The 60,948-nt window shown below is 42.2% G+C and overlaps 1 protein-coding gene across 1 annotated transcript; it reads left to right on the forward strand.

Moving 5' to 3' along the window:
* Positions 1–27,849: 27,849 nt before the first annotated feature.
* Positions 27,850–60,387, forward strand: LOC102444709 (serine/threonine-protein kinase MARK1-like). Its single transcript, XM_014578681.4, has 9 exons — positions 27,850–28,246; positions 30,065–30,357; positions 33,738–33,793; positions 37,494–37,632; positions 44,777–44,904; positions 46,063–46,198; positions 47,731–47,908; positions 56,357–56,576; positions 58,078–60,387. The coding sequence occupies exons 1-9, from the start codon at positions 27,998–28,000 to the stop codon at positions 58,845–58,847; spliced, it is 2,169 nt and encodes a 722-aa protein (XP_014434167.3). The 5' UTR covers positions 27,850–27,997; the 3' UTR covers positions 58,848–60,387.
* Positions 60,388–60,948: the final 561 nt, after the last annotated feature.

Raw genomic sequence — 60,948 nt, forward strand, 5'->3', positions numbered from 1 at the left:
TCATGATTAATTGTAGTTTTGATAACACTATTAAACAATAATAGATACCAATTGAAATTTATTATATTTTTGTTTTTCTACACTTTAAAATATATTGATTTCAATTACAACACAAAATATAGAGCGTAGTGCTCATTTATATAATTATTTTATTTCAAATATTTGAAGTTTAAAAAGATTTTTGAAAATAGCATTTTTCAATTCTACTCATAGAAGGGTTGTAGTGCAAAATCTTCATTGTGAAACTGCAACTTAAAAATGTAAATTTATATTTGCATTTTTTTAGTCAATGTTGCAAGGTATTTACATGCCAGACATGCTAAACATTCAATACATTCTCAATAAGAAGTGGGCAGCATTATCACTCATAAATATAAACAAACTTGTTTGTCTTGGAAATTATCTGAACAAGAAATAAGACTGAGTGGACTTATAGGTTCTAAGGTTTTACATTGTTTTATTTTTGAAGGCAGTTATGCAAAAACATTCTACATTTGTAAATTGCACCTTCATGATAAACAGATTGTGCTACAGCACTTGTATGAACTGAACTGATACTATTTCACTTGTTTATCTTTTTACAGAGCAACTATTTTTAATAAAAATAATATCAAATGAGCACTGTGCATTGGGTTGTAATTGAAATCAATATATTTGGAAATGTAGAAAATATTTAAATAAATGGTATGGTATTCTATTATTGTTTAATAGTGCAATCAAAATTGCAATTAATTATTTTTAATCTCACCATTAGTCAAAATGAACATGTTTAATCATTAGACAGCCCTAATAGCCACCTATAAACTTCCCATCACAAAGCAAAATAGGAATTTCCATAAATCCACTGGTCCAGATATGATGAATTATGTCTCTGATGGTGACTAATGCCAACTGCTTCAGAGGAAGGTGTAAGAAAGAACCCTCTGAAGCAAACAGGAAAACTTTCTAACCCCTATTAAATAGAGCCTATTGCTTATCCTGAAGCATGAGGGTCTGTATTTCTTCCAAAGCTTTTATTTTTAATCCTTATCATAACAACTTTGGATAATCTTCCTGTCCAGTGCTATAAACCGGAAATGTTGAGTATGTGCATAATAATGACATTAACTTTACCTAAGCAAATGGTGCTTGTATAGCAATTTACATTTTCAAAGAGTTAAGCATTAACTAGTAGGGACCAAACCTACCTTCCTTCTATACCCTGTTGATCTGAGTAGAAGGATGGTGTGCACAAATAACTACCAGTACTACATTAATAATCAGTCAACAACTGCTGTAAAACAAACCTTCTACTAGGCTTTCAAGGGCTTATGCATTTGTGGAGTTTTCAAGATACAGGCATCTGATACTAGAAGTTTCTAAAATAGTCCTGGGCATTGATCTAGAATTAGAATCCAGTCAGAGACAGCCCCACCATTGGCTGAATCCAGTTCTACAACATTAGCTATAACACAAATTGGGCAAGTACATTACCAGGGTGATATTTTTAAATTTATTTTTGTTTCTATTTTAATATTGTAGAGGGAGCTTTTACAAACTAGATTAACAAAATCTCTGGACCTCTCTGAAGCTACTGTCCTGCAGAATCTCGGCTTTCATTTTTGCAAAAAAAAATGTCTCTAGCTGTCACGGTTAATGAAGAAAGCCTACAAAAATGTGAACCAATTGTAACTGATGTCTGAGTGAGTTTACAGGGAGCCTGGAACAACTGCTCTGAGGTGTTAACTAAGATCCCCAGTGATAAGTCCAGTATTGCTATGCCTAAAATGAAATGCCATGCCTCCAAATCATCATTGGCTTAAGAACCACGAGCCTTTTATCAAAAGATAATAAATTGGGGGTTATTTTTATTTGCCTTTTGAAGTCTGAGCCATTAGGATGCACACAAATTGTATTTTCAAATGCCTCTCCACAGCCTGGAGGATCAGACACTTTTTAAAAAGGCAAAGCTCTGATTGTCATGCAATCGTAGCAGGAGCCTGAAGGAAAAACATCAAATATAATAAGACTCACAGTAATACTATGCACCAGGTCATATGAATGTCAATTTTGTTAACTACTACATCCGTCTGGTAAGAGAGGCCAGGCAGGGCTGAAAAACTGCACAATCTGCTGGCGTTCCATGTTGCTGCCAAAAGTGTGTGTGGGGGGGAGGTGTTTGAGGACACAGATGCTTCCCCTCTCCCAAACAAGAAGGAACTGCACCCAAGGAGAAAAGCAGGGTATATGCATATTCAAGTCCCTGATTAGGAGTCATGTCAAATTGGTCCATAGAACCAAAGGAGCACACAGATTATATTTTGAACATTCACGCAATCTGCTGTAGAGATGTCTTATTTTGGTGGCTCACATTGCCAGAGCTCTTTTTGTGCATGGCAGATGGAAGCCTGCCATTCCCCTTTTTGCACCCTGGTTAGACACCTAGCTGCAGTACACACACACACACATGTACCCACTTCAGGCTGCAAAAAGCACCTTCCGAGAACTGTGGGATTCTCATGCGGGAAGACGGCAAAAAGATAAAGCCAAGAAAAAAGCCAAAGGAGCTACAATCTTATTATTGCTATTGTATTATTGGACAGCATGCAAAAGTGGGCTTGTCACTTTGCCACTAAGGTGACATGGTAGCTCTTCTGAAGAGCTCTCAGTCAAGGTGAAATTCAGAGGTGGTCTTGTGGCACTATTTCTGACAAGCATTGTCTCCTGCCATCTAGTAAGCATGTAGGAATCCACTGAAAAGTTAATACAGATTGAACTTCTCTAGTCCGGCACTTTCTGGTCCAGCAGCCTCCATGAGCCGTCATTTTAATTAGCCAGATGTTCACTTGTTATGAGTGGGGACAAGTTTCCTGTGGTCCCATGAAGTTTGTTTACTGCTACCAGTCCTGGCTCTCAGTGTTCTGTGCTGTTATTTTGCTCCTATTTACTCCTAAATGTATTAGAACATAAGAATAGCCATACTGTGTCAAACCAAAGGTCCATCTAGCCCAGTATCCTGTCTACTGACAGTGGCCAATACCAGATGCCCCTGAGGGAGAGAACACAACAGATAACCCTCACATGATCTCTCTCCTGTTACCCACCTCCAAAGAAACAGAAACTAAGACACCATTCCTACCCATCCTGGCTAACAGCCATTGATGGACCTAACCTCCATGAATCTATCTAGCTCTTTTTTGAACCCTGTTAAAGTTCTAGCCTTCACCACATCCTCTGGCAAGGAGTTCCATAGGTTGATTGTGCATGGAGTGAAGAAAAACTTCCTTTGTTTGTTTTAAACCTGCTGCCTATTAATTTCATTTGGTGACACCTAGTTCTTATATTGTGGGAATAAGTATAAATTCTAAGGGCCTACTAAGCAATGCAAGTGTTGTTAATGCTGCTAGACAATATTGTCCTCCCGTGGCTCGGCAAACTCTCTGGTTCAGCACCAGTCACGTCCCAAGGGTGCCTCACTAGAGAGGTTCAACCTGTATAGTCTAATGTCCTGAACCTGTATCAGAATCTGCCAAACTGGCCCCCTATGCTGAATCACAGCCTCTTGTTGTGTTAGCTTTTCTGCAGAGCTCTCCCTTTTAGGGAGTCTCAGGAGCAGTGGTGGACATGAGGCTCCATGTCTGAACAGTTCCAGCAAAACCATGCTGTCAGGAGGCAGGGTCCCAGAGCCCATGCAGAAGCACAAGGCCCTCATGCAGATGGCAATGGCCTCCTACTAACGTTGGAGATGCACACGAGATCATGCTCCTCTGATGGAATACTCTGGGAAAATTCTAAAGCAGAAACCTAACAGTTTTCCTCCTTGCTGACTTCTGTCTATGTCATCTCCTGTCCTACTACCCCTCACCCAAGATGCAACAATCTTGGATCTAGAGATCTTGTAGGCCAGTGTTTAAGGTAATGGACTAGGAGTCAGAAGACCTGCATTTAATTCTTGGCTTTACCACTGACCTGGCATGTGACCAAGTCATACAACTCTCTGAACCTTCTCAACCTTTGTCTGTTGTGGCTATTTAAGTTTTCCACGACAGGCACTATTTTTCACTATTGGAGTATACTTTGCCCCACAAAATGTGGTTTCAATTTCAGCTGGGGCTTCTAGGAGTTATTTGAAATACCAAGTTATTAATAATGTGGGCCAAAATCTAAATCCTGCAGTCAGTGTGAGTTTTCCTGATAATATACTATTTTAGCTATCATCAATATGAAGCTATTTCTAGAGTGAAATCCTGCATCTGTCTTACACTGGAATACTACATAATAATGTGACTTAGAAATGCCAACAACACATTGGTGTTTCTGCAATGATTTCCTTAGCTGGAGAACTGCAGCAAGTCAGTTTAAGAAGGAGTCAGGAGGTGCAGTTAAAAAAAATACAGCGATAGCAACCAGAATGCTTTTCTAAATAAAAATACTGATAATTTATACTGTGGAAGTTCTATCCTGGAAAATAGGAGAATTTGACAGGGTAAGGAATAATTTAGTAGTTTAATTATGAGCCCTTTAATGTCTTTTCATAATCAGTTAATAAATACCTTAACAATAAAATTGAATTTAAGCTTTTAATAGGCTATGTTGGCTTGAACCTAAACAAAAGAATTAGCAGCTCCAGGCATTGTGCAATAACTGCTCACTGCTTGGTGCCAGGAGAAACAAAGCATTTCAAGTACATTTTTTGTACCTCACTATAATAAACGCTTGTAATATTCCCCAATTTCTGGAGTGTAAGATGCAGATCTTATTTATCACAGTATGTGACACATCTGGCACATGGATCAGGAAACAACTGTTTTACTTCATTTCTGTCATCACCTTCCAACAGATTTCTTTCACATTCCAATTTGGACGAGAGGACTTGGACTTTCTCTCCATAAGTTCTCCATTAACAGTTTCACAGCAATGAGCACGATTGGTTCTTTTTTCCTTCCACAGCAATTAGTTACACTGAGCTGCATATTTTGACTTTAATTACAGTGAACATGTGAAATCGTTGGTATTTACTTATATCTGTTAACAATGTCTTTGTAACTGACAGAGTGCAAGGGTGGTTTCTGATTATCGTTACCTCTACTTAGCTATGCTTTCAAATGGTGTCTCGGTCTGGACATGGACTGCTGGCTTCCACTGCCTCCTCTCATTTTTATTAACATGTGTTTTATTTACAGTAGGTCTTTTGTTATGTCACAAAACATGTTTTGCAGCTGAAAAGAATAGCTTAGTCTCCTGCATTAACAGTGGCGGGCATATCAAACTCACCGAGACCTGAGCTTTGCAAGCTGTATGAATTGCTATGAACGAATAAAGCTTGAAAAGCTTGAATTACACTGTAACTCACAAAATTTTTCAAATTAAAAAGCCATATTTAGAGGCCTCCCGTGGATTGTGATTTTATTTACTTTAATCCCCTCTTGTGGCCAATTAGGTAGATACCCCTCTGCACATGCATACAGCAGGACAAAAAAAGGGTAAGCCTAGTTTTAAAAGAGTAGTATATCATTCTGCCATGCATAAAAATTATTTTCCCTGATGTAGTCCAGAAAATAACATGGCTGTTAGAAATCAATAAAGCTGCATGCAAGAAGTATGTATTTTATTTTTCTGGACTATATCTTAATTTCTCTTTGGTTTTGCTGCAGCATTCAATAAAGTTTCACTAATATATACTATGATAGACTGCATAATAAGTACATACTCTCCAATCTACTTGTATTCTGAATCTCAGAAGGACAGAGATACCCTGGAAAGTATTTTTGACAATTAATTGAAATACCATCTTTGTGAAATGCACCAGACAGGATGGGTCAAATTCCCCCCACTATTACATTAGTGCAACCTCCCTGACTTCCACAGGGTTGTGCTGGTTGAAGAGGAAAATGTGTGTGTGCACAGCTATAATTCACATCACCCCCAAATAATACATTTGTTGCAAAAAACTGCTGGCAGTGAGTATTATTTCTCACTGCTGTTCTTTTAAATCAAGAGCCCAAAGTTTGTCTCCTGCTTGTCTAGTGGCAGACACCACATGTAGTATATGAGAAAGGAGTTAATAAAACACATGCTGGATATATAAAAGAAGGTCAGAAGTGATGTTTTGATAGGGAGGCATTCTTCAAGTGTGGAAAACATTGAAAATTATTGTAGCTCTTACAGCAATGAGAAAATAACAAAAAGAACTTGCTACCTGCTTCTTGCTTTCACTAACAAATAGTGTTATGAGACCAAAATAATCTCTTAGAGCTTGAGCCTTCAAATGCTGAAGGACACATACCTTTACTCAAGGTAGTAAAAGTACTCATGTGCACACATGTTTGCAGAACTGAGTTTTACTGCTCTACTAAACCAGCTGCCACATTCCACATCAGAAGTGTCTGCTCTCCTGTGGTGGGTGAAATGATTCATGTCTTGTGTGTGCATACAAGTGTGTAGTTTTGCAAGTCACACTTCTCCATAAGTGTATGACATTGTAAGAACTGGAGGGGAGGGGCAGTTTACATATAAAGGGAAAAGAGACCTAAGATAGAGATATTTAAACAAATCCAAGAAGATCTGTCACATTTTTCAGAGCCTGCATCTTTCTGAATTAACACAGTACAACCACATTGGACATTATGCTCAGTTAAGTACAAAGCATCCTTTAAAATAACAAAACAGGAGAAGAATGGGAGCCTTGAATGGATAATCATCTTTATTCCACATTAACTAGATTGGAATAAAAAGAAACTCATTACAAAAAAAAAAAAAAAAAGCTTGCGAATTTCATACTTGTGAAAAGCACCAGACTCACACGTCTAGAGCTTGGAAGTTTTTTCTCCATAGGCACAGCATGGGCATTGGCTGTTCAGTTCGCTCCATACTGCCTTGTCATTGAACCTCCATCCTGACCATGAAAGAATGATGGTGGGGAAAGCAGTCAATGTCTCTCTTCCCACAGAAGAATAAGCAGGGAACTCTGCATTCTGAAATTAACTGCGCTTCCTCTCCCCTACATGTGTTAGTCCCTTATAGGAGAGAATGGGGCCTTTTATATTTCCATGCCTCTGGGCTCATTGAGTAATGAGAGGAACACATTTATTGGTACAAGGTTCAGTGTTTATTGATGCTACCCATTTTTCACCAGTTTTAGGACTCTGTGGGGAAGCCACGTTGACTTCAGAAAACACGCTGTATAATTATCAAACTGTTTCAAGGTGTGCTCAGTAGAACTTATTCAACTATTAACCCACACATAAAAGTCACTGATGAATACTCAGCCTCTTTTACAATATTATAGTCGGTCACATCCTCAGCCATCAGGTTTGTAAGCAAATGGCCAGTTCTGATGCATGTTTACACTCACAGACACACATACTTTTTAGCTGCCAGGCTAACAGCAGATGCAACATTTTAGTTATTTACTTAAATATTTTTACCCCACCTCTCTTCTTAAAATATCCAAGGTGGCTTACAATAATTTTAAACACAATACAAATGTATATAAAATTTTAAAATATGAGACCCCAAAGGGACATAAAACTTGCTAAAAACATATCGAGAAGAGTAACGTACACATACAGACTCAAACATTAATAAAACACGAGTAAAAAGAAGGGCTTTAGCCTGACGCCGAAACAATGCTAGCATTGGCGCCATGTGAATATCCCGAGGGAGAGAATTCCACAGCCTGGGAGCAAAAGCTGAGAAGGCCCTGTTCCCCGAAGATGTTAATCTTATCTCCACAAGTGGGGGAACACGAAGCAAAGCCTCCCCAGCTGACCTCAATCCCCGGGCAGGTTCATATGAGAGAAGATGGTCCTTCAGATACCCTGGACCCAACCCGTTTAGGCAGGGGCGGATGAGAGTGCCACGGGGCCCAGGGCAGCAAAATTTCGCGGGGCCCCTCCTTTGACACAGCACATGCGCGGGGCCTCGGGAAGCGCGGGGCCCGGGGCAGCCGCCTTGCTCATCCTGCCCTAAATCTGCCGCTGCATTTAGGGCTTTATAGGTCATAACCAAGACCTTAAATTGTGCCCGGAAACATACTGGAAGCCAGTGTAGCTGCTGGGGCACTGGCATAATGTGCTCCATATAACAAGTATTAGTTAAGACTCAAGCAGCCTCATTCTGGACCAGCTGAAGTTTCTGAAGGCACTTTAGAGGCAGACCGAATAGAGGCTGTGTCTAGACTGGCATGATTTTGCGGAAATATTTTTAACGGAAAAGTTTTTCTATTAAAAGTATTTCCGCAAAATTGCGTCTAGATTGGCACGGATGCTTTTGCGCAAAAAGTGCTTTTGCCCAAAAGCATCCATGCACAGTATAGACGCACTTTGGCGCAAGAAAGCTCCGATGGCCATTTTAGCCATTGGGCTTTCTTGCACAAAAAATTAAGGTGCCTGTCTACACTGGCCCTCTTGCGCAAGTATTCTTGCGCAAGAGGGCTTATTCCTGAGCAGGAGCGTCAAAGTATTTGTGCAAGAAGCACTGAATTCTTACATTAGAACGTCAGTGCTCTTGTGCAAATTCAAGTGGCCACTGTAGACAGCTGGCAAGTTTTTGCGCAAAAGCAACTGCTTTTGCACAAAATCTTGCCAGTCTAGACACACCCAGAGTGCATTACAGTAATCCAGTCTAGATGTAACAAGAGCATGGATCACTGTGGCCAAGTCATGCTTGTTCAGGAAGGGTTGCAGCTGGCTAATCAGACGAAGCTGCCCAAAAGCACTTCTGGCCACCGAAAAAATCTGGTTTTCAAATATTAAAAAAGGGTCCAGGCGGGCTCCCAAGCTGCGTACATGTTCATTCAGGGAAAGAGTAACCCAGTCTAGAACAGGTGCCATGCCACATTCCTGAACAGATGGCCTCCTGATCCACAGGACCTCAGCATTTGAAATTACAGGAGTCCAGATGAGTTGAGGTGCCGAGGCTAGTCCAGTTTAGCCCCACTGAATGAATAAAAGCATGAATTCATTCTTAGCGATAAAAAAACTAAACATCCTCACACCACATCATCCTCTCCGATAAAGATTTTTAAAAATGTCAAATGACATGCCTGGATTGTTCTTTGCAAAATCCTTTTTGTTAAAATTTCCAAATGTTAACAGGCTTGTGAAATCCCTGTCTCTGTGCTGCCTGTTATTTCAGTCAACTCCCCACTGCAGGGCAACCAACCTCACCTCTTGAATGGACGCACTCCCTCTTGTGGCTGAATGCTGGCCTTGGACTGTTCCAAGAAAGAACCAGAGCACAAGGGCCACAAATCTGTGAGTGAAATCCAACTGATAATATATTGAAATCATAAAGGATGAGTAGGCCACAGTACAGTTTCAAAAGACAAAAGATGAAAATAGACCCTGCAGGCAACAAATGAATTAGGATATTTTGCAGGCAACTTTCCTATTATAAAACATTAAGGTATTTTCTTACTGAGTGTTAGACATCTAATCTTTTAGACAAGTAGCAGGCCATCGCTATACATTATAGCGTAGACACCAGAGCCCACACACAACAGTGAATTTTTATGGCTTTTTCCTAAGGCCATGCACAGTTTTTTCTGATGAGGCATGTGAATCCTGTCTGAAAAATCTGTCATCCAAAGCATGTTTGGAAAAATCTTTCATCCTGTATTGATTTAACAATAACTGGCCCTGGCAAATATTATTAGCATATATGTCAGGAATGATCTAGACAGTGCCTGGTCCTGCCTTGAGGGGACTGGACTCAATGACCTCTCAAGATCCCTTCCAGTTCTATGATTCTTTCATAATTTAGAGATTTATTTTTACTTTCATTTTCCTTTTGCCTGCTGGCAACCTGTTGGCACTAGCATATAAGCTGTTCAAATTGTGTTTGTTTTTTGTATTTCACCAGAAAGAAACACTCTTAATACAGGGACAAGTGAATAAAAATGTTCAGTTTCAAATCAGGGCTAAGAAATAGGTACACTGTAAGTAAAGATCAATAAAACTAACTCCATGAAGATGATAGAGTAGCTCCCATCTTTTATGACAGCACACTTAGATCAAACACTTTTCATGCCAAGAGAAACCCACAGAGATGAGTTGTTATTATTATAGCTATGCATTTGCTGTCTGGTATTGATGTGTTATTTAATTTATTGATCCCCAGAAAGATGCCACAACCTAGTACTGTACAAGCTGTTTTCCAGAACTCTAAACAAGAAATCTTAGAAACAAAGAGGCTTTGAGTCATTTTTAACAATTCTGAAAAAGGCACACCTCTCATATTCCAGGTGCTTTTGTCATAGATTAAAAGAAAAATTAATCAAACCGCAAATAAATCCAAGAACTCCTGGGTATGAGCACCATCAAAATCTGTCTGATCATTTTCAATTTGTTCCTGTTTCTCACTGTTTAGGTATAAATTCTGCATCTTATAAATTTAAAAAGTCAAGAAAGTAATTTATAGGGGGGCATGTTCTTAAATTCCCTTCCTTTTTCATATTCAAAGAGAAAATGATCTCATAGAAAGGTGGTGAACAGGCAGCTGTATGAGGCTAGGACAGCAGCATAGCCTCCCTCTGACTCAGAAGAGGAAGGGCCACCTAAGACCTCCTGGTGCGTGGGGCCAGACTCACCTAGTCCCACCCAAAGGAAGCAGGAAGGTGGGGTCAGAAATATAAGAACCAGGGCTCAGAGCTCAGTTTGGCCCCAGCCGCAGAGCAGGCCAGATGCTCTACATAAGCTCCAGAGGAGGAAGGCCCAGCTGCACTGTCCTCAAAGGGTGGACTGGGTTGGGCTGCCAGGGCCACTGCCAGACCTCGAGGACTGGCCAAGGCTGTTGAGACCACTGTCAGGCCCCTAAGATTGGCCGGGACACTTAGAACCCCTGCCGGGCCCTGAACACTGGGCGGGATTGCCTGGAACCCTGCCTGACCCTGACCCCATGGACACACTGCTGGCACCTTCATCCCCATCAGACCCCACAGAACAGAAGTGGATCCAGGTAGGCCCCCAGGAGGGCCTGAGAAACAGTCCGTGGTAGCCGACCTAGGACCAGCTGAGGAAATGGAGGTCAACTGGGCAGTGTGCTGCGGCCAGGATCCTCGCTGACCCAGGGGCAGCCTACACTGTCATTGTTAGGGTGTAAGGCCGGGATGCAGTGTAGTGGGTGGGCCTGCAACCCCCCTGCTACTCATCACCAGGTGGTAGGTTTCCCCTGGCAGGAGTAAACCCCCCAGCGCTTGTTGACTGTCCGCCAGTGAGGAGACCCAACCCCTGCCTCAGCCTGCAGACAGGCCTGAGCATTAAACAGTTTCAACTGGTTAACTCTTTGTACTGTTTGCCTGTTGCCCCACCCTGACCAAAGACTGGGCCTTATAGACTTCAGCTTGCAGACAGGCCCGAGTTTCAAACTGTGTACCTGTTTGTGGGCTGCCCCATCCTGACCAATGGTGGGACTGTATAAACTATTTGGCTGCACCTGCTGAGTGCCTGGCACCTTTAGTTGCTTGGATTGCTGTTAATAAACTGCAGGGACCATGATAAACTGCTGCTCAGCCTGCAACCAGGCTTGAGCCCCTGACTGGTTGTTTGTTTGCCCTGCCCTGCATCAGGGCTTGGGCCAGTGTATAGACCGTTGAACTGCTTTTGGGTGCCTGCCCTGCCCTGTACTCTGGGCCGTGGGTTAAATGGGACTTCTGTTTATTTACAGGCCTGAGCACTGGACTAAGACGCTGGTCTTATAAACCCCAAATGAGGCACAGAGAAGAGGGGAGAGGGTGCATGGGTCCAATTTGGCACTTCTCCGTGCCATTCACTGGCATATTTCAAGGGCAATCAGAGCTTTTATAACAACAGATGTGCAGTTGGGGAGGAGAAGATCATAAGGTAAACTATGTATCAGCAGAGAAAGGATGACGTACAGAAAACTCCACAACAGTGATGCTGACTGTTCCATTGAGGTAATTATAAAATCATATGACAAGGGAATGGCATTGACTGCATAATCTGTCTGCTTTGGCTCAGTGAGGAATATGATGGGACTCTTCCCTTAGCCCAACCGTATGCCCCTCTTTCTCCATCTTTGCTCATGAATTGACACAAAAAAATCTAGGTCAATCTGTTCCCCTTTTAATTCAAGCAAGTCTTTTTTGCAGTCAGTAACAGAGTCACTAGGCTGATCTGTACACAGCAGAGCCGTGCACACTATTCGGGGTGTGATTTCCCAAAGCACCCTAATATGTTGTGCATTGACTGGTCCATGCAGACCCTCTTGGTGCACTAAAGGTTTCCTCATGCATTTTTCTTGGTGTACTCTATTACATTAAAGCCCACAAGGAATCTTTATCATACCAGCTGGGCTACATGGACCAATTAATGCACAACACACTACTATGCTTTAGAAATCACCCATCCCTTGTGCATATTACCCCATGAATACATAAGCTCTTAGGAACTGATCTGCCCCTGTTAAAAACAATGGGCATTTTGTTTCTACTTCCAGTGGGAATAAGGGCTTTCATACTGTCCAGATATCCTGTAGACATCCCTGTCCTGTAGCAATTGGTAAGAAGGTAATAAACAGCTAGACACTGAAGAAACCATGCCAAGCACTTATGAAAAGTACAGTATACTCCGTCAAGAGGCTTCTTATTGAAATGTACTCTGGTCATTTGCTTTCAATTAATCAAATACATTAATCAAATACTCTTGAATTAATTGAGACCCTAGAGGGATATAAATCAAATCAAATCAATATAAAACAATTAATTTATATTGTCCTTGGAAAACTCCTTAATTAACATGAATTGTACACACCAGCTACCAGCAGCCTACAGTTGCATTAATATTAACGTAAATGCATGAGTACCTGTCCTCTACCCCTCCTTTATTTATATACTAACAGGCGAGGCATGTCATTGACCAGGCAAAGTCATTTTGCATAGATTACACTCATAGAAAAGTTCAAGAAATTAAATATATGTAATAGAAATGTTTATTAATATGCTTGCAAAAAGGAAGTAAAAGAACAGTTTTAAACTTGTATGATTTCAACTTCAAACATTATTCATTTTATTGAATAATTACCATACACAGTCAATTTGAATTAGAAACTCATAAAGCTTCTATTACTTTTTCCATGACTAATTTGAATTATTTTATTTATTTTAAATATTTTTACACCACCTCTCTAATAAAATATTCGAGGTGGCTTACAAAAATTTTTAAAACACAATGTATTTAATTAAAATACAAGACCCTAGAGGGATATAAAACTTGCTAAGACATCTCAGGATGAGGGACACACACACACACACACACACACACACACTCAAACACCAATAAAAGCACGAGTAAAAAGGATGGCTTTTGCCTGACACTGAAACAATGCTAATGTTGGTGCCATGCAAATATCCCGAGGAAGAGAATTCCACAGCCTGGGAGCAAAAGCTCAGAAGGCCCTGCTCCGCGTAGATGTCAATCTTATCTCCAAAAGTGGAGGAACACTGAGCAGAGCCTCCCCAGCTGACCTCAATCCCCAGGCGGGTTCATATAGGAGAAGACTGTCCTTCAGATACTCTGGACCCAACCCGTTTAGGGCTTTATAGGCCATAACAAAAACCTTCAATTGTGCCCGGAAACATAGCAGAAGCCAATGCTGCTGCTGGAGCACTGGCATAAAGTGCTCCGTATAATGAGTATTAGTTAAAACTCAAGCAGTCACATTCTGGACCAATTGAAGTTTCCAAAGGCTCTTTAGAGGCAACCCCACATAAAGCGCATTACAGTAATCCAATCAGGATGTAACAAGAGCATGGATCATTGTGGCCAAGTCATGCTTTTGTGATTTGTAACAGTAAAATTTTCTTTGCACTAAAATGACAGTTGAATAGGTGACTCAATTTTAATTTGTTAGCAAATATTTTTATGAACTCTAATCATAATAGTCATGACTTTTCTGATGAAAACAAAAATAATTATTTAAACCTTTCACCTAGCATATTCTGGTATAAAAAGTAGTGCATTCAGCTAATTTAAGTGACAGGATTGTTTATGCAAAATTTGGTATATGTGGGAAATCGTGTGTTTATTTTGCACAAACAAATCCACAAACAAATTCTTCAAAATATATAATAGTTTGGTGCAATTTTCTAGGCAATTATCCTGTATCATACTCAGTTCTAAAATAATAGAGATAATATTATCACATAATCCAGCAGATATTTATTTGATTTCAGAGCCAGGAAGTCTGTCATGGATTGCAAAGCTCTTTTGAGCAGAGACTTGTGTCTTTTATTTAATTTTTAAAAGGCCATGCCCAGTTTTGCCCTTTTCTACATACATAAGTTGTTTCTCATGTTCTGATGCCCTTTGAGGACCTCTGGCATGGATCTGTATGCTGGCATTCAGACACACAACGCTCTGAAATTCTTTCATGGTCCCAGCAAGAATATAATGGAGTAGAGAGCATTTTTCAGTCCTATACTCATGCTGTTAACTTACGGTATGTCTATTTCCTCACCTCTCAGCTATCAACAGGTTCTGGCAAAATTAAAGAACATGGGGTAGAACAGGATCTCCTGCTCCAACCCCTGTGGCTATAATGACAGATTACAATGTAGCCTTGTACAGGGCTACAGTGCAGGGAGCATCCCAAATTGAGAGAAGGCAAAGAGACAAATCTGTGTAAAAAATGTTCTTGCACCCATACATTTGTTATCAGAGAGGCCAAGAAAGGGACACAGAGGGATAAAAAAGATAACAAAAAATTAACTACATCACCATGTTCTGGAGTGAAGATCACACGGGCAGAGGAGCAGGACTGAAATACTGGATGCCACAAAGGCTGGACCTGACAAGGACACACAATACAACAGGATGGGTCCTTTTAAGGTAGGCTGATCTTCTTATACCAGGTCTTCTAATGCTTTGCATCATCCTGCGTGAGTGTAGGCGCTACTTTGACTGGATGTAATGTCAGATGTATGTCAGCAATGCACATGCACAATGGAACAATGATGGGTCACTGGCTGTCTCCAGGACAGCACCTGAGGGACATTCTGCTAAGTCTTAAATATTTTATTGTTGCCAGACAAGAACAAAGGAGTCAGATGACTACTATCTTTTCTGTCTTTAACTTGTGGTCCGCTATGATCCCCAGATCCCTTTCTATAGTGCTTCTTCCTATGTAGTCATTCCCTATTTTACATGTGTATTATTGATTGTTCCTTTCTGAATGAAGTACTTTGTCCTTATTGAATTTCATCCTATTTACTTGAGACCATTTCTCCAGATCGTTTTGGATTTTAATCCTATCCTCCAAAGCATTTGCAATCCCTCTTGGCTTGGTATGGGCCATAAACCTTATATGTTTGTTTTGATGCCATTATCTACATCATTGATGAAGATACTGAACAAAACCAGTCCCTGAGCTGATCCTAGCAGGATCTCACTCTTTAGGACCTTCTAGCGTGACTGTGAACCCCTTTGATAACTACTGTCTGGGAATGGTCTTCCAAAGAGTTATGCACCATCTTATAGTAGCTCCATGAAGGTTATATTTCCCTAGTTTGGTGATCAGAAACTCATGTGAGACAGTATCAAAAGCTTTCCTAAATTAAAAATACACCACATCTACCACTCCCCTCTATTCACAAGGCTTTTTATCCTGTCAAAGAAAGCTATCAGGTTGCTTTGACGTCATTTGGTCTTGACAAATCCATGCTGATTGTTACTTACATATTACCTTGTAGATATTTGTAAACTGACGTTTTCATTATTGGTTCCATTAGCTTCCTGGGTACAGAAATTAAACTCACTAGTCTATAATTCCCCAGGTTGTCCTTATTTCCCTTTATTTCACTTATATATTTGCCCTTTTCCAGTCTGTAGGAATCTTTCCCATATTCCATGACTTTTCAAATATAATCGCTTATGGGTCAGCTAACTCCTCAATCAGCTCCTTAAGTATTTTATGATGCATTTTATCAGGCCCCAGTGACTTGAAGACATTTAATTGGTCTAAGTAATTTTTAACTTGATCTTTCTCTATTTGAGCCTCTGATCGTACCTGATTTTCATTAGTTCTCACTATATTAGATGGAGTCACCACCAACATTCTTGGTGAAAACTGAAACAAAGAAATCATTAAGCACCTTTGCCATTTCCACATTTTCTCATGTATCAGAGGGGTAGCCATGATAGACTGCATCTGCAAAAACAACAAGGAGTCCTGTGACACCTTAAAGACTCTCAGATTTCATTTAACATAAAAGACCCACTTCGCCATCAAATCATGAGAAAATACAGTCAGTCTTTCTGATCTAAGAAATGGAATAGTGGGTAGAGAACACAAACCACCAATACTATATGCTTGAGCAATAAAGAGGATCCTGCCATAAAGACAAACACGGTAAACACAAATCTGATTTCTATCAATTATAGCTAAAATAGCCACAGAAGATCCCTGGGGATTAACAGGTAGTGCCAGATTATTTTCAAAAATGGAAAATCTGTGACACCTAGGCAAGGGAAGCCTGTAACAACTATACTAAACACATACGTTATTGCATAAAGCAAATATGTAAGCAAGGTAAATCCATTCTTTTGGTTTAATGGCTAATCTAAGAAATCACTATAGGATCGGTCATTGGTCTAGCAATGGCATGGGCCGTGAAAGTAAAAATGGAAGTTTGTAAGACATTTAATTTTATAATTATTCACATGCAAGTTAATAGTTAATATAACATCAGAGAGAACAAACTCATTATGCTCTTTGAAACCTGATCCAACTGCCTATCTATTTATTGGAAACACTCCTATTCACTTCAGTGGGAGTTGGATCAGCTCACTAATCAGAATATATCTCCATAAGGTTCTAGCTCCATTGTTCCCACAATGGACCAGAACTATGAATGTAATAGAATAATCTATTAACTGATAAGTAAAAGCTTATCGGTTAATGATGTAGACTACACGCATTTCCCCCCACCCTTTGCCAGCACATTTTTTAGCAGGCTGGACAGCAGCCCAGCTCAGTTCTGACTTGTACTGGGTCCTGGACCTACCCTTACTGCAGCTCTGCATTTAAAGTGTATTGGGAGCCAGGTGGATAGGCAACCCGACTCAGTTCTGGTTCGTGCAGGGTCTAGGAGCTCAGACCCCTCCCTCCTGGACAGGGGCTGCCTAGGGACTATAGAATAATAGACTAACCAATAAAAATTCATGAGGTTAATCAACTATTCAATTAACTGATATTTAACATCCCTAATCAGAACCATTAGTCATTTATAAGTGGCTAAAGACATAGTATAAATAAAATACGATGGGCCCAATTCTACTATAATTGCATTAACCACATCTGTTACTCCTGATTTGCACTAGTTCTAGAGAAGAACAAGTCCCAGAACTGTATGCCTTCCTAATCCCTTAAACACATTACAGTAAGTAAATCCTGCAGAAACTCTGAACCTGTACATACAGTGATTTCTAAAATAAAGTCTGAGTGCCAAAAGCTGTGTCAGCGGGTATGTCTACACTACAGCACTAATTCGAACTAACTTAATTTGAATTAGTTAATTCAAACTAAGCTAATTCGAACGAGTGCATCTAGACCTAAAAACTAATTCGAATTAGCATTTTGCTAATTCCAACTAGCATGTCCACATTGAGTGGACCCTGAACCGAAGTTAAGACTGGCTGGAAGCAGTGCTGGCAGGACATCAGGTTAGGACTTAGAGTGTGGAGCTGCTGTCTCAGGCTAGCCAAGGGCTGTGCTTAAAGGGACCCGACCCCCACCCCGGACAGACAGTTCTCAGGGGTTCCCCGCTCGCTTGTCTAACTCGATGAGGGACAGCAAAGCAGTCCTGTCTTGGAGTGCCCTGAGTGCCCACACTCGGCACATCACAGCACTCGACCATCAGCCCGGCTGCACTTGCCACAGGTTTCCATCGGGGGGGGGTTAATCAGGGGGCTGTCAGGATCCAGGAGACCCTGCAGGAGAGCTTCCACCCCGAGGAGCCCGCAGAGCCACCCCAGTCCTCCCCATCGGGGGCTCGTGCCCCCTTCCTCCCTCACCTCCTTCCACTTACCCCATCCTAGCCCCACTTCCTGATGTAAAAAATAAAGGACACGTGTGTTCAAAAATAGAAACTCTCTTGATTTAACAAAACTGAGGGTGGGGGAAGGGGATTAACCTCTGGGGAGACTGGTAAAAGGAGGTGGGAGAGGGAAAGAGAGAGGATGGGAGAGGGGAGGAGGAAACCTGGGAGGAGGGAGCTGGAAGGGGGAAGCCAGGGGAAGAAGGAGGATGGGAAGTATCAAACTATGGTACGCCATATCTTCAGTCCTGTGTACAGATGTGATCTCCTCACCCCAGAAAAGATATTTTGGCCTTTGAAAGGGTTCAGAAAAGGGCAATTACAATGATTAGGGGTTTGGAGCAGGTCCCATATGAAGAGAGGCTAAAGAGACTGGGACATTTCAGCTTAGAAAATAGGAGACTGAGGGGGGATATGATAGCGGTATATAAAATCATGAGTAGTGTGGACAGGGTGCATAAAGAAAAGTTCTTCATTAGTTCCCATAATAGAAGGACTAGAGGACACCGAATGAAATGAATGGGTAGCAGGCTTCAAACTAATAACAGAAAGTTCTTCTTCACAAAGCAGATAGTCAACCTGTGGAACTCCTTGCCACAGGAGGCTGTGAAGGCTAGCACTATACCAGAGTTTAAAGAGAAGTTAGATAAAGTCATGGAGGTTGGGTCCATGGAGTGGTATTAGCCAGGGGGTAGGAGTGGTGTCCCTGCCCAAAGTTTGTGGAGGCTGGAGAGGGATGGCACGAGACAAATGGCTTAGTCATTGTCTTTGGTCCATCCCCTCCATGGTAGCTGGTGTTGGCCGCTGTCAGCAGACAGGCTACTGGACTAGATGGACCTTTGGTCTGACCCAGAATGGCCGTTCTTATGTTCTAAGCTCAGGGCTCAGGGTTGGGAGTCTCACTGGACCACCTTGATTTTCATGCAAACCTGCTCCTGGGTTTTCATGTGGCCTTTGGTGGCCAGGCTAGCATCTATCCTGCCCTAGACGGCCACTTTCCTGTGCCTAGTGCAGAGGTCGTGGACGTTGGAGGCCTCCCCCCAAACGTGGATGAGGTCCACGATCTCCGCACTAGACCAGGTGGACACCCGCCTCTTGCGGCCCCGGGCAGGCACCTGGGAGCTGCCAGCTTGGTCCCGGGAAGAGGCAGAGGGCTGGGTGGCAGCGAGTGGCTGGCTCATGCCGTGCCAAGTGCAGAGTCTGCTGGCTGGGTGCTGGCAGGCTTGCACATGGCACGGGCACTGTAGCCAGACCGTGCCCCTTTAAGGGCTCCGGGGCCGGGAGGGGGCAGAAGCTGGGAAGGGCTAGCCTCCCACTAGTTCGAATTAAATGGCTACACAGCCCTTAATTCGAACTACTTAATTTGAACTTGCCATCTTGGATTTCCTTCTGAGGAGGAAATCCCCATTTCTCAGTATGAAACTTCAAAAGCTTTAAACATATGTGGCTGAGTTCATTCCATACCATCAGCTAAACTAAAACATGTGTATATATGTCTACACTGCCACCCTAGTTCGAACTAGGGTGGCTAATGTAGGCATTCGAAGTTGCATTTGCCCGGCAAGATGCAAATGAACCCCGTGATATTTAAATCCCGGGCTTCATTTGTAACTTCGAATGCCTACATTAGCCACCCTAGTTCAAACTAGGGTGGCAGTGTAGACATACCCTATGTGAACAATTTAGAGCTTGAAAGCAGTGTTCCCTTTAAGCTACATGGCAGCATAGCTTCACAGGTGAACCATAAGCCTTGCCCAGTCAGAGGCTCAGGGCTCAGCCCACAGAGCTGACTGACTGGTCAGGGCTGTTTAATCACCTGTGAAGCTGTGCTGCCATCCAGCTTAGAGGGAACAGTGCTTGAAGGCCCTAAAACTTAGGCCTAAATTGTGAGCAAAGGAAGCAACTTCATTAGCTCAGCCAGCAAAAGGAACTGACATACAGAAGTGTGCATTTCTCAGCTATTCCTCCTTCTTAGCAATGCACAATGTGCCTCATGTGACATGTGATTAGGACACATATCTGAATTTGGTCCAAAAGTTGAATCAATAGCTACCTGGCTCAGGTCACATAGGGTATGTCTACACTGCCACCCTAGTTCGACCTAGGGTGACTAATTTAGGCAATCGAAGTTGCAAATGAAGCCCGGGATTTAAATATCCCGGGCTTCATTTGCATCTTGCCGGGCGCCACAATTTTTAAATCCCCGTTAGTGCGGACTCTGTGCCTGCGGCTACACGCGGCACGGAGTAGGTAGTTCGAATTAGGCTTTCTAATTCGAACTACCGGTACACCTCGTTCCACGAGGAGTAATGGTAGTTCGAATTAGAAAGCCTAATTCGAACTACCTACTCCGTGCCGCATGTAGCCGTGGGCACAGAGTCCGCACTAACAGGGATTTAAAAATGGCGGCGCCTGTCAAGATGCAAATAAAGCCCGGGATATTTAAATCCCGGGCTTCATTTGCAACTTCGATTGCCTACATTAGCCACCCTAGTTCAAACTAGGGTGGCAGTGTAGACATACCCATACTGACAGGGAGCACAACGTGGATTCTGCTCCGCTCCCTCTCCCCAACAACAGTGCAGTGAGGGCAGTGGTTAGTGAGAAATATACTCAAAAGGGACTGAGTAAGATTTTTTAGGAATGCGTAGGTGACACAAGAATACAAGTCCCATTGACTTTCAATAGGGCATTTGTTCCTAAGGCACTTTTGAAATCCATCCTGTTTATTTTAAAATAAGCAATAATCACAGGAGCATTTAAAGAAGTTAAGAATCACAGGTGTGCCAGGGCGCCTGATGGTTTTAACATAAAAGGAGATCCTTTTATGTTGGGGATTCCCTATCCATCCTCTTGCCAGTCCCTGGCTCACAAAGAATATGCAGTGGCAGTGCCTCCACCTGGCTGGCCCTGTACATGCTTAATGGGGTGCCTTGGGAGACTCCAGGAATAAAATTATTCCAGCAATAATCTGGCTCTAACTCCAGAACAACCATTACAAATTATAAATAATATACATCTAATTGATTACATTAGAATGAACACACCTTTACTTAACAACTTAAAGAAACAGGGTTTAGCAGATTAACAATGAATAACATTAACAAAGTACAGGCAGTCCCCGGGTTACATCAATCCGACTTACGTCAGATCCCTAGTTACAAACAAGGGGGGGGCGCAGCTAGTGCAGGGTGCCTCCCCCACTGTCGCCACCTCTGGCGGCGCGGGGGGCGCTTCCCCCCAGCAGACCAGGGAGACGCGGAGCGGCTTTTCTCGCCACGGAGGATGCAGGGCTGCTGGGGGGAACAAGACACCAGCCAAAAGGGGGCACCCCAGAGCGGAAAAATTAATTTCCTAAGGAACTGCAGGAGCAACAGGCAGTGAGACCCATTATGTTACAGTCCCCACCTTGGGAGCAACAGCTTTTTCCCTCTTCAGCACTAGAGCTGCAAGTATCTTGTTAGCATCACATGAAATTAACAAGTCCCTTCCAGCCTGGCAGAGGTGAAGCTGAAAAATTACCCAGTGGTGTGAGTGGGCAAGAATGGGGAGGGGCAGGACAGAAGGGAAGAGGAGATAAGCCCCAAACCCACACCCTGGCTGGAGCGGAGCAAGGTAAGCCCCGAGGGGATGGGTCTGATTGTAAAGTGGGTGAGTGGACAATGAGCACCCACCTGTGGCTAAACTCCTGTTCCCAACACAGAATTTTTCTTTAAAATTAATCCTGTGGATAAATTCTCACACACACTTCACAGGAAGGGATTTCCATTTTCTGCTCAGCAGAATACAACAACAGCTTTGATTGTATCAATATTTCACTGTGCTCTCCAATGACTATTGATTACACTTAATACCCATTTCACTGAACCACCTGTAGCAAATTCTATTTGGAACAGTAATATGCATTGAATAAACTTTTTTTAGTTATAAAAAACAAAGATTCTGACTATTAAATGAATAACTGGGATCTTTCAGGTACCCCAAAAGGAAGATTTGGATATAGCATGAAACACTGAAACTTATGATCAATTTTTAATTAAAATATCAACCAAAAAAACCTTCATATCAAAACAGTATGTGTATGTCTACACTACAAAGTTAGTTTGAACTAACGGACGTTAGTTCGAACTAACTTTCATAGGCGCTACACTAGTGCTCCGTTAGTTCGAATTTAATTCGAACTAACGGAGCGCTTAGTTCGAACTAGGTAAACCTCATTCCACGAGGATTAAGCCTAGTTCGAACTTACTAGTTCGAATTAAGGGGTGTGTAGACCCTTAATTCGAACTACTGGGAGGCTAGCCCTCCCCAGCTTTCCCTGGTGGCCACTCTGGCCAACACCAGGGAAACTCTACTGCCCCCCTCCCGGCCCCGGAGCCCTTAAAGGGGCACGGGCTTGCTACGGGGTTTGTGCCAGTTGCAAGGCTGCCAGCACCCGTGCCAGCACACCCAGCAGCTGACACCCCATGAGCCAGCCACCCAATGCCCCCCACCTCTTCCCCTCTTCCCGGGACCAGCCTGGCGGCTCCCAGGACCCTACCCGGGGCCACAAGAGGGGGGCGCCCGCGTGGTCTAGTGCGGAGATCGTGGACCTCATCCAGGTTTGGGGGGAAGACTCCAATGTCCACGATCTCCGCACTAGCCACAGGAACAGCGGCAGCACCTCCGGTTCCTGGAGCACCAGCTCCGCATCCAGGACCACCGGGTCCAGGAGGACCTGAGGCTGCGCCGGAGGAGCTTGGAGGCACTGGAGGAGCAGGGCCTTGCCCTGCGAGACCACCTCCAGAGCCTGCTCGACCGCTTCCCAATTCCTCCTGCTCCGGCTCCTGCTCCCCCTCCTCCTGCTCCTCCTGCTCCCCCTGCTCTTGCTCCTGCTTCCTACACACCCCCCGTCCCTCCTGCCCCACCCTCCACAACCATTCCCCACCGACACCCCCGGACCCGCAGTGTTGCGAGACGGGAGAGGCAGCTGGACCCCCACCCCTGAGCTTTCCTTTCCCTTCCTCCCTTCCCTCCCCTTCCAGCTCGCTCGTCCCAGGTTCCCCCCTTCCCTCTCCCACCCTAATTCCTCCCTCCCCCCACCCCAGTTATGTTAAATAAAAAGACGTTTTTGTTTGAAAAACAGGTGTCTTTATTTGACAGTAGGTAGGGAGGGGTAAGGGGAAGGGGGGTAGGGTGGAAGAAGGCCCCAGTGGGACATGCAAGGGAGAGGTCAGTCCTCCTCCTCCACCAGGAAGCTCTCCCGCAGGGCTTCCCGGATCCGGACGGCCCCCCGCTGGGCTTCCTGGGCGGCGGCGGTGCGGGGCTGACCGTAGTGGCCAGCCATGCGGTCAGCCTCAGCCATCCAGGCTGGCAGGAAAGCCTCCTCCTTTCTCTCACATAAATTGTGGAGCACACAACATGCTGCCACCACGGGAGGGATGTTGTGTTCGACCAGGTCCAGACAGGTGAGGAGGCATCGAAAGTGGGCTTTCAGTCGCCCGAAGGCCCCTTCCACCATGATGCGGGCCCTGGTGAGCCTGGCATTGAAGGCCTGGCGGGAAGGATTGAGGTGCCCCGTGTAGGGCTTCATCAGCCATGGCTGCAGTGGGTAGGCGGCATCCCCCACCAGGCACATGGGCATGTCCACATCCCTGACCCTGATGAGGCGGTCGGGGAAGAAGGTCCCGTCCTGCAGCCGCTGGCACACGGAGGAGTTGCGGTACACCCTGGCATCGTGTGCCTTGCCGGACCAGCCCACATTAATGTCCGTGAACTGTCCCCGGTGGTCACACACGGCCTGCAGGAGGATGGAGAAGTACCCCTTGCGGTTCACGTAACGGGACGCCTGGTGTTCTGGGGCACGGATGGGGATGTGCGTCCCGTCGATGGCCCCCCCGCAGTTGGGGAAACCGAGGGCGCCGAATCCCCGGATGACGGCGTCCGGGTCGGCGAGGCGGACCACCCTGCGGAGCAGCACCCGGTTGATGGCCTTGACCACCTACGGAGAGAGACACAGCAAAGTGCCAATCAGTGGGGCGCCTGGGTGGCTGGGAGCATTCGTGCCCTGGCAGTGCCCCGCGCCCCACTCCTGGAAGCAACCCCCGTGGCGGCATGTAGTACGGCCGGGACAGACCGATCCCTCCGGTGCGGGGCGCTTTCGCCTCCTCCTGCCCCCCCTTTGTCCCTGGGGCGGCCCATCCCCTCCTTGCAGCCCCCTCTTCCCCCCCGGCGCAGTGGCCGACGAGTGCCATACCTGCATGAGCACTGCTCCGACGGTGGATCTCCCCACGCCGAACTGGTTCCCAATGGATCGGTAGCTGTCCGGCGTGGAGAGCTTCCAGAGGGCGATGGCCACCTGCTTCTGGAGGGGGATGGCGGGCCTCATGCGAGTGTCCCTTCTGTGCAGAGCAGGGGCGAGCCACTCGCAGAGCTCCAGGAAGGTGTCCCTCCTCATCCTGAAGTTCTGGGTCCACTGTCGGTCTTCCCAGCACTCCAGGACGATGCGGTCCCACCAGTCGGTGCTGGTGTCCAGACGCCAGATGCGGCGGGGCACGCCGGTGCCGGGGCACCGCCGCGGCTCCTCCACGGCCCCCAGGGCGGCCAGGTGGAGAGGCAGGGGGCTGACGTGCACCAGGAGGTGCCAGACAGCCTCGAGCCATTGCTGGCAGGCTTGCAGCAGCAAGTCTAGAAAGTGCACCAGAAGGTGCAGGGCGAGCTCTGGCTCCATGTTGCCACCTGCGGCGGCAGCCCCGAAGGGAAGCGCCGACACACGGGCACAGAGACCAATGCTTTGCTGTCCCTCGGCGAGGTTGACAAGCAAGCAGGAAAAGCTGAGAACCGGCTGTCTGGGGGGGGTCCCTTTAACCACGAGCCTCAGATAGCCTCAGACAGCAGCCACACAACGCAACTACTGACCTGATGTCCTGCCGGAACCGGTTTCAGCTGCCTTTAAATGCGCCCCTGCGTCCAATCAGTGTGGACGCGCTAGTTCGAATTAGCAAACGCTAATTCGAACTAGTTTTTAGTTCTAGATGCGTTAGTTCAAATTAGCTTAGTTCGAATTAACTAATTCGAACTAAGTTAGTTCGAATTAGCGCTGTAGTGTAGACATACCCTATGTGTTTTTCTTAGAATAAGGAAGTTGTATGAGAATCAGGGTCTTTTCCACCTAACGCCAGCTCCCCGTCTCCCCCCCCCCCCCCCAAAATATGTACCAGTTCCGACTTACATACAAATTCAACGTAAGAACAAACCTATAGTCCCTATCTTGTACGTAATCCGGGGACTGCCTGTACACAGAAATAATAGGAACTTATCTATCTGGCATTTGCATTGCCACCATTTATCCCACCCCAGAGTTCCAGACATTTGCTTGCATGGGTGCTTGAAGATCTGCAGCTGGAGTGGAGGTTCTCTGTAGGTTGTGTGTGTGTTAGTCCAAGCTGTGCAGCCAGCTGAAAACTCCCTCTACCACTGGAGCAGGCTCCACCAGATGCCAGCAGCTCTGGTTCCCTGGGCTGGACACTCTGCCTCTCTTTTTAGTCTGTATCTCTGAGGTCTGTCCCAGGCAGCATTTTCCCAAAGAGCCCATTTATTTAGAGCCTCCTCCTGTGTGCTGGTTTTTGTGTAGTCCTTCTCAGCCACAGGCGCAGCCAGAGTCTCTCCCCTCTAGGGCAATCATCAGCTCCTCACTCAAGCAGCCTGCTAGATCCAAACACTGCAGACTTTCAGTCCCAGGCTGTAGCTGCAATACAACAGCTCCTGGACTGGATATAAGGCTCTTCCACAGCAGCCTGGCTCCCCTCTCCCAAAATTGAGAGCCCCAGACTGCTAAGACCCTCTCTCAACATGCCTGGACAAGCCCTCTCTTCTACAAGGGCTCATGGGAGTTGCAGTCTCTAGGGCTAGATTGCAGCACACAGGATCCTCCCAGAAAAAGTCAGAGGCACCTTTAGTAAGGGGACTACAATAAGAATTAGGGGTCACCAAATGAAATTAATAGGTAGCAGATTTAAAACAAACAAAAGGTGTTTACCAGAGGATGTTGTGAAGACCAGAATGTTAACAGGGTTCAAAAAGGAACTGGATAAATTCATGGAGGTTAGGCCCCTCAATACTTATTAGCCAGAATAGGTAGGAATGGTGTCCCTAGGCTCTGTTTGTCAGGGTCTGGAAATAAATGATAGGAGAGGGATCACTTGATGATTATCTATTTCTGTTCACTCTCTCTGGGGCATTTGGCATTGGCCACTGTCAGAAGACAGGATACTGGGCTAAATGGACCTTTGTTCTGGCCCAGTATGGCCATTCTTATGCCTGTCAGATGCCTTTTCATACAAGATTTCAGCTGGCTTGTGCTCAATACTAGGAATATATTCCCAAAAAACAGAGAAATATTTGGCTCATTCCCCGCCTCCCCTCCCCAACTCCACCCCTACCCCCAATTTTTTAATTCTTTGCTATTCAAAAAAATACATTAAAATATGTTTGGCAGTTTTTTTACTTCAAGATTTTTCAAGGTGGGCCTTTCCCCAAGAATATATATAATTCATAGCCAGTTATAAATGTTTGTTACACGTTTTGCCTTTCTTCGGAAAAGTGCCAGAAATATGGACTTTGTGTTTCAAGCTGTGATTCCTCTCTCTCTGTTTGTTTTAAATGTTACCGCTCTGTCTTGATTGAAAGCCAATAGTAGAGATGTGGATAAAAAGGAGAAGGCATAGCTCAAAGCACTAATCAAGAGACATTTCTCAATTCTATCAATCCCATCCTCTAGTTTCTCTAGAAGATCAGTTTTCTTTGGCTCTGCATCTCTGTGGGAATCAGAAAAACAGCCTTAATTCTGAGGTATAGCAAATGCCCCCATCAAATCAAGCGACAATCATCACAAAACTAATCTGAAATACTTTATGAGAATCCAGCATTTGCTCTCAACTGCATCAGCTGCAACTTATCTTTTGGTTAATGATGAGACTCAGAGGAAGAGAGCCATACTTGACATTTTAGCTGAGTGACAAGGAAAAGGGTTCATCAAAAATTCAAGCTTGACCTAGAGTGAGGGGAGGGAGTGCTATTTAAATTATCTGAATTACCTTTTTGATGGTCATATGAACTTTTGATCCTGATCTTACAAACAGTTACACACATACTTCACTTTGTGCACATGTTGCCCCATTCAAGTCAATGGGACTATTCATATGCATAAAGTTAATTGTTTGCAGGCCCTCATTTTTCATTACAGTTTTCCCACTCTCCCTATCACTCAGTTTGGGGACTAGTGTCCTTTCTGAAGTCTGAGTTACACAACACAAAGTAGTCTTTACATTCATTTAAAAGCAGGACATTTTTTAAAAGTAACTTTTAGTAATCCTCTCCATAAAGAGAAAAGCAATCCTATAGTGAGTTAATGAGGGATATTTTTGCAGAAGCTAATTTTGTAATAATTTGCCAGGAAATGTAAAATTGTCTCATGAGAATAAAAATCCCCATGCACGCTAAGATTCTGTGACGTAAAGATAATAATGCAAGTGGCATATACTCAGATGTTTTTACAATGAGCCGCTGTGCTCTTCTCTTTGGAAAACAGGCAAAGAGGGTCACAGTCCATTTATTTGATTGGTGTTATCTGCCCATTCACTGTCCATTGGGCTGCAGTCTCATTCTATGTGAAAGGGGTTGCTTATTCCATGCTAATGCTGGTATTGTGTGTCATCAGAGCTGGGAGCACTGGGGCATTAATTGACATCATGTATCAGGTTAGGTTAATAATCTGCATCTTGGTTCTGCTTCAGCAGATCTGAATGCCTGGGGGTGGGTAGCGATGAAAAGGAAGTCTCCGAGGGAAAGAATTAGATACTGTATGGTCAATGGGATGGTACTTGCATCTCGAGAGGTAAAGATTTAATGCTCATCTGTGTTATTAATCACAGGCTATCCCTGGAAAGCTAGAGAGTGGGGTCAGTAAATCTGACTCTCCCAAGGATGCCTGCAGCCATCAAAGTAACTTTGGATGACACACTGACAGATACCACCACCCTGGATGGGACATTACCAGAATGGGAGAAAACTAGCAGGGATACGCAGACGCTTTGTTTTAGCAAGACGCCACAAGACCCTGGGAAGAATTTTCCTCACACCAAACAAGTTGGGACTTACCTGGTGGGCAAAATGATCAACAAAGGCTCCTTTGCCAAGGTGATGGAGGGACTACACATCTCCACAGGGGAAAAGGTAAACTCATAACCGAGTAAGATTAACTAATAATTGCCACTAATCCATATGTGGGAAGAATTCAGATGATTGCTTTTAATCCTACACACTAGTCACTCACTGAACTATCACCATAAATCCTAAAACTGAAGCTGTCTGGCTTCAGAAATAGAGTTTACTGTTCATTTAAAAGCCAGTACATTTGTATCATTGTTTTCATGCAGATGTAACTGGACACTGAGCTAGTTCTAGCAAAGCTATCATCTCTAAAAGAGAAAAAGGATAGTGGCATAATTACAGCCTCAAATCTATTTTCTCCAGTAATCCTCCATGCATTAACCAGTATCCTGTCTGATTCTTAAAGCTATGCAGAAATACTTATAGGAAAAACTGCCCACTCCAACAGCAATATCTTATATTTTCCCCAGCTAAAATACATACCTCTTTATGGAGCTGTATGACATACTATTACATTTGTATTGGCTGTCAACTTTATTTTTTGAATGGCTCTAAACAGATTAAATTTATTTATTTATGCCATTTAGTTTCATTCTGTTTGAATAATCTTCTAAAGGACTGATCAAGGCCCACTAATTCCAAAAGGAGTCTTTCCTTGGGTGGGTTTTGGATTAGGACCTAAGGGAGAATGCTAGAAAAAGAACACATTGCCCACTGTCCAAAATACAGTACAGGCAGTCCCCGGGTTACGTACAAGATAGGGACTATAGGTTTGTTCTTAAGTTGAATTTGTACGTAACTCGGAACTGGCTCCAGATTCAGCCGCTGCTGCTGAAACTGACCAGGGGCTGACTACAGGAAGCCCGAGGCAGAGTGGCTCTGCCTCCAGCTTCCTGGAATCAGCCACTGATCAGTTTCAACAGTGGCTGAATCTGGAGCCTGGGACAGAACAGCTGGGGCGCTGCCGGGTAGGTCCCCACAGGACCAACCCGGCAGCACCCCAGCTGCTCTACCCCAGGCATCCACAACAAAAGCCTGGTCTGCTGGGGGGGGGGGCGCACTAGCTGTGCCCCCCTCCTCCCCAGCAGACCAGGGAGACCCGGAGCAAAGCCGCGGAGGCGGCGGGGTCCCGTGCCTCTGTGGCTTTGCTCCGGGTGTCCCTGGTCCGCTGGGGGGGGGGTCCCCAGCAGACCAGGGAAACCCGGAGCAAAGCTGCAGAGGCGGCGGGGTCCCGCACCTCCAAGGCTTTGCTCCAGGTGTCCCTGGTCTGCTGGGGGGGTCCCCAGCAGACCAGGGACACCCCGAGCAAAGCCGCAGAGGCGGCGGGGTCCTGTGCCTCTGCGGCTTTGCTCCGGAGCAAAGCCTTGGAGGCGCGGGACCCCGCTGCCTCTGCGGCTTTGCTCGGGGTGTCCCTGGTCTGCTGGGGACCCTCCCAGCAGACCAGGGACACCCGGAACAGCTTTTCTCACCCCGGAGGACGCTGTAGCGGGACCACTGCGCGTCTGGGTGGTCCCGCCGCCCACGAATTCCGGGGCGAGAAAAGCCCCGTTCATAAGTGCGGATCCGACATAAGTCGGATCCGCATAACTCGGGGACTGCCTGTACATTTAAAGGAACATATTTATTTTTTATCTTCAAGTGTGTTTTACATGCACACATTCCCCACTGCAATCAGTGGCCTATTCTGAGACAGAGTTATCGATGTGATGTGCATTTCAAATAGCAAATTTTGACCCTTCAGGGAGACAAGAGGCTTATGCTTCACACTGGCAATGAATCTTCTCTGTACCATTAAACTTGTTCCCCAAGCATTTTGAAAATAGGTCTATGTTGCTCACGTTGAAATGGGTGTTGCCAATTTGCATATATTCTACAATATAGGTGGCCATAAAAGTCATTGACAAGAAAAAAGCCAAGGAGGATTCCTACGTTTTAAAAAATATGAAACGAGAGCCCCGGATACACCAGATGATTAAGCATCCTAATATTGTTCAGCTATATGAGACATTGGAGACTGAAAACTCCTATTACATGGTGATGGAACTGTGCCTAGGTGGAGACCTCATGGACAGAATCTGTGACAAAAAGAAACTGGAAGAAAGGGAAGTAAGGGAATATACCAGGCAGATCATGTCTGCAGTTGACCATCTGCATCGCCATGGGATTGTCCACAGGTAGGGTTCTTCCCCCTTTTCAAATAAAATGGACAAAATCAATAATTCACGAATGTGAATTCTGTTTATGATGAGTGGAGAATTCTGGGGGATGAATTGTTAGAGAGAACTAATCCGGAGGTTTGTTAAGAGGGTAAGAACCATTATAAATGAAAGGGTGGCCATTATTTTGGTCATTTGGGAATTAATCTGGGTCAAAGTATTATTGCATGCATCTGACGAAGTGCGTCTTTGCCCACGAAAGCTTATGCTCCAACACTTCAGTTAGTCTATAAGGTGCCACAGGACTCCTCACCGCTATTCCTACAAGATCATCTTTTAGTGCTCCTAAGGCTATCTCTCTGCATGTTGGCAGATGTCACATGTTGGAGCTTTGTTGTCAATAATTTTGCCTGGAAATGGCACAAGGACGCTTTTGACTTAACTTTGAAATGCACCTTGAAACAACCAACATTAGCTATTGCATTTGTGGCACATTTAACTAAATATTGCTCAGTTTCTTGACCTCTTCAAGGACAAATGAATATTTGTTACCAGGAATCCTTTTTTCCTATTTTGATTGTTATTTTGGTTTTCCTCATCTACAATATTTCTGTTGTGCACTTCACAACAAAGTCCCTGGTCCTTGACCCCCACTTAGCTGTTGTTGTTCCCTCAGGCAACTGGGCGTGCAGTCCATCTCCTCCATCTCCTAGCAGTGCAGCTCAACAGCTCTTACCAATTCTTTCCTTTTGCTGTGTTCTGACACTCTTTTTTATATGGCCCTCCTTGGCCCTGATTAGATGCTTCCTGTGCAGCCCCTCTAGCCTTCTTGGAGGACCTCTCCACTGCTCCTTTCCAAGGATGGGTGTGGCAGAGCTCTGAGGTCTCCAGCAGGGGGCATTTGGGTGCAGACCATCCTCTCACACTGCCCTCTAGTCTAGGAGTTCTCTCTAAAGCCCCATAGAACTGTGGAAAAGTTCATGTTGTTGCTTAAAATTACCCCATTACTTGGTAAGGTTCCCTTGAATCAGAAGAACTTCTGACACCATAAAACTTTAACAGTCATCCTTATCAGGTTTGTCAGGAGAGAAAACCCTTACTTTTTAATAACTGCATGAACACTCAGCTGGATCTGCAGAAATAGCTGTAGTGCTAATACAAAATAACATTCATTACTGTAGGGTATAAAAAAATCATAGTGTGTGTCCGGACTACATAACGTCGACAGAACTCGGCAGTTTTGTCGACGGTGGTAAACCTCATTCTACGAGGAATAATACCTTTTGTCGACAGAGTTCTGATGACACAAGGCATTATTGCATCTACACTTTCCTTTGCGTCTACACTTTCATGTCAACAAAGCAGCTTGCTTTGTCGACAGAACTGGATGTAGACTAGATGCTCTTTGTTGACAAAGGCTTTGTCAACAAGCCTCTGTCGACAGAAGCCTGTAGTCTAGACGTACCCATAGTGACTAGGGCTATGTCTACACTACAGGGTTTTTGTGCAAAAACCTGCAGAGCGTCCTCACCTCAAGTGCATTTTTGTGCAAGAAAAATTACAGTAGAACAGCAGAACAGAGGGCTTTTTGCGATATAGGTATACCTCTTTCTACGAGGAATAACTCCTTTTTGCGCAAGAATTCTTGCACAAAAAGGTGTGTGTGGACGCTCAACAGGGGTTTCTTGTGCAAAAAGAGCACAGAAAAAGCACAGGTGCTCTGATGGCCATTTTGTTAATGGCAATCAGAACTTTCTTGCACAAGAGTGTCCATGCGCTTTTGTAGTGTGGACACGCTTTTGCATAAGAAGTTTTTGCGGAAGATCTCTTCCGCAAAAAGCTTCTTGTGCAAAAAGCCTACAGTGTAGACATAACCTGAGTGTTAAACTCCAAGAGCAATATCCGATTTGCAGAGGTGAGCGATATAATGTGTATTAAAATTATGCAATACTATTGTATGTTAGGCAATAATCATCTTAATTTATTTCAAAGGTTTTGGGCATTCACTTGCATATTTAGAAATAATGTATTTAAATTGTTTTCATAAAATTACTAACATTTTTAAATGAAAGCCACAAAGTTCTATTGTGCAGTTTTGTAGTGCCAGGAACCTCCTTCCTGAGACCTATAAACAATGAGTAGATCCATGCACACCTATACGCCCCCCACAAAACACTAGGTTAATCTCAAGATATTTGCATTAATAGCCTGTGAAACTGCTATAGTATTACATAATTCCCCATCCTTTCTCCATGCTCTCCTCCCAGTCTCCATCCCTCATTAGGTCTTGTCTCAATTTACACTTTCAGTTTTGCAAGGAAGGGCTGAACAAATCCTTCACTGTCTCCAATACATGTTAGTTATAACTGAGGGAAGGGATTTCAAAGGAGCTGCTTGTTCTCCATCCCATTTTTGCCACTCCTGACCACAGTGGACTTTAGGACATCCCTTGGACTGCTCTGCATTATACCAGCATGCAGTGCTATCCAACAGTTTGTTATGCCAGCAGGGATCACAGAACTGTAAGAGGCTCTGGCCATGTTCCCAACATCAAAATTATATCATCTGAGAGGTCCCTTGTGCTATGGAAAAACCTTAGCTGCCCTTTTGGGCCATATTCTAGCCACTTGGCACCACCAAAGGAGAAGCCAGTTTCTAGCTCTTAGTCTTTTGTCAAGACAGCAAATTTTCACATAAATAAGCCCATGTTCAGCTAAGGCAATTTATAATATCTCACCTATATTTTTGACCTGGTCATCACTATTTGCTACAAGCAGTTCTCTTTTGGCTGATGCTGTCCACAGGAACATTATTGCAATGTTCTCCTTTGACTCGATTGTTTAACACATAAGGCAGCTCTCACTTCTCAATTTACCTCCTTTCTTATATATTTTCTGTACACAATTAAATTAACATAATCACCTCTTTAATGTAACACAGAAATATGCTCAATTCTCCATAAACTTGAAGTGCAAATCTGAATGCTCGAGGCTCAAAGAGTGGGAAAATATTTTTGCAAAAGACAAAAATAAGAATACTAACCTTTGTCTTGAAAATGAAGGGTAGCAACAAAAAAATCAATAGATATATTTTAGACATTTTTCTTGAAGTTTCGAAGCACTGAATTACTATAGTACACAAAGTACTAATTACTTAGTACACAAAATAATAGTATTGTCTTAATCTAATTATATTAATGGAATGAATTGCTTTTAAAAATACTCATTAAGCTATTCAACACACTTATGAAAGTTCCACTCCAGTACTGTTCATTCTGAGTTAAATAATTTCATTATTTTAATCAACTTTTGTTAACATATCTGCTAAGAATAAGAACATAAATGTTAGGTTTCAATATTATACATCTTAAAATTTGCTTTCTGTCTTGATTTGCTTAGAGACCTGAAAATTGAGAATTTTCTTCTGGATGAAAATAACAACATCAAAATTGTTGGTAGGTGTATATCATTCATAGAGTAACATTGAAGATTGATTCTTGTTCTTGAACTTGATAGTTCATGTAGGGGTCTATTACAATCAACTATTGATTAAACTAAGTTCTGTTGGGGAGTTATTGATTCTTTAACAAATGTGTTGGGTGTAAATGGAACATAAACATTTCTTAAATGTGTCTTTACACATGTATTTTGCAATTATTTAATTTATTTTTAAAATACACAGAGAAGAATATTTTGCACATGATTCAGTTTTCTTTTGTTGTACGTTGTAGGGCCAATAAACACTTTAAGAATTATAGATGGCATGTGTGGAAAAATAATATTAGCAGAGGTGAACTGTCGATACAAGCAAATTAACTAGGCTAAACAGATACAATACCATTGACTTACATGGACTAATGTGATCAGAGACCCCTTATTATTAAACATTTTGAAAAGAAAATTGTTTTTCACTAATGGACACTTTGCTAGAGTGCTGAAAAGTGAAGGAAACTACTATTACATGGGGGGGAATTTGCACCAAGTAATTAACATAGCTCAGAAAGGCATTTATTTTATTCTACAGAAACCTCACAGCAGGGCCGCCGACTGAGGGCGTAAGAGGGGCAGATATTCTGGGGCCCAGCGATTTAAAAGTGCTTGGGGCTCTAGGCCCTTTAAATCGTCACCAGAGCCCATGTGGCGTGGTCCGAGCAGTGCTGAGGGCTGGCTGGAGGATGCATAGTACAGTCTGAGCAGCACTGAGGGCTGTCTGCCTCTCGCCTTGTCCCTTGTGCCCAAGGCCACACCCCTTCTGGGAGCCTGTACCAAGCTGCCCCCCACATACTTCTGTGGAAATGCTTACATAGTTCATCATAGTACAACGCTTCCACTCTTCTCTTATATGCTTTGATAAGCATTGCAATAGATAACAATGCTGACATTTCATGTGTCATCCCTTGACCTTTGCCAGTGCCCATTGATATCCTTATGCTAACATAGCTTGAATTGGTTTTTACTGAGATAAAATTAAACTGATCCAAAATGGTATGTAGACTCTTTTTTTCCAATGTTAAGCATAACTTATTTAGATTTAGTTAAATCTGTCTGGAATTGTTAAGAATGTAGGCAAAATCTGTATTAATTTTATGGCTAATAGCTATATATCGTGTGTTACCAGATAAAACGTATTTAACAGCTAAATCAGTTTTAGGTGTCTCTACTCAGTTATTAGATCATGTTGTATTTATGCATGGTCCCTGTACCTATACCAAGAGTCCATATGCTGTGCTGCACATGACTATAATAAACAAAGCCACCCTGCCACAGTTGTTTCACGGCATTATATGCATCACAAGGGAACATTTTTGCTGCATGTGGTCGGTACTGCCCCACCCATTTACCAGTGCTAGTTCCTGCTCACAATTCCCTCCTGCCAAACTGAGTGGATGACATGAATTGATGATGATGTGAGTCTCCTCTTGCTCCTGATTGCAGGGCAAATGTTTATGCTGAGGAGTAGATGTTCAGCGAGAGGCATGATGGACTTTGAGCATAACTTTCTGACATGACAAAGATGGCTGACATTGGGGGTCAATGACCATCCATTTGGCTCCCACAGAACAGACCTGGTGGATGCTGGTATTGCCACAGTATGCCAATTGGTTGACCATCCCTTTTGATACAGAAGAACCAGCACAGTGTGATTGGCTTATATTGTTTTGGAAACAATGGGATGACCTGGGGTGTGTCTAGACTACATGCCTCCTTCGACGGAGGCATGTAGATTAGCCAGATCGGAAGAGGGAAATGAAGCCGCGATTAAAATAATCGTGGCTTCATTTAAATTTAAATAGCTGCCCCGATCTGCCGATCAGCTGTTTGTCGGCAGATCGGGAGAGTCTGGACGCGATGCCCCGACAAAGAAGCCTTTCTTCATCGACACAGGTAAGCCTCGTGAAACCAGGTTTACCTGTGCCGATGAAGAAAGGCTTCTTTGTCGGGGCATCGCGTCCAGACTCTCCCGATCTGCCGACAAACAGCTGATCGGCAGATCGGGGCAGCCATTTAAATTTAAATGAAGCCGCGATTATTTTAATCGCGGCTTCATTTCCCTCTTCCGATCTGGTTAATCTACATGCCTCCGTCGAAGGAGGCATGTAGTCTAGACACACCCCTGGAATTCAGAATTTCCAGATGAGGAAGGAGACTGTCATGGAGCTGTGGGAGAAGCTTGCACCATATGCCCATTGCCTGAATACTCCATACAGGGAAGCCATAGCAGGTGGCTGTTGCTCTATGGAAGCTTGCAATACCAGGCAGCTAATGGTCAACTGCAAACCACTTAGGGGGCAGTAAAGGCCATGGCTACGGTTGTGGTTCTACAAGTTTGCAAGGCAACTAATACTGTGATTTACCCAAGTGGGGGCTGCCGAAAGCAAACTTCTGTTAAAAATAGCTGGATTTCAGATGGGGTTTCAGAACTGTACAGGGGCCATCAATAGCACTCACATCCTGATACTTTGCCCACCAAAAGGAATATGCAGACCAGAAACTATTCACTCATTTGGCAATGCATAGTAGCCCACAAAGACAGATTCATGAATACCAATATGTGAAACACTGGAAAGATTCATGACACCAGGGCATCCAGATGATTGGGATGTGGGAAGATGGGAATATATTCCCCAACTTTCATATAGTTTTCCATGATGTGTCTGTGCCAGCTGTTATATTGGAGGAACCACAGATACCAGCTCCTAACTTGCCTCACGAAACCATACCGCAACATGAAGTATGATTCCCTGGAAAAGGGGAATTCAGTTACAAACTCAGTAGCTCCAGAATGGTTGTGATGAGCACATCTGGTGGGCTGAAATCTTGTTGGCACTGCTTAGGGGCTTCATAGCTTTGTGTGAGTTTGTTCCCTTGTAATTGTTGGTCATTAGACATTCATTTTTGAGACTATTCACCCTCTACAGATAATTGTAACAGAGCACCTCAATGGGTTATCACCTTAGGGGTCGGTTTGTGCTTTGCAGGGTTGCAACCCAGTGTACAATGCTGTTCTTGTAAATGTTCACACTTGTTTACAAACCTATTATTGGGACCACTCAATCTCTCTTAACTAGCTTATCATTCATTCTTATTTTGTAACCATTCTTTGTTAGAAGTGCTAACTGCACTGAGCAGCTGTCATGGAGCACTACTCAAAGTTAAAATACATCAAGATGGATGGAGGGGGGATTTCATCTCTGGAAAGTGGCAGACTACACTGCCAAGGCAATGCAGAGTCCAGCTCACCCTGGAACCATGACACTCATTAATTTTAGCTAAAGTGATATAGGCCATTTAAATTGAACCATGATTGCCCACAGTCTTTGGCATCAGTTTAGCTAATTGTTTCAAATTCATATTCTAACTTAATAAAGCTGCACTGGTATAAGTGTGCAAGTCCCAAGTGCATAATGTTTATTCTATGTACAAATTTAGAGCATGTTCAGAAATCAGTGCGTACTGTATTATAAGAATAAAGTTACCATATTAATAATAAGTGGAAAGAGAGAAAGAAAAAAGAACCTAGTCACTTCCTTCATAATATTGCTTGTTTCAGTGTATTATTTCTGTATCTTTTCCCCTGTCTCTAGCCAAGTTTTAAGGATAAATAAGTCCCAGAGGAGACTACAAATTTTTGTTTGTTTGTTGTGAATCTGGCAGATTTTGGACTGAGCAATACTATGAAATTTGAGGGTCTCTCTCAGGAGCTATTGAATACCCAGTGTGGAAGCCCAGCTTATGCTGCCCCAGAACTCCTAGCTCATAAGAAATATGGTCCAAAGGTGGATGTCTGGTCCATGTAAGTAGATCTATAAAACTACTCATCAGAAGGTTATGAAATTGAATGTCTTGGATACTGATATACAGGATTTGGTGGCATTTGTGCTTTGGGGGAGCAACAGGGAAAATGAAGAGATACATGGGAGAACTGAACCCTGAGGGATTCCCTAATCTAGCACTCCAAGAAAGAGGACAGGATAATATTGTTTTGTTAGTATCTATGCTTCAATTCCATGGCCTAATACTTGAGTTTCTATCTTTGGTCATGGTTCTCTGCTGTTAACTATGCCAGTAATGGACAGGATCATGCAGTGTTGCCATTTGGTGGAGCTAATACAGAGCTGAGACCTATGGATTCCTGCTTCCGCTGCAATGAAATAACTGGTTAAGGCCTCTTTCTCCTCATTATCACCAGCTTCCGTCATGTTCAGAATGCTGAGCGCTCAAGATAATCATGCAGTTAGCATGTGGAGATATTTCCTGTGTGGGTGTAAGTCTCAGTGATCTGTATTTTTCTGGAACATCACATCTATCAAATAAGACAACTAAAGTGTAAGGGAAACAGGCAGAAAGCACCATTAAAAGGGTATTTTTCAAATTAATGACTTAGTATGTGTTCATTATACTGGCAGATTGCAGTTCTAAGTATAGAGCAAAATTCTCCCCTTCCTCTAATCTATGCATTTTGTTTGCCAGTTTTGCTGTGTTACTGCAGGCAGCTAGGACAATTACCCCATATCAAGTCCATTTCCCCACTCTGGGGTTTTCATGCTTCTGGCTATGGAACAGTCTTTGTTCCATATTTCTGTCAAACCTAGTTCATATTTAATCCACACCTCTGCCCATATATCAGCCTCTACACAACTGTTTCTGTGGTTACTGTGAACGTTGTTCTTATTGTTCAGTCCAGAACATTCATTCTGTTATCAAACCTAGTTTAGACCTAGTGACAGAGTAACAGCCATATAAGAAAAACACACTATTCCTCTCCAGTTTCAAGATCCATAAAACCAGCACCTGTAGATCAAAAATGCAATATAAATATTTGTTGCAATTTTGGTACAAGTTGAACCTCTCTAGTCTAATACTCTCTGGTCCAGCATGATCAGTTAGCGAGTGTCCACTTATGAATATGGCCAAGATTCCCACAGTTCCATAAAGTCTGTTAACAACCACTAGTCCTGGCTTTCAGTGTTTTGTGCTATTATTTAGCTCTAATTTACCCCTAAAATGTCTTCTAAGAGCCCAGTAAGTGATGGAGGTGTTGGTAATGCTGCTAGACAATGATCTGGCAAATTCTCTGGTTCAACACCAGTCAGTTCCCAAGGATGCCAGACTAAAGAGGTTCAACTAGAGCGGTTAATATGTAGGGTATGTCTACACTACAAAGTTAGTTCGAACTAACAGACATTAGTTCGAACTAACTTTCATAGGCGCTACACTAGCGCTCCGTTAGTTCGAATTTAATTCGAACTAATGGAGCGCTTAGTTCGAACTAGGTAATCCTCATTCCACGAGGATTAAGCCTAGTTCGAATTTACTAGTTCGAATTAAGGGCTGTGTAGACCCTTAATTCAAACTAGTGGGAGGCTAGCCCTCCCCAGGTTTCCCTGGTGGCCACTCTGGCCAACACCAGGGAAACTCGTCTGCCCCCCTCCCGGCCCCGGACCCCTTAAAGGGGCACGGGCTGGCTATGGTGCCCGTGCCAGGTGCACACCTGCCAGCACCCAGCTAGCAGACCCTGCACCTGGCACGGCTCGAGCCACCCACCCAATGCCCCCCAGCCCTCCTCCTCTTCCCGGGACCAGGCTGGCGGCTCCCGGGAGCTTGCCTGGGACCGCAAGAGGCGAGCACCCGCCTGGGCTAGTGCGGACATCGTGGACCTCATCCACGACCTCCGCACTAGGCACAGGAAGGTGGCCAGCTAGGGCAGGAGAGCTGCCAGCCTTGCCACCCAGGAGCAGGTGTGCATGAAAATCAAGGGGGTCCAGTGAGACCCCCGACCCTGAGCCCTGAGCTTACAATGGCTGTCCTGGGTCAGACCAAAGGTCCATCTAGCCCAGTAGCCTGTCTGCCGACAGCAGCCAACCCAAGGGACCCTGGAGAGGATGGACTGAAGACAGTGACCAAGCCATTTGTCTCGTGCCATCCCTCTCCACCCTTCCACAAACCTTGGGCAAGGACACCACTCCTACCCCCTGGCTAATACCACTCCATGGACCCAACCTCCATGACTTGATCTCACTTCTCTTTAAACTCTGTTCTAGTTCTAGCCTTCACAGCCTCCTGCAGCAAGGAGTTCCACAGGTTGACTCTTTGCTTTGTGAAGAACAACTTTCTGTTATTAGTTTGAAGCCTGCTACCCATTCCTTTCCTTTGGTGTCCTCTAGTCCTTCTTTATGGGAACTAATGAAGAACTTTTCTGTATGCACCCTCTCCACCCAACTTCTGCTTTTAGAGACCTCTATCCTGTCCCCACTCCGTCTCCTCTTTTCTAAGCTGAGAAGTCCCAGTCTCTTTAGCCTCTCTTCATATGGGACCTGTTCCCAACCCCTGATCATTGTAGTTGCCCTCCCCTCTCCCAGCCTCTCTCTTCCCCTCTCCCACCTCCTTTTCCCAGTCTCCCTGAGTTTTGTTCAATAAAGACAGATTCTATTTTTGAACACAATTGTCCTTTATTTTGTACATCAGGAAGGGGGGCTGGGAAGGGTAAGTGGAAGGAGGTGAGGAAGGAATGGGGTACGAGCCCCCTATGGGGAGGACTGGGCTGGTTCTGCTGGCTTCTGGGGGTGGAACCTCTCCTGCAGCCCCCCAATTACCCTCTCTCCCCAGATGGCAGCCTGCGGCAAGTGCCGCCGGTCTGATGGCCGAGTGGTGTGATGTGCCCAGTGTGGGTACTCCGGGCACTCCAAGCCAGGACTGGTTTGCAAGCGGGGCACCCCTGAGAACTGTCTGTCCGGGGTGGGGGTCGGGACCCTTTAAGCGCAGCCCTCGGCTAGCCTGAGACAGCATCGCCACGCTCTAAGTCCTCCTCTGATGCCCTGCCGGCACTGCTTCCGGCCATCCTTAACCCCGGTTCAGGGTCCACTTAATGTGGACATGCTAGTTCGAATTAGCAAAATGCTAATTCAAACTAGTTTTTTAGTCTAGATCCGTTAGTTCGAATTAGCTTAGTTCGAATTAACTAATTCGAACTAAGTTAGTTCGAATTAATGTTGTAGTGTAGACGTACCCTATTTTATTAACATAATTAGCAGGGTGGTTTGTTCAGTCAGCAGGCATAATGGTCATGGCCTGTGGCTCTAATCTTTCTGTTAATTCAGGGGGTCCCAGCCTTCTGCATGAGGTCCTAGCTTGACTGGCTTCTCTGATGGTAAGCCTTAGCTCTGCCATCTGTTGGGCCAAGGGTCATAGTTCCTCAGGGTAGGTAAAGAAAGTGGGCCCTCCCTTTCCACAAGGTCACAATCCAGGATCTTGAAGACAAAGCAGAATGTGCCAGCCTAAGTTCAGCTGGCCCACTTGTCACCTTCCCCAGGCCACTTCCTATTACCCTGATGTCTGTTTGGGACATGGTTATAAAGACTTTTATTCAAAGCCCCACAGTCTAAGTGCAATATATTCTGCCTTCTGAAGCCATTGCCCACAGTTCTCCCTCCCTCTCTGGGAATATTCAGGAGAGGAGTAAAAGACTCACAGCCAGGTCAACTTCTTTCAAACAGAAATAGTTTTTTGTTGCTGAAAAAGGCATTTTTGTGGAAAATTGTCAGCATTGATCAACATTTTTCACAATTTTTTCAAACATTTTTTATCAATCTTTTTATTGAAAACCATTTTCAAAATGTTTGATTTATCTGAAATACAATTTTCAACAAAAAAAGTCACAAAAAATGGAAAATAGGCCCAGGTCAAAAAACCTTATAGACTGACAGAAGGTGATCATGTAGTCCAACCTCCAATAAAATACAAACCACAGGACTTCCCTGAATTAATTCATACTTCTGTGCATAGATTGTATTACTGCTGAAGGAATTCTGTGCCAAAATATTAACAATTTTGCACACATTTTAAAATTTTGCATATATTATTCATCATAATAACATCATATAATCACACCAGTGTCAATTATTTTGGTAATATATTTCAAAATACCTCTTATCTCCTGACCTGGCCCTACAGACTTAGGGCTGGGCAAACAACCTCTTTCCTTACCTACTGGCAGCTAGGAATTCTCCTATGCAGGAGTGGTAACTCTGTTCTAATGCTACGCTAACCCCAATGGTTAAAAGGTGGAACTGCAGCATTTTCCAGGAGAAGTTATTTTCTGCAGAAAAAAATTATGCACAACATATTAATTATGCATATATGCAGTGGTGCGGCATTCCCCCAGGAGTTTTTATTTATAGTGTGTGTGTGTGTGTGTGTGTGTGCATGCACGCGCGCATATACAAATACACACTGGTGTAGACAGATACTGACATTACATGTTACAATACATATAAAAAATATCAATTTTTCATATTTTGGCTGTTAGACTTAAAATTCACAGAGATGCTAATAAGATCACCAAATGTCCCTAAATGATCATTTGCATTTGGATTTACTGAATACTTTGGAGATAACTGATGTATAAAAATGTAAGCAGAAAGTTCCAAACCTGCAGGCAACCAAGAGCATAAACTGGACCCCTTCTTGAAAACTGTTGTTTAAACCCATATTTGTGACCGAACCATGACTCTCTTTGTAACTCTCCCTTCTGCCTCCACTGCCAACATACAAGATATATATGGTTCAAAAAGTTAAGCACAGTGGGACAAATTGAGTTACATCAGTAAAAATCTGGAGTACTGCCATTGACTTCAAGAGTGCTAATCAAAGTTTACACAGGAGTAATACAGCTTAATTTGGCTGAGAGAATGCTGTCAGCACCTAAACCTGATTTAGTTTAGTTCCTGGTTGAGATTTCTGCAAAATGGATGCAAAATAGAAACCATAAAGCTATTTACTGATGTAATTCTGTCAATGAGTCATACACAAAAAGTTGTAAAAACTTATACGTGGCCTTTGGTATTTTATTTAGACATTTTTCTGTCTAAGCCATAAAAAATGAATATATAACTTGATTTGTTATTGCTGAGACCTTTAGCATGGAAAAAGAGCTTTGAGAGTGTAAAATTTTAACTCTCATGACGCTATTTCTATCTCAGCTCAGGAGTCATGGAATCTATCAGCCAGGTTGTGTAAAAGTACTGACTTTATAGAGACATTGATAGGTAATGGTTATCACTGGAAACAAAGAGTTGTATTAATCCAAAATCACGTTCGGCCAACCAAATCAGACTAAACAGCAATACAATTAGGATTCCACTGAGGAAACACCAGCTTTGACCGTACAAGGCTTTTGTGCATCAAACTTTAAGATTCTCTGGAGCAATAGAAAATTATGAGCTTTCATACATCAGCTGAATTAAGAAAACAGCTGCTATATTCAAATGGAGCCAGATATTTCAGCAAGATGGAAGAGCAGCAATCTGCTATAGACCATACATTTTCAAGCATAAGATGCAGTCAGCTTCCAGCTACAAATACATTGTTGTTAAGTGACTATATTTTGTGTATTACTTGTTTATATTTTTTAAAAGATATTATGGTTGTAGCTCCCACCCACTCCCTAAATTCTCATACATTGGGGATTTCACATCCAGTAAGCTGATGAAAAGAACTATTGCCAGTGATAAAGGCATCGCTCATGTCTATCATCAACAGCAATTAAAAGTGCATGGCAAAGGAAGTGTTCAAAATGTTGCAAAGGCAAGCGTACTTAATGTTATATAACACATCCATTTGCATAATACATAGGCTGTGTCTGCACTGGCCGCCTATTACGGAATAGGGATGCAAATGTAGAACTTTGGAAGAGGCAAATGCGCGGGGGATATTTAAAACCCCCGCGCATTTGCCTCTTCCAAAGTTCTACATTTGCATCCCTATTCCGTAATAGGGGCCAGTGTAGACGTAGCCATATTCTTTCCAACTGTCAGAAAATATTTAGGGACTGTGTCTCACTTTCAGTCCAGCTAAATTTAATCCAACATTTTCAGAGATTATACTGTGTCTCTAGAATTGTGGTTGAATGTTTAATCATCAAACTTTGGGGAAATACTACATTCATGGATTGGATATATCAAAAGATTAGGTACTGAGGATAATAAAGATTTTCATTTCTAGGCAGCTGATTCAATTTTTCTCCAATCTAGTAACTAATGGAAGCTATCTCCCATCCCGTGACCATTTTTATGTGATTGCAGAAAAGAAAGTTGTCTGCATCACAAATAGAATCATCAAAACATCTGCTCTGATAAATATAACAGCTCCAACACAATAAGTGCCTGAAATTTGAACCTAACCTATTTTGAGTTCAATAAAGTTTGGCCGGATTTTTCATTTTCATAGTCTTTGGTACTTTCTGGTCCAGTTGGAAGCAGGAAGGACAGAACATCAGATTGCTGTTGTGATATTTCTGACCCAACCAGTTCAGAAAGTGCCATGAATAATGTGAAATGACCTGTTCACATGAAATTTCCAGACCAAGTCTGAAAACAGAAAATAATTGGATAAGCATTCAGATATGTGGGTACTCACCCCACTGAATCTGTGACCTTTAATGAAATTTGCTAGTGTCTATAGGGGCTAACAAACACCTGCATTGGCAGCCTCTGCAGATTCTCCAACGAATCCACGATCATTTTACCCCCTGTTGGGTGACCTTCTATGTCAGATCCAAAGCCCAAAGCCCATGATTTGAATGGGCTAAGAATGGTGCACTGTCCCTGAATGTGCAATTGTTCTTTTGTGAACAAATATCACACTCCCTGTACTATTCATCCTTCATCTTTCACTCAAATAAATTAGTATTCCCATCCACCCACAATATATTCTTTTACTGCCTATACTGTGGAATGCTTTCTTAAGGTTAAATGGCATTCACATGGAGCAAATAATTTCAGCAAGTGATTCAATGCGTCTCACTATCTAGATATAATTTGCAATCTGCCCTTGATTGTCAAAAGACAAGACTCACATACCTGAACCGTTGATTTTATTTCCTATTTTTACCACCTTTATCTCTAGATTCGATGTATTGATTGTGTTTTTTTCTTTGGCAGAGGAGTTAGCATATTTGCTATGCTAACTGGCACATTGCCTTTCATCGTGGAACCATTCAACATCAAGCAACTACATCAAAAGATGGTCAATGGAGAGATCAGTCCCATTCCAACTGATATGTCTTCAGGTAACCCATTCCTATATATATAATAGAGATAATACAACATTTTTTATCTCATTAGCAAAGTAAATACAACAACCTCACAAAAAAAGGAAGACAGTGGAGACCAAGTTTTATCATTCATATTATTAGGAGGTAACGCAACCATACATTTGCATGGCAGACAACAACCACCTCTTCCATTCTCTTTGTTCCGATTATTAAAGGCACATCATCACACACTATCTAGGCTGTCTCAATCTTGTCTTGGCGGTGAGGGTAAAGATAATATTGTTGTCAAACTTGAGAGATCACAGGGCTCGATTCTCATTTACACTAAAGTAATTGGGAGTGGACATGAAAACTATACCTGTTTTAAGGTCTCTTTTATGCTGCCGGAATGATGTAAAAGGACCTGAGCTGCAAATAAGTTTCCAACCCATAGGGTTTTGTTTAGTGGGCTATATGCTAGTTTAGGAAACCATCTGGTTAATGCCCACAAAAGCACAATTAAGAAAATATTTGATAAGTTGCCTCAAAGAGCTCTCTCACCTGTTGCTTTAAGCACAATTCTTCAAAGTTTAAAGGTACTCTTACAGCTGGTTGACAACAGAACTTTCTGTGAAAAATCTGTCCCTGTTTTTCATTTTAAAAAATTGAAATTCAAAATGTTTACATCATCTCCCATTAACATCTTCACTAGCATGGGAGAGTCAATGGAGACTCTGTAGTACATCTAGTTTTAATTTACATTCTCCTTCCCAGTTGTTTCAACATCATCTGGCTTCCATATCACAGGTGTAGTTGCCTTTTCACAGCAGTTTTATGAGTGTAACTCCACTGGTTCCAATGTGTGTCAAGGGCAGGGTGTGAAGGGCAGACGAAACAGTAGAGCAAAATTCTGCTTTGCCCAGTTCACTGTTGGTATATATTACAACCCAGCAACTTTAATTTTGAAAGGGGCTAGGGTGAGTAGAATCAGGCAGCTGATATCAGCTGCCTGTCTGTCTGAGCTCAAACCTTTTCCCAAGCAGCTCTATTTATAACCCACTTAAATATATGACCATGCCTCAGATCCTCAGAATAGGGCTCAATTTGTGCCACTGCACATGGGTAACTTCACACTGTTTGAATAAACAGACACTTCTATAGTGATCAAGCCATTTTATCTGAATATCTGTACAGGAGCTGAACACTTTGTGCATTACCTACTTGAGCCTGATCCTGCTAAGCGGCCTACTGTTAAAGATGCCATGAAAGACAAATGGCTGAATGAAGTATTCATCAGGAAACCACTGAACTTTACTACATATAAAAATAGGTAATTTCAAATTTCTCTTCCATTTACTTGTGTATGTCCCATGGTATTTCTGAGCCAATCCCAGTGCTACCAATGATTAATAAAATTCTATTTTATTCTTCATGCATTTAGATCTGTTTTACATTTTAAAAAAAAGTACACAAAATGTATTTCTGTTGCTACATGCATATATTGCATTATTTTTTCTTGGTATGTTTCATTGGTGACATTAAATTTCTAGATTGTTTGACTCCAGTTATTTCTTCGCTACAAAACTACATAATATATTCCCATTTGAGATATTTTGGGGAAAAAATGCTGAATTTGCTATCTTGATATTATTCTCACATTTCTGCAAAATCAGTCTCTACGGAAGTTTATGTTTTCCCAGACAGATCACTGCACCTATTAAACCACAGAAATGTGCAAACCGATGCAAGACACCACCAAAATACTGCCTTTTCAGACCAGTTGTTTTCTCTTAAATATGCACACATAGCTCCCACTCTGAGAATAAAATGCAGCCCACTGTCTTATTCTATTTCTTATTTATGTCAATTTCTTAATTATCTGTCTCTGAAGAAGTAATATAACCCCTTATACATGAATTCTCCACCTTTACATTTTTATTAATTAGTGTTCCATACTAGTATTTGCATGCTCTTCTAAAATATCTAATTTCAGTGATTGGAGCCTTTATTATTTCTAACAAACAATCATTTGATTTAGGGAAAATGTTGGGCTCCTGTTCTGTAGACATCTGTGGATTTGCACCTGTGAAACAGATTTTAAAAGGCTGATTTGCAGTTTCTTTATGGTGGGGCTCAAACCAGGGGCATTGACTTTGTCCCAGCTTCCTGCAGTATTATAAAAATGTTTGGAAAAAATCTCTGAAGTTTTTAAAAATCAGCTATCAAGACATTTCTGAAGTGCCGCCTTCCAAATTAATTCAGTTATCTTATGAACACATATATCTATTTGTAAGTTACTTATAATTACTTAATTAATAAATTACTTATAATAGTAGCTTTACTAAGTACTTTTATGTTTAAAATTCCTCATCCACTTCCCTAAAATCTTTTATTTACCCCTTGAGATCTTCCAGCTTCCTTAGATCTTCCCATCTTTTTCCACATGCAAGTCTTCCCCCTCACTTCCACCCAGGCTCCTACCTTGAGGATCAAAAACACAAGCAATCAAACAGGATCATCAGAGATTATTAACTATTTGCTTCTTGTGCTTCAATCTTCATCTTGGGGAATATTTTTTCCAATTAATCCATCTACTCTACATCAGCAATGGAACCTCTAAAAATATCGTAACTGAGCCTTACCCAGCAATGATCTTAGTGCTATCTCATTGGATATTTAAGGTTACAACACTCTGTATCTCAAAATTTTGCATATGTAAAGTATATGGAGTATCTGGACTGTCAAATTACTGAGACTGAGCCCATTAATCACTGACACACTTACTTCTAAATCAATGTAACTACACTTGTACATTTTTGTTTGCTTGCTTGCGTGTTTAAATGAGCATTCCTAATTTTTCAGACTGTGTCCTGATGAACTGAACCCTGTTGTTCTAAACTATATGACAGAAACAATGGAGCTCAGGCTTTCAGAAGTTATCAATGTTTTGATAAACAACAAGCCATCTTCTATCATGGCTTCTTATTGCTTATTACTGAAGAAGTTAGTCAAGTATCAAAAAGAAAATGAAACAATGAAGGTAAGACATCAGTTTAGAAACAGCATGTTGAGGATCAACCTCTGCTTACTCAACTCACATGAGCAGCATTACCAAAGTCAATAGGAGGGCTTATGTGAGTAAAGTAGCTCTAAATATTATGTTTAGCACTAACACTGCAAACACTGGAAAAATGGTAACAGAAGTACAACCATGCATACAGTCTGAAGAGGCTTATTCATGGCATTCTCAGAAGTGATTACTATAACAGATTTTTCCCAGGAAAAAAAATTGTATTGTTTTCTCTACAAGCAATCAAATTGGGATGGACCATTGAAATTTTAATGGGAATTTGTTTCTTTACAGAACAAGTGATTTTTCCAGTAGGAAAAGGGAAAGTTAGTTTCTGCCTGACTTCACACTACCTTGATCTTGTGACTGGCCAGTGGGGGCCTAATTTTGAGTTCACAAATGTGAATATGAGTCTGAAAAGTTACACATTTTCATTCTTATCTCCTGTGTGCACTGTAGAATTTCTACTGCTATAGTTTAGGTTAGGTTTCAACCCCGACTAATGGAGAGACGCAAGCTAAGATTAGCAAATACTATATAGCAATAATTGCTGAGGTTACAATTAGCTAAAAAGTCTGTAAGCTTTTATTTTACAATTTTTACTAAGGGTTTCACAGTTCAGTCATAAAAATTTTGCTTCAGGCAGAAACTGAACAGACAGGAAGCCAGATTCCAACTTCTAACACGTCAGTGCAGCAGGGAATGTTTCAATTACAAAACAATGCACATCAGAGATTAAAATCCCAGTCAAAGTCTTAGCCCCCCGAGATACTATATTTTGAAAAGGTCCAGTTGACTTCTCTAAAAATTAGTTAGCAGAGTATAAGTGGGTCTATATCCGCATCCCAGCACACAGCCCTGACGTCACACTACCATATGTAATGTTTCCATTCTAATTCCATCTCACTATGGGGAAAAATGGAGATAGCGCCACATAGTCATATTCAAAACTCAAAATACTAGTTATGTTTTTCCCCAAAAATAAAATTTGGCAGGACATGATGCAGTGGGTTCTTATCCCTCCTAAGAGTTTTATTTAAAAAAAAAAAAACTACCTGCTACATTATGAATAATTGAAAGTGAGCTGTTGTGTAAAGATTATTGGGCAGATTCTCTGCTGTCATAAAGTGGTGTAGCTTTACCAGAATCAAAGTATTTATGACAAATTACACCAGCTAAGCATCTGGCCCCTTAATGTCAAATCATAAACACTTGAGGCAAGATCCTGCCTGAAGTGGAAAGGAAAGTGGTCACTGATCCCAGCCATAGCAGGGAAATGATTAAATGTATGTCTACACTTATGGCAGAGTGTAGAGCAGGGGTTGGCAATAAAAAAATGGTGGTCCATCAGGGTTAGTTAGGGAGCTTCCGTCCCACAGCTCCCATTGGCCGCAAATAGTGATCCGCGGCCAGTGAGAGCTATGATCACCCAATGCCTGTGGAGGCACAGGTAAATATAGCAGTAGCAGCCCACCAGGAACAAACCTTGGTGGGCTGCCATTTTTTATTGCCCACCCCAAGCTTACAGCACAGACCCTGTATGCTCAGCTAGCATTACTCCAGGGGGAATTCTGTACCACTGTAAATATTTAATGTGCTAACCATATTTTATTTTATTTTTGCAGAAAAGTTGCTATAGCTCTGCCTTTCCCCCCGCCCCCTGCCCTTACCCCGCAGCACTGTGGTACTAGAACAGAGCAGCAACTTCAGGCACCTAGGGGAGAGAAAGAACCAGTGCCTGTAGGGCAAAGTCAGGAGACAGGGGTTATGGGGAGACAGACAGTGTGGGGTTCCTGGGGGCTCATAAGGGCTAGTGGCAATGGACATTCTGGAGCAGAGGCTGAATGTGAGTGGAGGCACTGAGCAAGGGAGGGGATGCAGAACCACATGGGGAAAAGGGATGGCTGAGGAAGGGGCAAAGAGACACATAGGAAAAGGGGGAGAGGTGCAGGAATGCATGTGCGCAGGGAGAGCTATTCTGGGCCTCTTATCCAGTGTCCCATTTCCAGCCATGTCCTCCCTGGTACTTCAGCTTTGTTCATTCTACTCTTTTTCCTCCTCACCATTCCTTGTGCAAATTAGGGGCCTCAATCAGTCAAGGAAAGTTTTGCTACTGACTTCAGTTGTGTAGGCTCAGGCCAACTATTATGGTTCAGAAGGGTGGGGAGGATGCACAAATGATGGCAGTATTTGTTTAGCTGTGGTATGGATTTGGCACATTCTGGTTGGCCTAAAAAAGCATTCTTTGCAACCTCATTTAGATTAGTAACACACACACACAGAGATAGATATAGATATAGAGATAGATATAGATATAGATATAGATAGAGATGATGCTCCAAGGGTCAACACATAAACCTTATACCCAACCTGAGCAGCTAGTGGGGAGAAGGTTCATGAAGGTTCCTCAGCAAAATGGAGGAAGAAACCTGCATGGGCCATTCTTCCAGGGAGAGGGTAGGAACACTTAGGAATACAAATTATAATCCCCAAAAGATATAGTAATAAAAAATTTAACCATTAAGACCTTAGTTACAGTAGTTAATTTATTGGAAGCCATATTTAAAAGTGGCCAAAATGCCTCCAACATATTTACAAATGAAAAATAGAAGCACAGAACTACAGTTGAATATAATAATTAAAAATAAGAAATAAACCTGAGGATTTTTCACAGTAAATTCCTATTATTTTAATCACTTTTTTCTTAAACCATCATTGAAACTGGTTTTCCTAAATAGCTGGATTCCTATTACATATCCTACATGAGGGAAATAATGTAATGAAAACACCTCTCTAGCATGCCACTTCTGATCAGATTAAGAAGGGGAAATAATGGATATTTTCACTGAGATTGTATTTGTGTTCTGTAATAAAACGAGTCATAGATTTAAATAGGCCATATGTCACTTCTCCAATGTGGACCAAGCCAGGTATTTTAAGAGTCCCTTGACACACTTAGCATCTGAGTCAGATATGAATAACAGAATCACAGAAATTACAAATAGAAAAAAGTTCGTAGTCCTATTTTGTCCATGGCCCTGCCATTGCAGATCAACTCACTCTTGTTCATTAAGAAGTGCTCAGCAAAGTCTATCTTTAAAAATTCAAAGATTCAAACTGCCTACCAGTTCTATTCAGAGACTATTTAATAACCCAATAGACCTTCCTGGCAGGGAGCTTTCCCAGCTATTCAGCCCAAATTGTTTGTTTATTCATTTCATCCCTTTATTCCTAGTTATACCCCTTTGTGTGGCCATCAATAATTTCCATACCTTGGTGTTTATGCTCTACAAATATTTGTAACTGATTATATTTATCTTTAAATTTTTACCTATCCAAACCATACACATGATTAACTCTCCTAATCATTCCCCCAATGAGTTCTCATAAATCATAGTTATGGGTCATATAGTCCATTTGCCAATTCCCACAGCCCTGGTCTACACTAGGGAGTTATTTCAAAATAATAAGCAAAGTATCTACACTACCAAGCCCGTTATTTCGAAACAATGTGCTAGTTATTTTGAAATCTGTACTGCCGCTTTCCTTGGGGAATAAGCTTATTTCAAAATAGCTATTTTGGGAGTTATTATTTTAAATTTAGATATTTCAAAATAATATCCTAGTGTAGACATGCCCTTAGGCTATGTCTAGACTGCAGGCTTCTTTCGAAAGAGGCTCTTTCGAAAGCATCTTTCGAAAGAGCCTCTTTCGAAAGATCGCGTCTAGACTGCAGGCGGATCTTTCGAAAGAGAAATCCGCTTTTTCGAAAGAGAGCACCCAGCGAGTCTGGATGCTCTCTTTCGAAGACGGCCTCTTTACATTGAAGAACGCCTTCTTTCGAAAGAGGAACTTTCGAAAGAAGGCGTTCTTCCTCGTGAAATGAGGTTTACCGCCATCGAAAGAAAAGCTGCGTTCTTTCGAAATAATTTCGAAAGAACGCGGCTTGAGTCTGGACGCAGGGGAAGTTTGGACACGGCCCTAGTGTCCTGGACACGGCCCCCTGAGTCTGGACACGGCCCTAGTGTCCTAAAACCTGTATTATCTAGACTCACAATTGTTTTTTCACTGTATGTTAATATTTTACCAGTATTCCCTTGTCTGTTCATTAGCAGCAGATATTTTATGCTTATGTCTACAAAAAGGCAAAACTCAGGGAAAGAAAGAAAACTTGCCATGCACCAAAATACAAGTCAGACAAAGGGTGAGAGAGGAAACAGACAATGATATGAGTATTTGATGTTCTGTATTTCATATTTTATCAAAGGTACCTAAACTGTTAGATGCTCTTTTTAGCCTATATAAAGTCAAAAAATTGCTATTTGTTTGTAGAAATCTGTGATTGGTCACTAAATCACACCGTATAATTTATAATCCACAATTGAATAACAAAGGTCCCAGATATGCTTTACTGTGAGCACAATATTAGTGTCCCTTAGCAGAGTAAGAATATACAGAGGCATAAAAATGAAAGCATACAAAGTAGTACTTACAGAACTGGGGCCTAAAACATTTAAAACAGGAGCGTAAACAATGCATAGCAAACATGGCCTGATCCAAAGCCCATTGAGAACAAATTTTCATTGGCTTTGTATCAGGACAAAATTTTCAACATATACTCTTGCTTTCATCTGAATAGGGATATTCCTAGAGGCTGAGATTTTCAAAAAGAGCCTAAGGGAATTAAGCACCCAAATCTTTGCTTAAATTCGGTGACACTTGGATAGCTAACTCCTCTTAGGAAATTCTAGCCAAAATAACTACAAGATTCACTAAATATTAACTCAAACACTGGGACCAATGCTCACATATAACACATAATAAAAAGATAGTAACATGGTCAAGCCAAATAACTTTGAAATTCAAACAAAAATTCACAAACATTTTTGTAATATTCATAATGCTCTAATTAATAGATTAATTGAAAGTTTTTCCAGACAAAATCAAGGGAAAATGTAAATGCTTAAGGACAAATTTTCAACAAGCCCTCTAATTTTCAATTGAAAAAACTGCAGGTACATTCTTTTGCACACACAACAAACTGTGTTTTCTTAATTCAAATAAATAGCTGTGTTTGGAAATGCTAGTTTTACACAAACTGGCATTTGTACATGCAGATAGGGGTTTCAGTGAATGCAAATAGTCATGAGACCAATTTTTGTAGATGCAATTACAGAAGCGTATTCAAAGTTTGATCCTTAAAAGATTCTTTCCATGTTAAAATGTAAGCCATAAATGACTGGATAAATATAACATATGGCAGGTTCTTTCTTGCAGGGTAATTTCTCCAAGCAATGTATTTGCATTATGTGTATTCTTTTGTAGAAGAAAGCTTTAATGATTATAGTTTGCCATCCAGAACTTTATAGCTAGCCCTTGTCCAAAATAGTGTTTCTGCCAAAAAGCTTCCTGCCCAGGTGCTTACCAATTAGTTCTTAAGAGGTCTGGCAGTAAAATTGGTCATGGCAAGTTTTCTGATGTACTGTATATAAGGTGACAGCTTGCAAAACATAGGATGAAAATTTGTTTTCTTAACAAGCAGTGTGTAAAATCCTGGGAGACTATTTGATTGCATTACCTAAAACGCTTATGACATCTCATATTCCCAATTGATCTAGTGTGGTTTTAACAATGTGTTATCAAACTAAACATGTTCTAATTTGTTTTATATCCACTCCAAAGATAATTTATATAATTGCGATTTAGGTGTTGCAAATGCAGAGTAAGGATGGGTTAATGAAAGAGTTTGAAGTTTGATAAACTTCAGTTTTTTCCAAGCATTTTGCTAACTTATAAAATGCATTCAGTCTTTGAGAGAGCTGTTTTCCACAAATTATACCCAATCCTTTTTGTGGGATATTAGATTTAAAACATGTTTGACAATGTTACAACATATGATAGACCAACTGTTGCTAACTCAAAACCCCTAAAGGCAGGCTGAGCACACAACGATAATAAGGTAACAGTCTCACTGGGCCTCTCTACACAGTTTTCCTACCTGCTGCCCCAGCCTTTTATCTTTCCACTGAAGATACTTCTAGTCCCCTGACTGCAACGGGCTATGTGTCTGACTCTCAGTTTTCAGGATGCCTCTTGCCTGGCCTTCCCTCCTAAGTGAGTACCCAAGCAGCTTCCAGCTCTCTCCCAAGTCCAGATCTGTCAGACCTCAGGCTGAACTTCCATTTTCTGATCCTTGGGATTTAGAGAGTCCTCTGCTGGTTGGAAGTTGAACAGGAGAAAACGGGGGGCAAAGTCACAAAGCCAAATAACGAGGGAGCCAGATCACTCCATCACACTTGATGGTGGGAACCTTAGACTTTCAAGAGCTAAAACATCATTGTCAGGGTTGCATGATTCCCCTTCTCCTCATTATTCAGACTGACAGGTTATGATTTCTCTAAAGTGTAATTCTAGTCCCTGCTCAAAACTCCCAAAGTTCTGGAAGTTGCTGAGAAGGGGGGGAGGGCCTTGCTTTGAGAAAAGGAAGATGGTTGCTAAATGCAGTAGGGCCAGGCAGGGATGGTGTTGAGTTGAGGAGCAACTAAACAGGGAGAAGTTGCTCAGCAAGACTGGGGAAGGGGAACTGTTCAGTGGAATCTTAGAGGGACGCAGTGGCGAGGTCACATCTTTTATTGGACCGATTTCTGTTGGTGAGAAATAGAAGATCTTGGTCTTACACAGAGCTCTTCTTTAAGCTCGCAGAAGCTCCTGAGCCTGTCTCTCTTTCCAACAGAAGTTGATGCAAGAAAAGCTATGACCTCAACCACCATGTCTTTCTAATATCCTGGGACTAAGATGGCTACAGTACTGCATACAATAGTGGGATGCTGGCTGGGAAGTTTATCAGGGAAAAAGTCACTGTGGAACAAATAAGCAGCTGCAAGGAGGAAGAGAGTTAAAACTAATCCCTTCAATTAAGCTATCTGCAATCCATGTTCCCCTCCTTTCTTGTCTCATCCACTACCACCCCAAATGAGCAATTTCCATTCCCTGGTCTGTTTTTGCTCTTGCTCCGCATTCAGCTGCTTCCTTTCCTAGATCCAATGTTATTCTCAGAGCACTTCCCAATGTTATTTCTCATTTCCCAATGTTAACATTCCCAATGTTATTTCTCATTTCCTTTTCTTCTCCCCCTCTAATAACAATCCTTAGTACCTCTCCTTACTCACACCCTACTCCTGTAACTTGGCCTGAGTACCCCTCATCCCTCCTGGTCTGGATCTTCCTTTTGGAGGAAGGAGCAGCATTTGCAAAGTTCCCCATTTACTGCTGCTTATCATGGGGCTGCAGACAACTAGTGGAAGCAGCTAAAGAACAGAGAATGGGAGAGTTAACATAAAACACTTGTTTTTTATTTGATAAAGCACATCATTGTCCTAGTGGCAGGCACCTCTGCAATTTGAAGCATTTTATTAGCATATCTGGTCTGAGAAAAAAATATTTGCTTGGAGAAAAAACTTTGGAAGAAACTATTTTTTTTCCATTTTTTCATTAATTTAGTGTTTGGAATTTTTCATTCAGTTGAGAAATCCCCAAAGTGGGGGAGAAGTTAAACAAAGTTTAAAAGTGAGAGATATTGACTTTTTTCTCATTTAAATACTGTGAATAAATTATTTTCAAACTAAAATTATTAGAATTAAAATCAAGACTAACCACCCTTTTAGTGAATGATTGAGGTGAGATCACTGTTTTTATAGATTGCTCTGCTTGTGAGTAGATGACAGATTCCTTTGAAGTGTGGTAAAATTGGAAGGGGGTTCATTGTGGCATGGAAAAACTCTCATTTACAGGGGGAATGAAAATACTGTGGTAATTCACCTTGAAAAAGAGACAAATAAACCAGGAAGTGAGAGAAGTCTACAAGATAATGAATAATTTACAGAACACTGATCTGGACCTTCTGTTCTCCCTATCTCATAACATGAAATTGAAAGCTGGAAAGTACAAAAGCAATCAAAGGAAATTCTGTTCACGTAATACACAATTAGATTATGGAACTCAGTACCACATGGGACTGTTAAAGCCAAGAATTTAGTAAGGTGCAGAGAGGGAAAGGATAAGATATATTATTGCTTCAGGTTCTGATCACCTCCTTCTGCAGGTAAAACAGCAGGAGGGGGCTAAGAGAATAAATCTACTAGCATCTTTTTGTGGACCTCTCCCTAATTGTTCTGTCAGGAAGCAAGGCCTGCCAGCCCACAAATGGTGTGGATTTTGGGGATCAATGGGGATCAATGGGAGACTAATGAACTAATGAATGCTGGCTTATTTTGTATTACATTTGAGGGTAGATTTCTGCAGGAAAGAAAGATGCACATTTCCATTTGTACTTGTCTGAGCTTGTGATATTTCATTTCTTTGTTTATTCAACTTCCTTTCAATTTAAGACAATATGAATTATTACTGATATGTTTTCAGAGGGAAAATGTAACAGAAAAATGTGATGGTAAACCTCCGACAAACTTGAATCAGGATGCAGATATTCAGATTTCCCAAAAAGCTGAACTGGTCAAAACAGAAAACCTCAATAACTATGACAATCAGACATTTCCTTCTGCACTAACCCCAGCAGTCCCAGATGCCATTCAAGAAGATGAAATTGCAATTACTTTGGAAAACCAAGAACATTTGCCAGAAGGTACTGTACTAAAATATATTGATGACTTATTAATCTGAAAAATGTTTCTTTAGAGCAGGTCAGCAAGAAGTGAAAACATGATTTTTTTTACAATTCTCTCCTGTTTTTTTTATGAGGGGGGAGTGGAGAGTTCAAAAAAATGTAGATCAGCCCTACCATCTCTTGAATCACACAGTTTTCCCTCCATTACATTATAAATGCATTCTGTTTGTTACTTCAGAACAGACTTGGAAGCGTTCACTCCCCTAACTAAGTCAATGTGAAGGAGATTTAGGGACTGATCTTGTATTCACTGAAGTCAGTGGGAGAACACCATCTTTGAAAGAAAGGATTGTGGTGGGAATGAACAAGGTTTACCCATATCCACCCTCTTCTGCAACAGGAAAAAAATCATTGGATGAAACATGTCCAATAGATGATCAATGGTACAAAAATTATCCAATATGTTCAGGGTTCTTGTCCATTATACCCTTAGAGGAATTCTTTCCTGATCTCAGATTTTGGTGATCAGTTTTAAAACTTTATACATGTAAGAAAAAAAGTCATAACTAAACACTTTCCCTAGTTACTACTCTGGATATACTGATTATAAGTAACTGTTCACGATCCAAGTCATTTCCATAGTTTTCCTCGTTAATTCTAGTGAGGAGGATTGTGAGGGTCTTCCAAGGTCAAGAAATTCTAAACACTGATTATTCTGGAAGAGAAAGACAGAAGTGACTTTAGACTTTGCGGTTGAATCCAGGTCTGATATAAGAGTCACAACTTAGCTAACTTCAGCATGGTTGCACTCTCTTAAAGTCTCCATTTCCCTGTGCCAAATCAGAAAGGTAGCAGTGATGTAAAAGGGTAAGATGCACAGTCATCGATAATCAGACCCCAGCTCTGAACTGGACTTCTAAATAAATTTCAGATGATTCTAACACAATCATTTTGCACCTAAATATTTTTGATTCATACTGTCTTTAATAAAAGCTGAGTAATAGCCTCCATCCCCCACAGAAATAATGAAGTAGGCAACCCTATGCCACACTATTTTCTGTTCCAAATTTGCATCAATAGCTTTCTCCTCATGTGGATGTGAGCTGTGCTGTTTAGTCATTGCTATTGAACCTTCTACCACTTACAAGCAATTTTGATTACACACCAACATAATTTTTGAACAGTGACTAGCAGTTGTGGGTGACTCAGTCTTAAATGCCAACATTTTAGAAAGGTTTTTATTTTCAGTATTGGTCATCTATCCTCTGAAAATCAGGAACCTATAAAGCATCTAAAGTTGGACAGTAGTTACTTTTAAAAGCCTATATACAAATTTATGGCATTATATCAAGTTTTCATTATTTATAATATTTATTATTTATAATATTGCAAAAACTGTACCAACAGTCATCAAAATTCACAATCATGAGGGGAAGCACTTTTGGTAATAACTTGTTACTTTTTATTGATGATGCCAATTCAGTGTGAACTGATCTTATCCATTCTATATTGTGTTTAGTTTCCAATTTTGCAGATAGAGAATGGGTTCATCTTGAACTTCCTAAATCACCAGATAAAAATACTTCAAATGAGCCAATGAATCAACCACTTTTGGATCTGTCCGAGACTGAGGATTATTATAAAGACTTAGCTGAAGTGAGAAAATCGTATCTTCATGAGAAACCCTCTGCTACATCAGCAAATAACCCAACACATTCTGCAGACCACCAGACTCAAAGATCTGCAATGTCATGTACAAGCAAAGTAACCCCACGGTTTCTAATAGAAAATAGAGCCATAGACCACAGTCCTATGCCTCATCAGGACACAAGATTTAAAGACCTTCTCAAACCAATGGATGAAAATATACCAACCCCAACATGGCTGCACTCAGAAAGGGAAAGTCCTAATCTGGTAATGATGGAAATGCCACAACTTTCTCCTTTGCCCAGGCTGAGACAAGCTGCTTTGAGAGACACCATAGCTAAAAAGATTTCATGGATGGGAACATCAAAGCAACAAACTAGTGACTCTCCTCCACATTTGGTTAGTGGCTCAAGACCACCAATTTTCCCTATGCCCCAACAACAAACACATATGGTGAAATGTTTGAGGCAATCTAAAGAAAACCCGAGAACCTTTTTCAATAATAACATGAAGATTAAGAGAAACTTAGTCCAACTCAAGCATACCCATAAAGTTACAGACCTGAGTCTTCCAGTATTATCTCCACCGTACCAAACCAGGTCAGGGAAAAAGTCTGAGATTTTAAGGTTAGATTTTGCATAAATACAGTGCACAGCAATATAAGAAAAAAAGGGAGGAGGGGTGTGAAAGATAGAGAAAATAATACTATCTACAAAGTATAAGGCTGATAGCTTTTAGCTGAATACCATGATGTTATAAGTCTGTGTAATGTATATGCAATATTTGAGGTTTCAAGAAGACGACTCACAATAATAGTTGTGAATTTGTATATCTATGTACATGAATCAACACACTATTTGCAGCCGAACTGAAGATCACTGTGTTAGCGCAAAAGACCCAGAAAATAAAACTGACTAATCCATTTTGATTGTCCTAGCTGAATAAGGAGGAAAATGTAAACAAATTGTTATAATGATGGAAAACAAGATTTTAAAAATCCTCTTTGTGTTTTAACAAACAATGGTGTTAGTAAGACAGGTCAGGAATTTTTTTATATTTGCTATATGAATTTTAACAAGACAGTGGCACATTAACCCATCAATGGTCCAAAAGAAAGAGGACCAAATTTGGCATCCAACTTAACTGATTAATTAATTAATTAGAGATGCACACAAAGTCAATTTTTTTCCCTTATGTTTTAAATTCCAATGATTCATCCTCATTGTTTATATTTCCTTTTTCTAATTACTAGACTTTGGGCCTAATTCTCGTCTTATCCCAATATAAACTCTTTAATTTCAGTGGAGTTACTCCTCATTGAAACTTACGTGAGCACAAGGAGAATCAAGTTTTGTGCTTGAAGCTTTGAAATGTCCACTGTATTTTAAATGTATTTTGCATCATGTTGAAATTTGCTCTCCCACATTTCTACCAACATGACTACAAACAGAGAATATACTGGGAAGGTCTCTGGAGGGGATAAAGAATAAGTTTAAATGTGAAAAATCAGAATAAATTTAATTCAATATCAGTATGTATTGTGTGTAAGATCCAGCAGTTAGGGTACATCTACATAGCAGCACTATTTCAGAATAACGGATGTTATTCCGAAATAACATAGTGCACGTCTACACTACAAGGTTTTATTTTGAAATAACGTCGAGCTGGAGGACTTTTTACTCCAACTCACGGTAACTCTTATTTCATGAGGAATAAAGGAAGTCAAAGGAAGAGTGTTCTTCCTTCAACTTCTTGCTTTGTAGACAGCTCCAAAAGCCAAATTAAGCTATATTGACTTCAGCTACGCAATGGACGTAGCTCATGTTGCATAGTTTAATTCGACTTTAGCCCTGCTGAGTAGACCTACCCTTAGAAAGGATAGCTCTCAAGCATATGCTTCCATTCTCTTGAAGGCAATGGGACTTAAGTATGTGTTGAAAATGTGATTAAGTGCTTTCCTGAACTAAGGCCTTACATGGGTATAATTCCCAGAATTGTACTATTAGCTTATATATCTTCATTATTAAAGCTGGATGGAAATTTCACAGCCAAACTGGATTTGCAAACATTTCCCTCCAATTTACAAAATTCTCTAAATTCATTCCAAGCTTGACAGTCTTGTATTCAGTTTCCTGGAGTTTTATCCGAAAAAATATGTAAAAATAAACAGGATTTGACTCAGTTTTTTTGATAAAAGTAGGCTGGGGCAGAGGGTTGGGGGATTGGAGGAGATGAAGGCTCCAGCTGAGGGTACAGGCTCCGAGGTGAGGCCAGAAATGAAGGGTTCCGGGTGTGCGAGAGGGCTCTGGGATGAGGTGCAGGACAGGTGAGGGCTTTATATGAGGGTGTAGGCTTTGGGCTGGGGCCAGGGATGAGGAGTTTGGAATGCAGGAGGGGGCTCCAGATTGAGGCCAAGGAGTTTAGAGTGTGAAAAGGGCCTCAGGGCTGGAGGGGGGTTGGAGTGAGGGAGGGGTGTGGGCTCTGGGAGGAATTTTGGGCGTGGGAAGAGGTTCAAACCTGATCTAGGGGGACTAGGATGTGAGGGGGTTCAGGCTGTTAGCTCCAGCTGGACAGTGCTTACCTCAGGGGGCTCCCAGAAACAGACAGCATATCTGACTCCTAGGCAGAGGGGCAGCTAGGGGCTCTGCATGCTGCCCCTGTCCACAAGTACTATCCCTGCAGGTCCCATTGGCCATGGTTCCCAGTAGTTGAGAGCTGCAGAGCTGGCACTCAGAGCAGGCTG

Source organism: Pelodiscus sinensis, chromosome 3 (genome assembly GCF_052426305.1).
Source record: "Pelodiscus sinensis isolate ZL-2025 chromosome 3, ASM5242630v1, whole genome shotgun sequence".
NCBI classification, from domain to species: domain Eukaryota; kingdom Metazoa; phylum Chordata; order Testudines; family Trionychidae; genus Pelodiscus; species Pelodiscus sinensis.

Excerpts from the sequence above, each read along its gene's own strand:
- LOC102444709 (XM_014578681.4), top strand. The coding sequence starts at position 27,998 with ATGCCTGCAGCCATCAAAGTAACTTTGGATGACACACTGACAGATACC. Across the intron at positions 33,794-37,493 it reads TAACAACATCAAAATTGTTG|ATTTTGGACTGAGCAATACT; the intron begins GTAGGTGTATAT and ends TGAATCTGGCAG. Across the intron at positions 37,633-44,776 it reads AAGGTGGATGTCTGGTCCAT|AGGAGTTAGCATATTTGCTA; the intron begins GTAAGTAGATCT and ends TTTCTTTGGCAG.